This window comes from Pavona decussata, unplaced genomic scaffold (assembly GCF_977016875.1).
Source record: "Pavona decussata unplaced genomic scaffold, jaPavDecu1.1 SCAFFOLD_79, whole genome shotgun sequence".
Classification (NCBI taxonomy): Eukaryota; Metazoa; Cnidaria; class Anthozoa; order Scleractinia; family Agariciidae; genus Pavona; species Pavona decussata.
Window position 1 is genome coordinate 630,144 of NW_028145497.1, and position 72,089 is coordinate 702,232.

At 37.4% G+C, this 72,089-nt stretch overlaps 4 protein-coding genes, 1 long non-coding RNA gene and 2 pseudogenes across 6 annotated transcripts in view; 6 read left to right on the forward strand and 1 right to left on the reverse strand.

Moving 5' to 3' along the window:
* Positions 1–1,960: 1,960 nt before the first annotated feature.
* Positions 1,961–37,966, forward strand: LOC146476142 (polycystin family receptor for egg jelly-like). The gene is made up of 17 exons (XM_085114959.1): positions 1,961–2,129; positions 2,207–2,264; positions 5,506–5,798; positions 7,054–7,210; positions 8,501–8,614; positions 9,556–9,912; positions 10,834–13,531; positions 14,284–14,887; positions 17,443–17,901; positions 18,830–18,976; positions 21,012–21,203; positions 22,565–22,819; positions 23,662–24,225; positions 28,071–28,310; positions 29,317–31,029; positions 34,221–34,392; positions 34,694–37,966. The coding sequence occupies exons 1-17, from the start codon at positions 2,109–2,111 to the stop codon at positions 36,988–36,990; spliced, it is 10,341 nt and encodes a 3,446-aa protein (XP_084971085.1). The 5' UTR covers positions 1,961–2,108; the 3' UTR covers positions 36,991–37,966.
* Positions 37,686–38,258, reverse strand: LOC146476143 (uncharacterized). Its single transcript, XR_014865706.1, has 2 exons — positions 37,948–38,258; positions 37,686–37,875 (listed from the first exon to the last, which is right to left on the reverse strand). It is a non-coding gene; the product is annotated as an uncharacterized LOC146476143 (long non-coding RNA).
* A 1,416-nt stretch (positions 38,259–39,674) lies between these two features.
* LOC146476144 (uncharacterized) lies at positions 39,675–41,965 on the forward strand. Its single transcript, XM_085114932.1, has one exon. The coding sequence runs from the start codon at positions 39,675–39,677 to the stop codon at positions 41,886–41,888; it is 2,214 nt and encodes a 737-aa protein (XP_084971058.1). The 3' UTR covers positions 41,889–41,965.
* Positions 41,966–58,574: 16,609 nt separating this feature from the next.
* The window catches only part of LOC146476145 (von Willebrand factor D and EGF domain-containing protein-like), a gene marked incomplete at its 3' end in the record, with an annotated part of 26,139 nt that continues 12,624 nt past the window's right edge, over positions 58,575–72,089 (forward strand). Inside the window, exons 1-4 of the mRNA XM_085114976.1 lie at positions 58,575–58,697; positions 59,155–59,627; positions 59,941–59,994; positions 69,900–70,138. Coding sequence (XP_084971102.1) covers positions 59,183–59,627; positions 59,941–59,994; positions 69,900–70,138 — 738 coding nt within the window. The remainder of the gene's footprint in view (positions 58,698–59,154; positions 59,628–59,940; positions 59,995–69,899; positions 70,139–72,089) is intronic.
* On the forward strand, positions 60,866–68,050 carry LOC146476146 (uncharacterized; annotated as a pseudogene). Its single transcript, XR_014865708.1, has 4 exons — positions 60,866–60,914; positions 65,781–66,483; positions 67,295–67,299; positions 67,735–68,050. The product of XR_014865708.1 is annotated as an uncharacterized LOC146476146 (transcript).
* LOC146476147 (uncharacterized) lies at positions 61,362–63,629 on the forward strand (annotated as a pseudogene).
* Positions 63,677–65,064, forward strand: LOC146476148 (ATP-dependent DNA helicase PIF1-like). The gene is given in 2 exon segments (XM_085114971.1): positions 63,677–64,576; positions 64,579–65,064. Coding segments are annotated over 2 exon segments (1,386 nt in total).

Consider the following 72,089-nt stretch of genomic DNA (forward strand, 5'->3'; position numbering starts at 1 on the left):
ATCTGCTATCTATGTTGTTTGTTCAAGCCATTCCCGGAAAGGTGTGAAGACCTAATTCTAAAAAAATTGTAAGGCAAAAACAAAAAAACAAACAAAAACTTGCACTTTGAATCATGAATTTCCCTGGGAAACTGCTTCAAAAAAATGGAAAATGATCTTAGTTAATCATCAGGAAGTTTTATCGCGAAAACATTTCCTCTCCTTGATTTAGTTGCACTCAGCAAGGTTCTAAATTGAATTGCCCCTTAAAGAAACGACGTGGTTCGTTCGGCACGAGGCTAAGGCGCAACATTACCTTCCTCTTAACTTTGAAATTTAAAAGCTTTGAAATTATGCTTTTTTCACAATCTTGAACGACTAATTGTTATAGAATGCGTTGAAGATGATTCACAACTTAATTTTTTTTCATTTTGGTGAAACTTTCTTAAAGATATTTCAACGTATATGGTCAAGTATCTGGGTAAATCATTCTGCACTTGATACCAAAATAGAGAATTTCAGTGGTATAGTTTACAAATGATGATAAGGAAACCTCACTGTTCATGTTACTATTCAGCTGGGTTTTCACGTATGCATGTTAACATTCTAGGCTGTTGGTCTATACATTTACTCTCAGAAATCTGCCAACTACCAAACAGGTGGACAAATTAAAGACGTCCTCATTAAATCTCAGCCTGGGTACGTTCTTAAAATTTTGGCCAATCGCAGCGTCAACGTTGTTACAAAAACAGGATCTGCTGAGAAAGAAAGGGTGTTTTAGAGCACGTACTGAATTCGAAAGCCAAAACAACTTTGAAAACTGTTATAGGAAACATAACTGATAAAATAAACAAATACAAGTCCTTCTGGTAATCAATGCAATTAAATCAGTTGGTCCACGCAAGTCTGCCGGAGTAAATGTAATTTAGCTAATTTGGAAAAACAAACAGAGGAAGTCGAAACTTATTTGTTTATTTTGTGATCTTCCATGATTCTGTTGCGGTGTCTTTTTCTATTCATCTGAATCATCTTTTTCTCATTATTATTTTTTTGTTTCTTAATTCCTCCGCGCGCAATTGGATGTAAAGCCGGACTAGTTATGTGAGCTTAATTGTCTTCGTGATCGCTTCAACTTACATTAATGTCTACTATTTTCTTGTCATCAGAATGGTGACAGAGTTGGCGGAACATTTACGTAATCAATCAAGCAAGCAATTTTGTTATCATTAAGAATTTCAATATTTTTTTATGTCTGAATCTTTTCGTGTGATAACTTCTTTTTTGTTTACCAATTTCAGAGTAATTAAAACGTCATGTTAGTAGCGAAATGGTGAGGTCAGAAGAAATGCTCCAGTTGCCAGAAGCTCTTTTTATTGTGTGTCCTAATTTGAAACGAAGAAGCAACATTTCAAAAACAAAATACATTGTTTTGATTACTTCACTTAATTTAAAGTAAAGAGGGGATTTTTGGAAACAAATTCATCGATTTAATTACCGACACAGAGAGTATAAACAAGAAACGTGAAAGGTAGAATACGATAAAATTAGATTCCTACTTGTAACATATATGTTTACCTCATCGCTGCACTTAAAACTAGAGCGATAACGAAAATCGTCATCCAACCTAAGGGCGGAAGTTTGAGCAGGAAGTACTGTAGTATCCATTATTTTAAAAAGAACTATTTCGATGCCTAATTAGTGATATCGCAATAACGATGCAATAACGATAGTTATGTTACTTATTTTGTGCTTTGATTAATTAAGGTAACTATCTTGTTGGATTAATTGCTAGGGTTAGTATATAGCGAGGGTCGACAAAAATGCTAGCATCCTAAAAAAAAAGTTTAGGATTGATCGTGGCCTCTTATTTATTTATTTATTTTTTTTAAAGCTTTGTCTTCTGAGTGCATAGAAACAAGAAAGACGGAGTTATCTGGCTATGAACAACCATAGGAAACTCATTAAAATTTTATTTCAATGACGAAATCGCGGCTTATTTATTGGACAACACGTACAATAATCTTTATTATTAGAAGGATACTAAATCATTGAAATACTGAACTCGAGCTGTGCATCATCGGGTCGGCCCTCGTTAAGTGAAGAATTATGGAGTTTCTTTTCAACCGAAGATGAAACTATTGACAGCTGTGGTAAGATTCAGCCATCTCAACTAAAAATAACGTTATATATTAGATCTTAATGGGATTTATATGTTTTTTTTTTCTAGACCTTGGCAGTGATTCTTTGTGGACTTTTTCTAGCTCAAGGAGAACAGGGGGTTGAAGGTACTAAATAAATGCATAAAAAGTGACATTAGCACCGTTGTAGAGGTATCTCACAACTAGGCTCTAATGAGGACGCCGTTTAATAAAGAGAACGGTTTTTAACTATACTAAAGTGTCAAAGGTAGGGACTCCAGCAAAATAACACAGAAAAATCCTAATCAGTTAATAATTTAACCTATTTAAGCTGTGCTGTCACAAGACCGAACGGTATCAAATTTAGGAAGGCTCTTTAGCCGCGTAAATATAATGTGATGAGAACCAAAAATCATCTCATTTTGGGTCAAAGGTGAAGCTATGAAAACGATGAGATGCCAGTGCAAGCAAATGTATTTCCATCGCACAGCAAGCTTAAAACCACAGAGTTATCATTCTTAATTATTAACATCGTCTCAATTTCATTCAAATTTACACAAGATACGTTTCTGATGACCTCGCCAATCCTTAAGTTTACAAAAAAATATTTTCAAAAATAGTACAACTAAATGTCGTTTCGTTGAAAAGGAGAACTAATTAAGTCTGTCTTTAAGGCTGAGCTTGTCATTAAAAAACTGCATGTGTCACCGTGTTTCAAAATCGGATATCGGCATACCATCGATAGTGAAACCACATTAATGATTCAAAAAATAATGACAACGACAAAACATTTTCTAATGATCGTCGTAAATAAATAAATCAATAAATGACGGAGTCTGCTTCTTTTTTGTATCCCTAAGCTGCGGCTAGGCCGTGAATCACAACTATAATAAAATTTGAAATAAACAGCCTCTCAACTTTGCCGTGACAACTAATTATCATCTTCAACATTGAAATTAATTGTATCGCGTCGCTAACTTCAAAGAGCTTCCTTTTAGAATTCGAGGAAACTAGCTAGTCCCCTGTCAGTTCACTTCCCTTCGCTTTATTAATAATATGATTTACCTGGGCCGTTATTCACTCATAACACATGCAAATGATTGTAAATTGGAACCTTGTTTTGCCTAAACGGACGAAACATTGAGTAAATAAAGTTTAAATTATCAATTCAAAAGAATAATGATAACATGACAGGGGCACCCAACGACAATTTTCTCTCAGGTCCTTGGAAACGTTATTTTAGGCGATCTGGAGTGGCTTTAAAGCTCTATAGGTTCATTTTAGGCAGCGCTATAATATTTTTATCTGTTCGGTCATTCAAGGGGAACTTGAGTCTTTTCGAAATTAGTAGGGCATTTTTGTCCATTTCCCGAAAACTTTAGGTCTTATTTCCTTTCCGAAAATCTTAGCTGACCTTTTTTCGGTACCCGAAACAACATTTTTATCAATCCGAAAACACTAGGCCTTAAATTTCCCATATCACGAAAGTTCGTGGTAGGGGATTAAGGACCTTCCGAACAGATAATTTACCGAAACGATCCGTTGCGTGCCCCTGACATGAAACAGTTAGGGAGAATTAGGTTAGATATGACACCACATGTGGTTTTTACCCAAAACTAAAGATTATGCACCGCTCCCCATATATCTAAATCTAGTGGTTTAAAAGCATGCCACTAAAGACAACATTTGATATGGCTGTTAAATACAAATAGCAAATTAAAAAATCCCTTAAACAGAAAGATATTTTTAGCTGTTGGATTTTTTTTGCCACTAGTGTGTTCAAAATAAATCTTTATTTTAATGAGTACGTTGTGAAATTCATTGATTAGTTAAAAAAACCTGCGTCAATTTGGCCATTGTGCGAACTAATATAAAACGTACATTATTCGAAAATCCTCCATAACAGTCAATATAGAGAATTATTTTTCATTCAATAACGTAACAAAACGGCTATGTGGTTATCGCACAAAGCCAAAATATTTTATCCCAACAAAACTGTGTTTTTTCTCGGTTGTACTTGTTCCTGTTTGGCCCGACAAACAGAGCTACCGCTGATAATCAGGGTGATATGTTAAATAGGTTTTGAGAAACGAACGTTAAAAGTGGCAATATTTCACAAGGAAGGAACGCGGGAGGCTTGGGGGAGTAACATCCAGTCCCTCCACAAAACATCGTTTATTCTGGAGTGCGAAGGGTTTCAATAGCGATTTATTGTGACCTCGGAGACATTTGAGGGCGAAATATTTTCGCATGACATGTGCCGTTTTTATTGCCGGGCATGGTAACAACTATTTACGTCTGTCGGCCAAAATATTGAAATTTTTTAAACAAAATTCGCTGATCTGTAATGCCAGTAGCTGTGTTTGAATTGTAAAAGTACTAAATCAGCAATAAATAAGATAAAAAGCAAACCTGATTTCACGGTTAGAGAAGATATCTGACAATCCAACATTTTGAAAGGTACGGTTCAACAATATATTTCCCTAACCGTTAAACCAGGCTTGCATTTTATCGTAACTGTTTTAATTTGTAAGTTTTCTTAGTTCATTTATTTATTCAATTTGACTTTCCCTGGTTTATTTTAGCAATCCTTGACCAGTTTTAATTGATTTCCGTTGCGAGGCGATTTTCTTGAAATCGAAAAATCCAAGATATACAGGAAAAAAAAAAAAAAACGACTACAGACTACTTGTAACGCCTTCATCAACATGTGACTGCCTTACCTTGTAAAGGACACAACGGCCCACCTATTTGATGGTGATTCTAACCAGTTTGCATATATGTCCGATTACATTAAATTGAAATGGCAGTATCACTTAGTATATGTTGAGCAAATTGTCATGAGATGTGTCCTAATATGATGGAGTGCAACAACAGTAAATATCGCCGGCGTCCAAGTATGAATATGTGCATTTACAGGGATATTAACTGGCTAGTGTCTCCAGGACATTGCAAAATTCACCATTTCAGAAATTGTGTGGGATCAATTGCAATACTGAATACTTTGTCTAACTGACTCAATACCTTGCGCCTCGATCATTTTCTATAATTATTTTTATCATATTTCATATTTTATTTTGCTTAAATTTACCCATCCTGAAGTGATGGAAGGTGACGATTCCTATGATAAGGGTTTCCTTTTCTAGGCTGCTTTCGATTGACTGTATTCACCGCAATTAGAATAAGCAGAACAGCTATTAGATTTGCTCTTTTTAAGTGAATTTGGGAAGACTTTTTTTGGCAAACTTTCGCTTTCATGTGGTAACCTAATAGCAATTTTGTATTGTAGTAAATCCAATATCCTCTCGTGAGGGATTTCTTGTCATCATCGAATGTATTTCTATTTCGGAATAGGGTCAATCGAACAACCCTTAATTTTATTTTTCAGAATGCCTTAGACCAGTGCCTTTTGCTGTGCACCGACAACAACTTAGTGCGTCATCATCTCGTCACCATTATCCAGCCCAAGATGGGATGATAACTGAGAATGTGCTTCACGCTTGGTGTGCCGCAGAGAGGAACGAAAAACAATGGCTTCAAATAGACCTGCAAGAAAATAAAGATATCATGGCGTTTGCTCTGCAAGGCCTTTATCAACATTCATGGGTGGAATCATTTTACATCCAGTACAGCATTGATGGTGAAACATGGTATTGCTATGGTTCTGATAAAGGCCACAAGGTGATATGTCTGAATGAAGTTGAGCTAAAAGAACTCAGGCCTTACTAAATGGTCGTTAATATTGCGATTCGGAATTGTTTCCTTAGCTTCAGTTATAGTTTTAATTCCAAAATAGACTTGAAACTAGAAACAAGACATTCAATATTTCAGTCCAAGTCTCATTTTTCCACAGACTGTTAGCTAAAACATTAAACAACACTTGCTTGTTAAATGCTGAGAGCGTGGAACATTTTTGTCGGCACTCTATTTGCGTGGGTCATTATTATCATAATGAACACTAAAAATGTATTGTTGGTTAATCTGTTATAATTAGTAAATCCAGCAATTCAAAGGTGCAACTAGTTCTCTTTTACACTAAAGGAGACCCTGAGCGTGATGACACCCAGTTCCTCCGATAGTTGAGTATCCGGTGTCAACAACAATTACAAACCCCAATCTGTAATCCAACCTACGCTAATTTGGCACGCCGACAATTCCTTGACAGAGTTCCCTTGGAGCACAGGAAAACAGAAGAGTTTCGTTTACAGATGTCGTTGGGAATTTGATCCAATACGATGTACCATTTCTTGATACGGTCCTTGCTTTCCCTTTCCCATTTTTATCCCCTGTAGTGTTGTTTACTGAAGTTATGAGTTATTATCTAAGGAGGAATTTAAGTCCATTTATTACGGGGAGCGATTGAGAATAAGGGAAAATTGCAGAGGAAAAGAGTAACGTAATTGTTATAGTTAGATGTGCATATACACTGACATAGGAACAGGAATTCCACCTGATAAGTGGCTCCAAATTGTAGCTCCCCCACCCCCCAACCCCTTACCACCTTACGCACCTCAATTTAATCACTCAGTCACTCTTGCTTTCGTTCTTTTTAAGATAATACTATTAATTTTCAAGGTAAAAAAAAAACCGACATGAGTCATGTTGGCTCCTTACAGCCCCGAGCGCTCACTACGTTCTACAAACATTTATTCCTACTCTGTGATCTTAATTTTTTTTTTATGGTTAAAAGGCTTTTTCGTATGTCCAACCAACTTTGTGGAAAAAAATTGCCCGCAAATGTTAGGAATTCTCAGTCCTGAAATGAGCAAGAACAACGTTAAGTTTTGGCTTTTTAAACGTTCTTTTTAAATTGTAATTAAGTGTAATCTTACTCCGATTTTAGCAACTTATTTTAAGTTAAAATACTATTGTTCTAAGTTGCTGTTGGTTACGTGCGAAACAAACATTAATACTGTTGTTATTTTTATTATGCTAGTTGTATACTGGAAATGATAACTACAACACCCAGAAAGTATACGTGCTTCTCCTTGATTCAATTTTTGCCCGATATATCCGGATCAACCCACGGTCTTGGAAAACTGACTTGTGTTTACGCACTGAGATATATGGATGCCCATATGACGCAAACAAAAGTTAGTATATAATGACTTTTATACTAGTTATGCAACGCTTTCGAGCGTTTTACTGTGAAATATCCCACTTGATTTTTCTCAGTATACACATGAGCACTTAGGCGAGTGTGGATTCAAGGAAAACTCAAGTCACGAGTGGGATATTCATGGTATACCACGAGAAAGCACTTCATAAGTAATAATTTAGCCCACGCCACTCGTTGAATTAACTTTCCTGTTCGACGTCTGGTTCCAGGAATTCAAAATTAAGGTCAAAGCTGGAGTATTCTTCTTCCATGTTTTAGTTGTTGCAGTAATTTTTTTCTGCCGAATGAAAATTTTGACCTGTCGCAGGCTCTTCAATCGGTCTTTTGGCGTGAATAATTTGTAGGCCGCGAGGAAAGCCGGGATTTTTTCGTGGAAAACTACCCGTTGCATACCGCAGAAAATATGCAACGGGTTTCTAGCTTTCTGATTGGCTGTATTCTCTATGGCATAGGATAAATAAGTAGTATTTCTTATTCATATCCACTCAGTACCTACAAATAGCACATAACGCACAAATTAGTGTTCCTTAGTTACTGAAGATAACAAATAGAACGTAACTAAGCGATTGAATTTCACTATAAATTTCCGAACAGTAAAGAGCACTCACCTATTAAAGGCGAATACAATCAGTGCTACCAAACTCTGAAAACAGGAGGCGAGAAATTTTGTTACTGTGTTATTTTTATGTGGCTGTAGGTGTTACCACAACCACTCACACTACCCCTCCTTTTACCACTGCCACCACCATCAGACCGATCACCATAATTATTACTAAACGCTATTGCCACTACTAATACTACTACTACTACTACTACTACTACTTCTACTACTACTACTGCTGCTGCTGCTGCTGCTACTACCACTACTAATTATTACTAAACACTACTACTACTACTACTACGACTACTACTACTACTACTACTACTACTACTACTACTACTACTACTACTACTACATAATTATTACTAAACACTACTACTACTACTACTACTACTACTACTACTACTACTACTACTACTACTACTACTGCTGCTGCTGCTGCTGCTGCTGCTACTACTACTTCTACTCCTGCTGCTGCTGCTGCTGCTGCTACTACTACTTCTACTCCTGCTGCTGCTCCTCCCACACTTCTAACACCACTACCACCACTACTGCTGCTGCTGTTACTACTGCTAAATTACACCGTAATACTTTTTCAACTAGAACTCCCCTTACTCATAAACGTACACTAGAAATAATTGGAAATGTACAATTAACTTTCAGCGTACGACGTCCGACCGCCTATGTACAACAACACCTGTGGTCTTGAAGAACCCACTGAGCCACCAACCATCCCGACAGTAGCTCCTACCACTACGGTGGAAGAAAAAATTGTAGGTGCGTGGTATTTACGCAATTATTAAATTAGAAAATCTTTGGCAGTCTTGGGAACAAACGATGTTTTGTCATATCATAACTGCCTTTTATATTGCCCAGTAGAAATTATAATAGCATGCAACGTTAGGAGACTAGGAAAAGGGTGATTTAAAGAACTCAAGCCCATGTTTTACACGAATGTCATGCAGTTGCCTCACCAATTAAGCCAGCAAATCTTTGGGATCAGTTTAATATCATTTAACAAATAGATTCCATTTTGCCTTGCGTGTGAGCCCTAAGGCCTGGTTCACACTGGCGACAGGACCACGGATGCGAAATCGCAACCGGAGTCGGAATAGGAAGAACTTTCTGACCTAGTGTGAATCAATACGACGGAAGCAGAAACGGAAGCCTCGCCTTCGTTCAAAATCAGCGCTTTACGTGTGACTGTACTTTAATCACAGACTCCTCTAGGCCAAACGAAATACGAATTTTACACTGTCCATTGTATAAATGGGCGAAAAACCTTCGATCACGGCTAATTTGTGTCACCGAATTTTATCATTGCTAACTGTAGTAAGTAATGAGAGCTCTAGCGCTCGCCTTTTGCTAATGTAGGCCTAGTTTAATTTTAATCCGGAATTCGACATCGCGCGTGGCTTGAATTTGATGATGGTTTTTCTATAGATTCCCGGCTGTAATTTCCAAAACAGTAAGAATCATTTCTATCTTCCAATTCAATGTGTAATTTGAAGGCCTTAAGTTGGACATTCGAAATGCTGTATTTACCATTTATCGTCGTTAAAGCAACTGTAGCGGCAAGACAATGGGCATTTAGATATATCTCATATATAGTTATCCAAGAGAAAATAAGGGGACACATCACAGAGGAAGACCACAGTATAGACCTTGGGATATGTGAATTTTTCTTTTGAGTTATCTTATTATTTCTCTCTTCCCAGTTGTGCCGATTACGCCCTTTGAAATTCTTCTAAATGACAAAAAGCTTCTTCCGGGCGATACAATCAAAACTGCTGACTTTTTCCGCATTGGCGTCGGCTTACACGAGGGAAATCAGGTTATCTATGATTGGAAACTTGGCAAGGAACATTCTACAAAACCGTCCAGGAGCTTTTGGTACCGGTTCAATGGTCCTGGAGTTTATGATGTTGAAGTCACAGCGTCCAATCCAAATAACTCATACACGAACGGAGGCACTATCGTGGTACAAGATACCATAGAAAAACTCAAGTGTGTTTCAAAAACCGTTGCTGTAATACCGATGGAGGGTGCATTGATCAAATGGGTTGTTTACAAAGGTAGTGTACATGCATAATAGCAGGAATTTCACTGTGTTACAGAACCTTTTTTTTAGTCTGCTTTAGTCATTCATGTGTAGTTTGCAGCATTTGGTTGATCTATTCTTGACAGAAGCGTTTCTCAAATAAGCTTTTTCCGAGCTACTTTGAACCTCATTATGAAAGCGGAGTTTAGTGCATAGATTTTATTATGAAAATTACTTTTTTTATTCATAAGCAAACAAAACTAATTTTGTACTTAAACTAAGCCTTGTACTTAGCCTCGCTTTCGCTATGAGGCTCAAAGCAACTCGGAAATAGCCAATTGCTTTCATTTGGTGAATATATATTGCTTCCAAAAATCATATTTTCTATCCTTATATATTGAATTTCTGTTTAGTTGGAAAAATGTGAACGAGTTCCTATTTGAAGGAAAAATCATTACAATGAAAAATAAGGGCTCTTTCACACTTGTAACACAAACGTACAGTAAACGGGGAAGCGGGGGTGAACACAAGTTTGAACGACAATAACTGAAACGTTGTTTAAAAGAATTTAGAAAAAATGACTTGGTCTTGTGTTTGAATTTGTTTTGAACATAGCCACCGCAATCGCAAATAATCATGTCCTGTCATCGATTCCATTTCCGTCGCACGTGTAAGGCAGCCGTAAAACAAAATAAAATACGTAGATCAAATTTCAACTAAAAGTGACTTGCCGTGTCCAAGGAACTGGAACATTCAAGAAATGATAGGGTGGAAAAAACTGAATAGTGGATGTCATAACGTTTTTTCTAGAAAGCCCTTTCGCGTTTTCAAGAAGATGTTAGTCTTACTGGGCTCTTTTTGTAATTGAGCATAACTAAAATGCGATTACACTAAATAATTATTAAAATAGCTTGACATAGTCACTAAACTGTAGGTTTCATTACCATTTTTGTAGGGACGAATGTGACATTCACCATTTCCACAGGCGATGGAAGTCCCGAAAAGGTTCAGGAGAGTTTCAGTGATAACTTTAGAGAATTTTTATTAACTCAGCAATACAGGAGCGTTGGTACCTATAACGTATTGATAAAAGCAAGAAACAATGTTGACGAGAAAGGGGCAAAGTGCACCGTTATTGTGGAAGATCCAATAGCGAACTTGTCTCTCGAAGTTCCACCAAAACGAATTAAGGATGGCTCCAGAGTAATCTATATTGCAGTCGGTGAGAGCATCACAATTGAAGGAGAGATCACCAGTGGCACAAAGGTTTCTTGTAGCTTTAATTTTGGGGAGACAATTCTAAAGAAGGACACTGACGTTTACAAAGCAACGCATATCTACAGACAAACAGGGAACTACACTGTAAGTCTCACCTGCGAAAACCGAGTCAGTAGCGCACACAGAGAGTATTCTAAGAGGATTGTGGTTCAAAGGGATGAAAAAATGAGCAATCTCAGAATAGTGGTTGATGTCACAAGCAAAGGACAAAATTCCGTTTTTATTCTCCGAAAAAGCACTGGAACAGCTTTCTTGTGTAATTGGACATTAGGGGACGGTACTACTTTTCAAACAGATATCTCAGACATAGATGTTCCTGTCTCTCATCAATACGCTCAGGAGGGACCGTATGACGTTCGGGTTAGCTGTATCAATAAGCACGGGACCGTGGAGGCCAAGACCATCGCCTGGATTCAGATTCCCATTGTTGCAATAACTTGCCTTTCCTTACAAATGTACGTCAAAACGTTAGCAGAAGCTACTTTTAACATCTCAATTCTTTCTGGATCACATGTCACTTTACAGGCAAGCTTCGAAGGCAACCAAACACAAACCCTTTCTTTAAATGATGCATTCAATGACTGGAAATACTTCATTGTAAAACACAATTTCACATCAAGTGGCTTTTATGAGGTCAGGATTACGGCATCTAATCGTCTCGGTGTACTCACTACGGCATGTAAGCCAGTGGTTATAACTCAGAACCCTCTGGGTAACATAATTCTTATCTCCGACAAAACAATAATCAAAGTTTCCAATGAGGTGACATTTAATCTCAAAACATCAGTTGCTGAAGAACTACTACCCACCAATGCATCCTGCTTATGGTCCTTTGGAGAAGAGTCGCAGGTTCTCAAAAGACGATTAGTATTTAACATTCATGGAAGATATACTGTACAACATCGTTATTTAAAGGAAGGTAAATTCGTTACTCAAGTTGAATGTTCAAATGAAGTTAGCCAAGTTTTCCTAGACACAACTATCACTGTTTTGAAGCCAGTTAATCCAGTCATGAAAGTATGTCTTCATTGCGATCACTCAACGAAAATTGAAATTATTGCATCCAGGAAATACTTCGCTCTTGGCGAAGTAGCAACGTTCTGGCTAACTTCTCAAGATTTTGACAGAGCCTACCGCTGGAAGATGACCGATCATGGAGATCTTGGCATCACAGAGAAACCTTATTTTAGCGCTGTTTTAAACAAAACAGGGACCTTTACTGTGAGTGTTGTGGTAGATAAAGTTGTTGAGAGCTCATTCGCTTCCGTTACGTTTATTGTACAGGAGAAAATTGCAGGAGTTTCATTCACGTCAAGTGGATTCACATGGCTGAGGAGTGCGACTCACTTTAAACTGATCTTACCAAAATTTAAATACGGCGACTGCTTTGTTATAACATTCAGGAAAACATTCGAAAATATCACGGACTGTGCCTTAAGTAACATTGATAGCGTCTCAAGTGAATCAAGTAAATTTGAATTGGTTTTTAATCGCACTTTCTTTTACGAGGACAATTTTACTGTTTGTGTGACGGTGTTCAACAAAATATCCCAGGAAAAAATCTGTTTGCTGATTGAGGTCGCCAAGCCTGTTTGCAAGATTGAAAGCGTTTCAATATGGGACTCTAAAAGACAAGTAAATGGCAGCAATGAAGATCCAATTCAGGAAATAGAATACAATAAATCGCAACAATTTCAGCTCGAGGGCCATTTCATCAATAGCTGTTTGCTTCCAGATTCAAAGGATACCAAATTATCATGGCAAATTAGGCGAATTACCTCTGGAAGGGAAGGAGTACAGGGCGGAAGACGGAAACGACGTAGTATAGAAGATGCTCAACTCATCTGGGAATCTGATGGTTCACAGGTTGTAGTCTTTGCTCTCTCTTTAGAATACGGCAAGTATTACTTCGTCTTCACTGTGGAATTGACAAGCCCTGACGTAAAAAATCTGTATGGGCGAGTAGTTGGGAATGCTGTGTTAAAAGTCGAGATTGTACGCTCGCCAATCAGCGGCAAAATAGCAGGTAAAAGATTCAGAGAAGTTGATATTGAAAAGGAGCTCCGTTTAGATGCGTTCTTTTATGATCCAGATGTACCACAAGGAAACGGTCAAGCGGACTTGAAATTCGATTGGTACTGCAAGACGCATGCTCAGCCCAATGACCCCTTTGTTCATTGCTTCGACCAAGGAAAGAGTTTTGACACTTTTCCAATAGGAAGTTCTACGGTGCTTCGTACCAGCCTAAAGAGATATGTTGCAAACAAAACTTACATATTCTACGTAAAAGTAACAAAGCAAGGCGATGATCGCACTGCTTGGGATGAGGTGACGGTGTTCATTCTTCCGCCAGGGCCACCAGAAATGACGATAAGGTATGAAAGGAATCACCTAGCGACAGTCGCTACCCTTGCGTTTGAAAGAGCTCGTTTTCCAACCTTAAGCATGTTAAAGTTATTCAACATGCATGCCGGAGATTGATAGCTTATTTACGCAATAATGAAAATTTTAAAAGCTATAAAGATGTTAATAAAGCAGATACCGTAAACTGCCGATTATAAGCCTTGGGCTTATACAACTTCGTAAGGGCTAATTATCCGGGATAAAAAATTGTTTCGAAACGAGCTATAGCAGTGTTGATCGAATAGGTTTTTTTCATTTACTGGTTTTGAATTAAGCCTTAAAACGTCATAATAAATCGAATTCATTTCAATGTTTGGAACAAAATTAAAACTAACAACACAAACGAAACTGTAACAGCACTTTAATGATATTTTACAACGAATTGAAGTTATACGGTAGCTAGAAGGGAGCTTATACCCGGAGAATGGGGTTAAAGCGGCAGTGTACGGTATTGTCTTAGGCTACTGAAGAATTCAAAGGAAAGAACGGCTGATTAATATTTGGCAGAAATAATACAACAACACGTGTTGTTCTGCATCAGTAAAATATTTATGAAAAACTGACAATATGGACAAACACGGACTCAAAAATCAAGTATCGCTATGGTTATTCCTGATTTGATCATCTTAGAAGTAAGAAAGCTTTTAATTGGTTCTTTTGAAAACAATACTGATTCATGGATTCCATCGTGAAATATTTGTTTTATTTCGGTTTCATCCAACAGTTGCCCTGATCGCGATTGTTCCGTTAACCTTCAACCGTCAACAGATCTTAAACTAGAGGCTGTTTGTGAGGTCCAGTGTATATCTTTTCAACTTACATATCTCTGGCAACTAAAGATAAGTGATGGAAACCAATGGTCACCGATGAACATTCCCGCTGAATTAAACATGGAAACAACAAATCGCGACTTTATCGTCAAGTCTTATATTTTTCGAAACATTTTGGGTCCCGGAGACGAGTTTCTTGTCCATTTGGAAGTGCGAAGGGAAGGAGGAAGGGCTGCCTACATCACGAAGACTCTGAAAATCAATGAACCTCCCAAGATTGGAAATTGTTCTTGTAGCCCACCGACAGGAGAGCTTTCTAACACTGAATTTCAAGTTTTCTGTGATGGCTGGACGGACCCCGATAAACCACTACGTTACAGCTTTAGATATGGTGAGGATGAAAAACCGCTCCTTACGTCTTTAGAAAACCCTAGGGCTTCAAGGAAATTTCGGATATACAAACAACTTGCAGAGGATATTCCTTCAATTGCGATACCGGTTAAAGTGTCCGCAGCAGACGCACTCGGTATGAGCTCGGAAGTGGGATTCTCTCTAGAGGTATTGTTATCTTATCCCTTTTCTTTAACTTTAAATATTGTACCGTTGGTATTATGTAATGGTTATTCCATGAATATAAGCTAATGCAACCTCGTTCCCAGGGCTTTGCCGTTAAAAATTAGTTGGGGGCGGGAAAAGACCCTGGAAACGAGGTTGACGTTAATCCTATTCAGCCAGGGCACTTTTTAAGTTCCTTAGCCTTTGTAACTTTAAACACGGAGCGATCCTATAAGACCAGGCTGAACAGTTCAGACTGTCAATCAGAAATCCCAAACGCGCGTATCGGATTGGTTGATTACCAAAGGTCTTATTTTAGCACGTTCAAGTTCCCGCAACTTTGATTCGAAAGGACGTGACGAGTCGGCGGAAAAGCTGTTTTAGTTCGAATTATTTTGTTCAAAATCAATCCAACGAACATGGCTACAGGAGAAGAATTTAGAAAGTTAAGTTATCCGTCTATTTTGAGATCGGAAATTCATTGATCGGCTGGTAAAATCTTATCTTTTCGAGATATTTCCGAAATGATGAGGGTAAAGTTCGTAAACAATAAGTGGCCCTGTATTCTGCAATTTAGCCAACAAACTCTGTCTCGAAATAGGTTGTTCTTCTGAAACCGGTTTCCGAGATGGAATCGCTTCGATCCTTTGTGTCGTTTAGTGGAGGAGAGCTAAGTAAAGACACAAACTCGCGGAAGCGAAGCCTAGAAGAAACAACGGAACGGGCAACGGAGGAGAAAAGTGAAATGTCTCAAGCGGTGAGCGATCGCACGGTAATCTTTTTGAAGCGGCCTCTCTGTTGCTTACTGTATAAACTTAGAATATATTTAGTACTGGCTATTTTCAATACTGATGTGAGAGCCATTGCCATTATCATTTCATCCATAAGATACATGAGTGCAACATCAGGTCGTGTTTTGTTTATATCTTTGGTGATTTTTCGAATTACCAAATTATGCAAATATGCATGATCAGGTACGAAATGTGTTTAGATGTTTTTATTTTTGACTTGTGCATAGAAGTTTAGAATCTATTACTGCCACTTCCAGCGGATTAGTAGAGTTAGTTTTCACGTACGTGATCGATAGATACACAAGCGGTAATGAACTTGAACCCAACATGACGACTCGAGCGGCCGTTCAGCGGAAAACATCTGCCAAATTTTGAAAATCCCGCCAGTTTTGGCGAACAACACAGACTCGTTTGGTTATCGGCATGTTCAGATGGAGGGATACAGATGTCCAGTTCGTCGCAGACTTCAGTTTATAGTGGTTTCGATCTTTTACTGTGTATTTGGTAGAAGGATTTCGAATTTCGAGGTAAGTTTTGTATAATCTTTCGATTGCGGCAACGAAAATTGATCATTTCCGTTCATCTCGCTAATTTCTGGTCTTTTACAAGATATATAGTTAGAGTTTAGCTTATTTTTATTGATAAATCGATTCCCTCTTCGATTTTACAAACGATAGTTCTTCTCTCTTTTTTCCTCGACCGTTACCGACGTCATCAACCATTATACCGATCATTTTGGAAGCCAACAAAGCCCTTCAAAGGGGGCGTGTCCTTCCCTTTTATAGGATCGCTCCGTGTTTAAGTACGTTGAAGCCATGATAATTAAACCTGGAGCGTAAAAAGTACGTCTAAAACAGTTTTCTTTGGAATCTGCGAAATGGGACGATGTCGTCGGGATAACGTCACGATTCTTAGCAGACGCCATCTCGGATTTCTCGATTTCTACAAAAAGTCCAGAAAACCGTTCATTTGATCCAAAAGTAATCAAAAGGAACAATGAAATGCAAAAAGTTGTATAAAAGTTTAAAAAATATAACGACGGTACATTTGACATTTCACACAATGGTAGTGAAATCAATTTTTTCGCAAAAAAAAAAAAAACATGGCTGTCAAAACCCTGTTTTTAAATAGGCAAACAAAATGCCACGTGAACAAAACGTAAAAACATACCAATTTATTACCCGATAAATTTTATAACAAGACAGAAAGTTTGATGGTGTTTGCCGGAATATTAAAAGATCATCGAGGACGTATTTTACCCTCCCCCACCTACAAAGTGTAATAAAATTAACCCAACTGACCAATTTCATTCTTCGTCAGATAGGGAATAAGCATTGACAAAACTAGATAAGGTGTTGTCCCATGTTTAATACTTCTCTAGTTTACATTCAGAAAAAAAAAAAAAAAAGAAAATGAGAAAATCACCCATCTTACTCTGTTTCTAGTAGATATCTTAAATTTCATTATTTTGTGTTCTCGACAGAGTTTAGACATCGCATCTGATGTGACAAGAACGTTTTAGTTTTTCAAAAATAGATTGAAGGAAACTGATTCATATTTTCTAAAACCTAATATAGGAGAATTTGGTTCTATTTTAGAAGTTATTGTCCTTTTTGCTTAACTTCCTTTTTATCAGAGCATGAAACGACTTATGACGTTTTTACATCTCTCACTTCTCTTCTTTGTTGTCCAATTGTTGTCATAACACTTTGTTGGCTTGACAAGAAGGCACAGTTTTTAAAAGATTATCACTCTTATCTATGATAGCTGAAAAATGTAAAGAGGGCTCCAGTGGACCTTGATGCTGTTATGAACGGTTTAGATTCGGACAGTGAGAATTCCACCACTGACATTAGCAACCCAGAGCAAGCTCGAGAGGAGACCCAAAAAGTTGTAAATCTCTTAGAGCAGCTTTTGCTGTCAAGTGGCGACGAAGACGATGATGATGACGAGTCAGCAGGAAATGTTCCATCAGGCGGGAACGGCCATGATAGTAATGGGCAAGGACAACAGCAACAGCAAAAGCAACAGCAACAGCAACAGCAACAGCAACAGCAACAGCAACAGCAACAGCAGCAACAACAACAGCAGCAGCAACAGCAACAACAACAGCAACAACAACAGCAGGGCGGTGGCGTTGGGCAATACAAAGTTGCCACAGCAGTGACTATTACTTTGGCACCAACTAAGCCACCTATGTCACCGAAGCAAATTAAGCGTGCTAAGGTAAGTCATCGGTGTTTGCTTTTGCTAAAGTGATAAAAGTTTAATTCGTTAATTTTCAATGTTGTCGCGTTTATGGCGACGGCACCGCCCACCGCCATTACAACAGTGGCATTGTGAAAGAAAAGGCTTTCGCGATAATAAATGGTTGGTGTTTTACTTTGCTTAACACCAGCTCCACATAAGCCAAGAATAAAGCAGTATTCCAGTGTTCATAGGTGGTACTTATCCAGGGAATCCCGGAAAAGTCTACCGCGGGTTTTTGACTCGTAGACATCCTTTTATTGTTACGTTTTGTACCTGTTTTGACGTTGACGTGCTTGCTGATGTAGTGGTGAAAGAGTTTCATTAGCTTTATGATCATTACTCTAGCTTTTTATGGAGGATTTTGGTGAAGGAAATTAAAGGATTAATAACTATTTTTAGGGCATTTCAGTGATGGTTTTGCTGAGAATTATTTTTAGCCCAAATATTGGTGCTTTTAAAAGGGGATGAAAAAAGGGACTCGATAACGGCTTTAAAAATTCAAACGCCAAGCAGACGAGCTCTAGTGGAGTGAAGAATAGGAAGAATTCAGTGGTATCAAAGTCGGTCAGCTTGCATTACGCGCATATGTTATAAGTCGCTTGGCATGCAATTAAAAAAATCAACCTCCCACTGTTATATTTGAGGTTACTCGATTGATCAGTGAAAATCGTACCTCTTTAAAATTCTACAGTAGTTTGTAATTGTAATGTCCACAAATTCCTGTTTCCCCGGCTGTTTTAATTGTAAAATGTACATGTAGCTATACATGCCTTTTGTATTTTCAGAAATACTACATAGATCCCTGAGCAAAACTTTCCCAATTTTTCGGAGACGGGCAGGGCAGTTTTACCAAATTTGGTAATTGTCAGTAGCTCTGATGAAGTGTTAATCTGTTTATAAACAGATAATTGAAAAGAGTATTTCCAAGCTGAAAGCGGTGACGAAAGTTTTAGCAACTAGCGAATCCACTACAATAAACGAGCTGCTTGTTATAAGCGACGCCGTTGTGAGGGTGACGGAGAATAACAAAGTGTTGACCCAAGATGCACGGGTAAATATACCCAGTTGTTTGATAGATAGTGAATAAATCCGTTAATGCTACTGATGTTTGGGAATATAATTCTCGTATCAGTGATTAAATAGCCTGGCAACTGTCTGAGAAGTGAAAATTTGAGCAAAGTTGTAAAGAATCGAGTCTCCGCCGAGAGTTTTTTTTTATTCGATGCATACACACTAGATAGTCAGGTTAAGGTTTTAAGGTTTTTATTATTATGCACTATTTCAATGGTTTACGGCAAAAGGAAATTACAATATATAAGAAAAGTAACAGTATTAAATCACATAAATGTGAAAAGTAAAATGTGCGCAGTGACCAAAGGAGCTTAGGCTTTCGAGTTGGTCACTGCCACGTGCAACTAACTGGCGTATAACGTGCAACTAAATAGAGCAAAAAAAAAAAAAAAAGTAAAGAATAAGAAAAGTGCAATAATAGAAACATACTACACAACAACAACACAACACTTTATTAAAAATAGACGGTTACAAGGTGCTTATATACCTACCCGCAAATAGCTGAAGCTAGTCGAGGCGGGTAGGTATGTTTATACTAAACTAAATACAAATACATTTGGTGTTTACAAATGAATTGACTAAAATAAAAGTCAAATAAGTAGTAAACAAACAAGTAACACACAAAAAAGGGATTCGCTAGCTGATAGAAATTAAAGGATTGTTACATATTCAGAAGCTTTTCATTATTTCAAGAATTGAAGAAGGTGTAAGGTAAGCATTTTCTTTTTTTAAAATGTTGATAAGTATTTCATGTATTTGTTTTTTTGAATAGTTTTCTGTTGTCAATAGAAATGATAATTAATAATGAGGGCAGTACCTTTTAAATACCCACAATATTCATTGGGTATTTAAAAGGTACAATTTGTACTGCTTGTAGAAGCTATAATATGAGAGCTTTTTTAATTTGGAGGGAATTTTTTTCCCAAATTTTAGACCCTGCAAATGCAAAAGTGGCAGCTCCGTAATTATTCATTACACTCGGTCGATGAAAATTAAGGTTTGATACAAATCTGGTGTTGTAGCTATGAACTTCAGAGGCAAGAGTTAGGGTTCCTTTGAAACTGTTAGGAATATTAGCAGTATTGTTAGTAATTTTATGTGTGAAAAGGGCCACCTTAAATTTGTAAATGTTTTCAAGTGTAAGAATACCTAAGGGTGGAGGAGATCATACATTTCATAGTCCTACGATTTCGCTAGAGCTGATGATGGTCACGATTTAATTGGAGGCAGATGAATAACAGTTTATTATTTTACTTTATATTTAATCACATCGCAATTAGATGTGTAACTTTAAGACCTAGAAATTTTACTTTCTTCTCCGGTTTTGTGCTCGTTGATAAATTGGGTAACATATATTGTAAGAATTGTATCATGTCACCTCCGTCACGTCATATTCATGTCACGTCATGTCATGTATCGTAAGCTGAGTAGTCAGACTGTATGTTCTTAAATGTTCTCAATACCCTTCTTGAACGTGGCCAGGAGAATATCGTAGCTTACAGTATGTCACTGATATGCATTTATACATTGTTGGCTGTTTGACTAAATACACATTTACTCCAATAATAGGTTTACCTTCCAAAACAAAAGGATGAATAAAAGACATTCTTACTAAATTGCAGACTGTAGATTTTCACAGTGTGTTCTAAACTTCTGGCCAATGTCATAGTCAATTCTCTAAGAAAATAACGTTCTTATTAAACAAAACTTGAGAAAGCGTTATTCTTTCAGACTTGACAATTTTTGCGTTAACTTGTGGAGGTATTGTTTAGTTTAATGGTCTTTAATTCATTTCATTCCTGTCACACCTCTAAATGTCTACGGTCGACTCGCAAATGACACTAAAATTGTAAGTTGTATTTGCAATTATAATTACATGCACGCATCATAATTTTCCTTATGACCCTTCATTGTACACGCCAGTGTGAAATTTATCTAGACTAAAGGGGAAGATCAGGACATTGGCTCGAACGTGAATCGCACTTCTCTTTCATTGGATATCGCTTTTTTTCTAGGACAACAGCATTGAATTGATTTCTAACATAGTGGATGCTGTTGCCGTTGACAAACCAGGAACTACAGTTTCTAGCCTGGAAAAAATGGCAATGACGATCGTAAAAGCTGCCGTTAACCTGCTAAACAGCATACTGAATGGCTCACCAGTTAGCCTTAATGATCCAGTTTATAGATGCGACGACGAAGTGAAAGTAAGTATCTCTCTGTGTATGGCTCTTCTCTAGTAGGCGTCAGGCATAGTTTGGGGGGGGGGGGAGGGGGGGGAAGCAACTGAAACAGAGCTGAGGAGGAGTCTGGTGCTTCCCAAGAGAAACTCCGTTTGGTGTCCAGAGCCTGTCCCTTAAGCTATTTCCCGTGTATTTTTTTTTTTTTTTTTGCGATTCTCAATTGTAAATATGTCCGATCTATAGTACTAAACAAAGGAAATATTTGCTTGCAAATAGGATTTTTATGTCTCTTCTTCCGAGTGAGTAGCTTTCAGTTCCCTTGGGGCCTGGGTGGCAGATATTCACTTTTCAGCCGATACCCTTTAGGAGTCTTTTGCTGGCCATGTGACCAGGCATCCACGTGAGTGTTACTTTCATCATGGGGTTGTGCTAATTATTTGTAAGGGAAAAAAGGCGTAAATGGGTTTTATTATTGTCTTCATGTCGTATATCATGTCGTATAAACTGTTTCCAGCATAATCGATGGATTTCAACAACAACAACAACAACAATAAAGCAGAGAACACAACAAAATTAGAAGGTTTCGAAAGCTGGGGGCTGAATTTAGGAATTCTAATTTTAATAACTTAACCTCTATTAACGAAAGTCAAGTAAGTTCAGCATACAATTAAGTCCACATAGCACGGTGGTAGAAGCAAAGGGGTGGTTAGAACCCCTCTTGGATTTGAGAACGACAACAACAACAACGATAACAACGTTATTGAAGAAATACAAAAGCATTGATCCTAAGACTACTAGACGCACTCTAGTGTTTAGCAAAGTCGGATATCTAGAGTCATATTTAAATGGAATACGGCGTAGTGGTGATATATTGTTGCTTTTTGTTCTCTTACACTGTATTTATTAGTTATTTTAAGAATCATTTACCCAATGGCTACGACCGACGTCAGTTATTTGTGTTGGATCCGCTATCTTCGAATTTAGACTTGTAGCCTATTACCAGATCATTCAACTTCTACGAACATTTTTTGGCAAAGAGAAAGTGTAACTGCTGTTTTATTTAAGTCAATTGAAGGATAAGCTGATTCCTTAGAACGTCAGCATGCGCAAAGCCAAACTATAAACTATGTTTTGTCTTTCGATCCATTCGTTTCTGCGTTGTTGTTGTTGTTGTTTTTAATTAAATCAGTGAATGAGCTGTGTTAACTAGCTTTCTTCATTTGGGGAGGGCGGTCGGTAGGCACTTTTTTTTGGGGTCAGTTATAACCACGTTATGAAGGGATAGGCAGATAGGTGGTGAGACAGAATGAAAAGCGATAAAGGAACATTAAAAAAAATTAACTATGGTTTTTCTGAATTTTCTTGATATTTCTGTTGTCTCAAAGGAGAAAGGAAGAGAAGCTGCCAAACAGATTCTTCAACTAATGAACAAATTGTTCACGGCTATTTTAAAAGCCAAGTCACCAGGTGATCCAGACACAGTAATCAAAACTACAAAAATGACAGTGGTACTCCGTAAGGAACTGGTTAACACATTGAAGAATGGTTCCATACTTGGCAGCGCGCTGGGACAGTTCATACTTCCAAAGCTAGGGTTTTTTCAGAAGGGGAAGTTTGAGGACGATGCAGCGAGTCTTCAGGTAAAGCCCTGATCAAACAGGCATTCTAGGTGTTGCGGAATATTGCAGGATGTCACTCCGTCTTGCTCGGGTATCGGTTTTATTTGAGTCCGTTACTTTATCTAAATTAATTTTTTTCCCTCGTCAAGACCAGTTTGCCTTGCACTTCTCGTGTCACGCAAAGTTTTACCTTTTATTATGCGAAGGAAACTGGGTGTGGCTTATAATTCCAGAAACATGTCACCTGTTGTAGAATGAAATTTTGCGTTTTAACGCAGGTTTGGGACTTAAGAGCGATGATACTTAATAAAACGTTTCAACGTTTTAAGTACCTAAGTAATAGGTACCAAATATTTTAAGGGCATTTTAAAATATGTTATTGTTAGTTGATATTCAGTGTTTCTGTTCCTGCCCAACGATAATTTAAAGTTATTCCCTTCTGTGATCCAAGGGTTAATGATACTCTCTCACCTCGTATATAGCTCACTAATAACCTGTGTAGCTCTAGGTACTGTTTGTTATTTACTGTTTGTTGGCAAGGTCTTGTTACCGGCGCAACCTCTCCATTTCTTTAAGTCCTTGTGTCTTCATGATTGGCCGGTCCGCGACACAAACAATTAAAATATTTTTATTTGTTTTGTTTTCGTTTCTGGAGTGAAGAACATCGGTAGCCTTGCGACCAACGTCTAGACCTCTATCAGTCTTTGAGATAAACCTCAAAGACACGCCCACGCTTTCTTGTTCTTAGGTATGTATTTTAACATTTTTCTTTAAAAATGACTTAAACAAATAGTCCCAACTCCCCACCTACAATGTCCATTTTTTTCCACATTTTCTTCTAATCATTACAAACGTCTTTTCAGATGGTCGCCTTTGATGGTAACCCATATGATGATTGTGAACGAGGAGATAACGTCAGCACTTCAGTCGTTGCTTTGGAAATCCAACAAACGGATGGCAGCAAGGTTAATTTAAGCGATCTACAAAGAGAAATAGACATCAGAATTCGTCATCAGATGGGGCCCTTTGACTTAGATAACGAGAACTTTGTACTGCGAGTCAATGGAACATCATCTCAGTTTCACACCTTCAATCAAAGCCTGGAAGAGATTGCAATAGCCATAGAGTTCTTCTCTAAAGATGACGAAATACTAGAGTGGAAATTAATGGTGGCACATGAGAAAAGACCATCAGTACAAAATAACCTAGTTTCCTTGTCTGTTCAAAGAAACGAATCAAAATTGTTTCTGTTAGAGTCAGGTTTGTTTATGAAGAAAGGAACACATTATGTTCAGGTGCAAGGAATACCAAGCCGGCCTAAAGATGCTAAATACGTATTTAACGCGTCGTACAGCCTTAAGATATCTTCGTTGACATGCTTCTTCTGGAACGAGATAACAGAGAAATGGAGCGGTGCTGGATGCCGAGTAAGTTTATTTTTTATTTTTATTTAAAGCCCACTTTATTTATTTAGTGCACAAACAAAGTACAACACACTACTTAAGAAATACTTCTTGTGAAGTGGTACTTACTATTTGCAATATCGTACTAAAAAAATACGAAAGTACTTAAAATACGATATTACTAACAAAACGAAACGATACTTACGCTACTATAAACAATAGTGACATTACGATACAATACAATTACTTACAAATTGATAAATTTAGTTAAGTTGCTTACAAATGGATAGTAACGGTATTTGCATTTGCACAGCTAGACTCCAAAAATTAGTTGTTTAAAAATGTTGGACCATTTTTTATTAAAAGAAAGTAGTTTATTTGTCGTAATCGCAATATATTTTTCTAATTCAATTTTTTCGTTAACGAGGGTGACAAAATCTGTGAACTGGGGTCTTTTGTCATCTTGTACTGCGTCAATGAAAAGAAAAATTATGATCAGGTGATTTAGGGTTAGACCGGACGATGTGAATTTTAAAATCCCATATATAGTTTCGTTTTGCTCCAACGCAATGTTTCCTCTACATATAGCGTTGTACCACTTTGTAAATTTATTCCAAAAGGATTTATCAATTGGACATTCCACAAATAAATGGAGTGGTGTCTGATCAATATCATGGCAATAACGACAATCGGATTGCTGTTTCTTTTTCATCTTGTACAGAATTTTGTTTGTATACAGGATATTATGAACTATTTTATATTGAAACATGGATAATTTTACCTCATTTGTGACACGAGAAGGAAGTGAGTAGATGTTTTGCCTTTCTTGAAAGATGAAACCGCGTTCAATGAGTCTTCTCTCTGCAGTTGGAGGAGGGAAGTGCTGGTGATTGAGTAAAGTATTGTAAATTGTTTTACATGTGAGCTTTTCGATTGCGAGTGGTCTTCTACCGTCAACTGGCAGTTGACGGTGGAAGACATTCCTGCTTTAGAATAGTATTCCATTCCTGTGGTATTGCAGATAGAAGGCTATAATACTGTAGAAAATTACTCTTGACGTTGTATTTCTGCATGAAGGTTGTAAAGTCATCAAGGTGACACCTTCGTTGTCGAAAAGGCACGAGAGATTTTCAATGCCTATTTTTCCAAACAGGGAAAGAAACAGAAAAGTTGTTTACTCGAATAAACTGATTGTTCCATATTATTTGATTTAAAACGTCTCCTTTTGTTTTTAATTTTTTGCTTTTAGTTTTCTGGCAGTGGGAAATTATATCTCGACAGAATTTTGGTAAGATTTCATCTAGGGGTAGATATTGAATGTTATAGTTACACCGGAAAAGAAGGGTGCCGCCAACGTTGGAAAGTAAGGATAGTGGGATAGATTTACATGGTCTTTTATCGTTAGCGCACAGGCGCTTTATCCAGATTATCTTCAAAGCTTTATCAAATAACGTAAAATCTAACATGTTAAGTCCTCCCTCCTTCTTATTTTTGATTATAGTGGGTTTTTTTTTTTTGAGTTTTGGATTCTTGTACTTCCATATGTGATCGAATATCATGTTATTAACTTCATCGGTAAACCCTTTTGGAGTGTCTAACACGCTGCAGATAAATGTTAGTTTGGATATTGTCAACGTTTTGACTACATTTACTCTTCCATATATAGATATATCTCGAGGCGACCAAATGTTCAGTGTCTTTTTAAGTTTAGGTTTAGGCAACTTTTCAAAGAAGTTTTTTTTAGTGGTAAGTTCTTCATTATACGAAAAATATACACCCAAGGAGTAGACAGGCTATTCACTTAATTTTAGATTTAGAATGGATGGAATCCTTTCTCTGACGCAATGATCCCAGCCAAAGTGTTTCTGATGTAGATTGGATTATTTGAAGACCAGAACAGTTTTCAAATTGCTGCCGAAGATCAAAGAGCTTGTGAACAGACCGAACATCTTTAACAAAAACAGTTGTGTCATCAGCGTACTGGGTTATTTTTATAGATTTCAGCTATTTCGATCAATTTGAATACCTTCTATTTCCCTTGAGCGTTTAATTACATTGCTTAAAATTTCTACACAAATAACAAACAAGATCCCAGAGAGTGGGCAACCATGTCCAACACCTCTGTTTAGATTAAAATGTTTGTTGGCAAAGCCATTGTTCAAACCACAACTTAATATGTTATTATACAAGACTGGGATCCATTGTCGTAATTGAGGACCAAAATTAAAAAATTCCAAGGCATTTTTGAAGGTAGCACCATTCAATAGAATCGAAAGCTTTTTCAAAATCAAGAAAGACCGCTATGCCTGGAATGTTTTTCTTTTTAGTAAAGGACATCATGTCTGTTATGATTCTGATACTCTCACCTACATAGCTTCCCTTTACGTATCCCGTTTGAGTCAGGCTAATAATCGTGGGTAACACTTTTTCCAGGCGTAAAGCTAAAGCCTTTGTGTGACCATTTTGCAATCGTTGTTCAATAGGGAGATTGGTCTCCAATTTTTGAGGGTTTTTTTTGTCTTTAGTCTTTTATTTGGCATTAACGATATAATACCGCGTTTTTGTGAGATTGATATGTCACCATTTTCAAAAGCATAGTTAAAGCTATCAACTAGGATTTGACCAATGACATTCCAGAAGTACTTAAGTTATTCTTAAATTGCTTCAGTGAATTGGTGCATTCCGCAAAGGTTAGCAGTCCTTCGCAGGTCTCCGCTTCTTCCTGTTTGAGAGTATTCAGGCCGTCAAAAAGGTGCTTGAGATTGGCAGATTCCGGACAGACATTTTTAGCTTGATAAATTTCTTTGAAAAAACGTCCCTCTTCTTATAAAATGTGTTTAGGCTCGTGAACTATGTTACCGCCTTCTTTTGTTAACTAGGCTATGTGTTTCTTCTTGTGGTTTATTTTTTCCAGGTTGTTGAAATATTTATCAGTTGTTCTTTTCACCGAACTCGTACCATTGTGCTTTACTACGTGTCATCGCTCCTCGTGTTTTTCTAGAGGCAATTTTTGCTAGTTCTTTTTTGAATCGATCCATTTCAACTTTCGTTGCTTCGCTAAATTTTGTTCTTATCTTTTCCTGTAATTGGTTGAATCTCATAAGCAAATATTTTTCTTCGTTTCGTTTTTGTTTAGCTTTATTTTTAGCGAAAATTATTGTTGATGCTCTAATTTCCATTTTGATCATTTCCCAAAATAAGCCTTTGTTCCTGAGGTTGAAATGTTTGGAGATGAACTCTGGTATTTGTTTTGTTATCATCTCCGTATAAGACCGTATAACACTTATCGGTTAATAATGAATTATTAAATTTCTAGAAACCTGGGGCCATGCTCTGTTTCAATACTTTCTAGGGACATTGACAGAGTTATAGCAGAGTGATCGGAAAAAAAAATGTTAGGCACAATTTTAGCGTTTTGGATTGCAGACTCCATGCTTTTTGATATAAAAAGGTAATTTAATCTGCAATAGATTTTCATGGATGAATTATTCCACGTAATTGCTTGTTCATTTGGATGTCTGCAGCTCCAGGTGTCTATAAGATTGTGAGTTCTCATTAGAGTTTTCATTTCTTGAATAACTGTTTTCTTTTGTTCGATGTCATTTGACTCTCTGTACTCGACTAATATTGCAATGGCCTCCTTGTAAATTCCACGCGATACCTGCGGTTATGATGCACGGTACTCTCTTTTCAACCGGGATGAAAAGGACCATCACATTGCTCGTTCTCGAATGTTTCGCTATTTACATGAAGCATGAACTAAGTCAAGACCTATGTCACAATTCATTCCCCACGTCGTTATTTGCTATACAATTGCCAACATTTGGAAACAAATATCTATGAAATAACGTTACTTTATCTTACGACAGGTTGGGCCAGAAACGAATTCTAGCGAAGTGCAGTGCCTTTGCAATCATCTAACGTCGTTTGCTGGCCAAGTGGTTGTTGCTCCAAATGCTATCGATTTTGACAAAGCGCTGACAGGCTTCCTGGAACTGTCATCCAGTTCGTCGAGCCCCATCGTTCTGTCCACTGTCGTCTCTATTTTCGGCATTTATATTTTGCTGCTTATTTGGGCAAGAAGGTTGGATATCCGAAATGCAAAGAAGGTTCGTATTCTTTTACACTCAAGTCTTTCACTCACAGAATGTTCACTTGTCCGCAGTAACCACATTAACACACCTGTGGATAGTTTATCCCAGCCTGCATTAATGGTTGTAACTTCTCAACGGACCCAGTTTTGAAACATCCCTTTTAATATTTGAATTTAAATCAATCAATCAATCAATCAATCAATCAATCAATCAATCAATCAATCAATCAACTTTGTTTAACGAGGGTGATATGCTTTAATGCTTTAATAGGGATACTCTTAAAACAGTGTACACTATACTAGGAGATAAAAATGACAATCAACAGTCTCACGACTGACAAACCTGTGGCCCTCAGATTCCAGATTGAATTTGAATTTGGAAATGTTGGTATTTGTGGAGGGAGAAAACCCGGAGAACCCGGAGAAAAACCATCGGAGCAAGGACGAGAACCAACAACAAACTCAACCCACATATGACGTCGAGTCCGGGAATCGAACCCGGGCCACATTGGTGGGACTGGCAAGTGCTCTCACCACTGTGCCATCCCTGCTCCCCTTAATGACAATGACATTCAGTGGCTGTTAAACTTATTTAACTAAAGTTTGAAAATGTGTGGAATTAAAGCAACAAAGGGAAAAAAAAAAAAAAAAAACAAAACAGAAAAAGGCAAAAACAACAACAACAAAAAAATTCCTAAATATTTGTAACTCAAGAGCCAGCTGGTTCAAGAAACCATTCTAATTTAAGACTTATCCTGTCTAGTTTTCACATTAATAACCTATTATTAAGGAACAATACGTAGTATACATCTCAACTTACAGGAGGCCTTCTGGTCCCAGATCGTCAGCTCTTAGTGATCACCTTACATATTCGATCAACCAATATGTAGTTAGTACATATACCAAATATTAGTGTCAAAATAAGAAAAAAAAACTTTGGCTGCTCATTTTTCGCATTAACAACCTTCGACAATTTATCCCTCTTTTAAACGGATTCTTGGCCATCGTTGTTGTTTTTCCAGGCTGAAACCATTCCACTGGAAGACAATGAACCGTCGCATCGTCACAAATATGAAATTCTGGTATTAACAGGGATGAGGAAGGGTGCAGGTACAACCGCGGACGTTTGTGTTGATTTAATTGGTTTAGATGGAGACAGCGGTCCCCGTCGACTACATGATCCCAACGTGGAGCGATTTCAGAGATCTGGAATGGACACCTTTCTTCTTGCCACCCCTTACCACCTAGGGGAGCTTACAACGTTAAACGTATGGCATAATAATGCAGGCTCAAGTCCCTCCTGGTATTTGAAACAAGTTATTGTACGTGACTTGTCCGACGACAGCATGTTTGTGTTCTTGTGCAATCGCTGGCTTGCGGTGGAGTTTGATGATGGCGAGGTTCTGCGAAAGTTGCCACCCGCGAGGCAGGACGACTTGAAGTCTTTCAGTCATCTATTTTACAATGTCTCGCAGAGGAGTATCACAGACACCCATTTGTGGTTTTCAGTTTTTGTGAGACCGGAACTAAGCAACTTCACAACAGTGCAGCGCCTGTCATGCTGTTTAGCTTTGCTTTACTGCGCTATGTTGGCAAATGCAATGTTCTATCAGCTTGACAAGGGAGAGTCAGATCCCGCGATAACTTTCAATTTGGGGCCAATAACCTTCTCCGTTCGACAGATCTACATTGGTCTTATAAGCAGTGTTATTATTTTGCCCGTAAATCTGGCAATTGCAGGTCTTTTTAGAAACGTGAGCCAGAAAATACGGAAAGAAAAGAAAGGAATACAATCGTCGTCGAAGAGCAGAACGACAAAAAAAAGAGCAAAAGCTTACAAAGGCGAATTTGAGGATATAGTGCAGTGGTACCGCAGCCAGGACGCAGATGACGATGAACTAACTACTGAAAACGTAGCCGTTGGCTTGCCACCAGTCGAAACTGTGAATACGGATGAGAAGACCGTGGAGTGGTTGACTAGAAATTTAGACAGTTGTGACAGTGAGAGCTTTTTTGCAGGGTTAGACCAAAACGAAGGACAAGAAAATAAGGGTAACTTTGAAGTGTCTAAGGACTACGGTGTTGAGGTACAGATCAACGAACAGTTCGCTTCGGGTCCAGGGTCACTTAAAGAACAGAGGCGAAAACTACCACATTGGTTCGTATATCTTGGATGGTGCGGAGTAATCCTTATCACAGCTGTGTCAGCTTTCTTCGTCACCTTATACGGTTTTCAGTTTGAAGAAGAGAAGGCAACACATTGGCTTCTATCGTTATTGATATCTTTTGTCCAGGATGTTTTCATTATCCAGCCAATCTTAGTGTTGTTCATTGCTCTATCTATTGCTCTTTTAACCAAAACACCGCAAGAGCAGATGGAAGCAACTAATTTCAACGACAGTAACATGAACGATGACGATGAAAATAATGATGGTGGTTATGGTCGCGAACAAGGTTTTCCTGAATTCGAGAAATTTATGTATCGGAGATACGACCAACAACTTCCAATCAAAATAGAACCACCAGACCTCACCGAGCTTAACAATGCCAGAGAAAAGAGACAACGAGAAATCAGAATGTATGAAATCCTGAAAGAGATAGTCATATACGTTCTTTTCTTACTCGCCTTGTTTATGGTGAGTTTTGGGCAACGTGATCCCAAGGCATTTCTCGTCGCTAAACTAATCGAAGATACCTACCTAGGAGGAGTTTACACTGGCCAACAGTTGAATCAGGTAAGTGATTTGTTGTGGTGGTCATACAAAGGTAATAAAATGAAATGGTTAAAAAAAAACCCAGTAAACTTCATTTTTTAAGACTTTCCCCCCCCCAAAAAAAAACCAATAAAAAACTACAAATATTGTTTTATGTTTTCCAAAGTCCTTTTGAAACCTTGTGAAAGGGACATTTGTGTATCGTAACATAGTTTGATCGGTTCGGATTCTTAAGCCAAGTTTTAAGCCTAGAAAATTTAAGCCAATGCAAACAAATTCCCCGAATTCATGAGTTGAGGTTGGTTTTCGCACTCTAGGAACAATTCTTATTCCTTCGAAAACAAGAGTAACTAATTTTTCTTGCTTTACAAAAGTCCAAGCTGACATGTGACCAAAGAAAAGACTTGTTTTACATCGGCTATTCAATACAAATCAACTCCACGATTGAGACCATCCGAGCAGATACTCCACAAAAACAAGCCAATGAGCGCTACTAAGAAAATTACTGCGATGTTAAATCGAATGGCGTTAAGTTTGGTTTAGCTGACACGGTGCTCACTACGCATCAACTAACATCTTCCACTAACTAATTTGCTATAAACTGGCCCAGTTGAGGTGAAAGTGGTGGGCGACTTTGAATTATATTATAAACTAAATTCGATTTTGAGACGGCAATACGACTTTATATTGACGACTAGTTGGGAGAAAATATATTCCGTATTGGGCGGAGTCGCCCAATACGGAATATATTTTCTCTCAATGCCGTCAATATAAAGTCGTATTGCCGTCTCAAAATCGAATTTAGTTTTTTATCGCGATACTGACATTTTGTTGGAGAAAGCAAACGGATAAAGTACAAATCGTGCGCTGATTGAAAGAGAAATTCTTACTTCAGTTAAACTGTAGCCATGGTAATATCCGTGCGCGAAATTTTTTCTCGGGGCGGGTTATTTGAATTTTTGGCTTTAATTTTTACGTCAAAACAAAGAAAATGCAAAAATTTACAGTCCATAAAGCACCTACCATTGATGAAATAGACGAGCTAGTAGGTTTGAACATTTTACCAGCAAATTTTATTGAAAATTTGTTACCGCCGAGATATAAACAACATCATGAAAACAGTGATGAATAATCCTCACAACTAGAAGCAAGAATAAAAAAAGCAATCATACTAGTACCCAAAAACGAAAACAGAGCACTGTTATCCTAGCTTAGATGCCGTGGAGATTTAGAAATTTGAAAGAGATCAAGCGGCGAAGAATACTGTAAAAATTACCGAGTCTGCCGTTCGGCGCTACGACAAGAAGATCAAATTGACAGACCTGAGCCATGAAAGAGAACGCAACAGAGCTCTTGGAGATAAGAGACACCAGAAAAGAAACAGATCCTTTTTGCTTTGAAAATGCCATAATTTATTGGAATTTAAGCTCATTGTTATTTACCATGGCCGCTTTCACACTCGAAAAAGTCTTTTAAGTAAAATTTCTCTTCATCGAATTTTCGCTTACCTTCAAGAAAAAAGTTGTATCCGCTGTATCATGGTACATGTTCACCACAAAAAAGATATTATAAGTTGTCCTTGAACAGTGTCAGAAGCTTTGTAAACTCATGATGTAAACAACACCATCCAACGTCGCATGTTCATTCACAGAAGTAAAATTTTGATCTGGGCGCGCCGAACCCATTTAAGTGGCGTGCTTCCATGCCTACGTGACAGTCTTTGAGCCAATCAAAAACCGTCATTTTGAGACGGCAATACGACTTTATATTGACGTCTCAGCGCAATGGGAAGATCCCCCAGGATCGCGATAAAAGATATATATTATCCAAATGGATGTTTAGTGTACTGAATCTATCAATAGTTTAACTTACAGTTCTTCATAAAAACGAAAAGTTGATACTGCAGTCACGCTGTATCAATTTTAACAATGCTTCAAAATAACATTTCTTTTATGTCCAGTGGTTAGAGATCCAGGACGATAGCTACACGTTCAGTTGTATACCATCGACATGATTAGAAAAGGCTTTGCTCTAGAATACTCCCTTTATAAATGAACAGAAAAACAAACATTTTATCGAAAAGTTAAACGCTAAAAGATTCTTTAAAAACATTTTTAAAAACTCTAAAAAGCGGACGACGTTTCGGCGTTACTCCACGCCATTATCAAGTCAAAAAGGTAAAAGTTAAAACAAGAATATATAAAGACGTAAAGCAATAAAATATTTGTGTGTCTTATGGGTATATTACCCAAAGTAAAACAAAACGAACCAATAGAAAAAGAAACGAAAGTGTCAAGTGAAAAATTTGGTGCGAATTGAGTCACTTTGAGTGTTGAGAGAAGGCTTGATGTCCTTTATAAACAGCATCTCGTATATTAGGCAATCAAACTTGCTTCTGCATTTCTTTAGGACTTTAAAAAAATGATCGATCTTTGCTCTTTTGTTGCCATGTTGTGTTTCAAGGTGTTTCCCGATAGCAGAATAGCGGTGTCAACTAATGCGTTGGTGTAAGTGTCGGGCAGAAAAACAAACAACAAAAGAAAACGAAAGAACTTGAACAACAACTTGTGCGTGCTCAGTGTCCTCTTTTGCTTTTTATGTTAAAAAAAAAAAATCTTTAAGGAGTAGCGTAGGGGGAGTTGGTGTTCTTTAAAATACCCAAAACGTTTTCTGTATTAACAGAAGCTGAATGAAAGGTAATATCCCAATTTTATTACAAATTTCTGTCGAGGTGTATTGAATAAAAACTATACTGAAGGGTGTCTCAAACCATACTTGGTCAGAAATAATGGCAACTTAAAAAAAGTGAAGCTTAATGTTTAATTTTCAAGTTCTGACATTTTTGTCTCCAAAATGTGCCGTAGCAAATAATAGAGGGGCTTAGAATTACGTTTACAGCAAGTAAAGTTTACAGTTTACCGGAAGACATTACGACGTGATTATGTACTGTTTGTCCTACATTTGCCGCTTACTAAATTATTTTACACTTCTCCTAAACGCCGTTTACCATAAACGCGATTCTAAATCTCTCAAATAATTCCTTACTCCGTCAAGAGTTCAGTTATTTTACCCTTTTGACTAAAGAAAAAGTGCTCTGCAGGAAGTATAACAAAGATCTATTAGACACGTCCTCTTTAAGATTCTAAATGAGATATACATCTTTCATCGTTTCATTGTGAACTTAATGATGATAATAATTACGATTTCCTTAGGTTGATGGCATTAGCAACTACTGGCAATGGATTGAAGGTACTGTTTTACCAAGTCTGTCTTCGTCAAGTCGAGACTGGGCTGAGGGATGCCATCCATTACAGCCATACACTGTTGACTGCAATTCACATCTGGTTGGTGGGGCACGCATTCGACAACTGAGAGTCGAGCAAGGTAAACCACAATATTTACTTTGGCGTATAATCTGACAAACATCATAATTGCAGTTGCGTCATGTTGTAATTACAAGGTCATTTGTGGGCAATTCCTTCTGGTTTTCCTACTGTTTTATAAATTCGCAGCTGTGCTACAGGTATGTCACATGATATACAAACACAGCTTCAATGAAAGACATCACTTTTCCTGTGTGAGCAACAAATTTTACCCCCGACATAACAAGGGGGATGAAGAAGGCTATTGTATTGAGGAGCAATTGAAGTTTAAGATATCTTCTTGCCATTTCTTTAATCTTTAGGAAGCTGTCAAGTTGCTGAACCTGTGAAAGAAACGTTTTCTGTATGCAATGAGTACTATTCTATGTTTAAGGAGGACAAAGGCAATTACACAACTGGTTGGCAAAGGACAAACAAGACCTCAAATATGACCAGTTCTCCCTGGTGTTATCAGTCTATGAGTGATCTAGGTGGCCTTCCATTTTTGGGTGTTATGGGTACATATGGAGGAGGAGGTTACTCGTTCGATTTGACATTCTCCAATGTTACACAAAGTTATTTAAATACTTTAAAGGATAACGCCTGGATTGACGCTAGGACTCGTGCTATATTCGTTGAAATTGCGATTTACAGTGCCCAAGTAAACTTGTTTGGAGTTGCCACCTTTTTAACGGAATGGATTCCAACAAACGGGGTCGTATACCTTAACAACATTAAAGTGGCACGACTGTATCGCTCTGGGAACGATTTTGATAGCGTCATGCTCGTGTGCGAGATTTTCCTTGCTGTATTTTTCGCCATATTCTTGTACACTGAAGTTAAGAAAATCTACCAACTGGGAAAAAAGTACTTCAAGGACCCATGGAATTGGCTCGAAATCTCCCAAATAATTCTAATCTTAACGGGAGCTGCTGCCTTATTTCAGAGGACATCTTTTACACAAAGTGCAATTAATGGAATGAAATCCAACCCGGGCACGTTTATTAGCTTCATTCAAGCTACCACTTGGGACGAAATTTTTGGGTATTTATTGGCGTTTCTAGTTTTTTTTGCTACCATGAAGCTACTGAAACTGATCCGATTCAACCACAGGATATATCTGTTTACCCAAACAATTTCAAGGGCAGCAAGGCCATTGTTATCTTTCCTTATAGTATTTGCTATATTCTACATTGCATACAGTATTTTGTTTTATTCTTTGTTTGGTCCCATACTGGTGGAATACAGCTCCTTTCTCACAACAATTAAGACATTATTTAACACTGTTATGGGCGCATTTGATTTTGAAATTATAAAGGAGAACAACCGCCTATTTGGACCAATCATGTTCTTCTCCTTTATGATGATAATGGTGATGATATTAATGAATGTCTTCTTAACGATACTTATGGACTCGTTCGCCGAAGTGCAAGAAGATGAGAACTTGAAATCTAAAGACGCTGAAGTGGTGGACCATATGCTTCACCAGTTCAAACAATTCTTCGTCAGAACAAGAAAAGTCGATGACTTTTGCGGAAATGATATGCCGGCAACCGATGAAGGTCTTGCAAATGAAGATGAATGTAATCGGTCAAACTGCGACACTAGTACATGCATGTCTCCAGACGAAAATTGGCTGGAAGGATCACAACAACAACTAATAAGAACTGTCAAAATTCCACAAGGCTCGTTTTCGTCTATTGAAAATGCTCTTGATTACACACAGGAAAGAGACGGGGAGAGTCATGGCAACGAACACTCGCCTACTTGGCCTTCACTTGTCTCTCTGCGCAAAGAAATTGAAAAATATAAGAGCATGCAATGCGATGAATCAACAGAAAGCCCAACCGAAAAAGACAACAGTATTTTTACTGAATCTGATCACGACGATCGTGAGCTTTCAAGGAAGTCTTCAACAGTTTGTCACCCTGAAGACAGGCCGTGTAGAATTGACAGTGGCAGGTGTACAGAACACTCACAAAATTTCCGATCTTCTACCTGCGACAAATCTTTAGCAGATATAAGATGCGGAAGGGAATCAAGTTCTGGTTATTGCTCCCCGTTTTTAGAAACAGATAATTTAAACGATAAAGATGAACGGTTCGTGGAATCCAGAGTGTCTCACTATTATGATTTACTTGACAAAGCAGTTGAGAAACTTGGTTTCAGTGAGAGCGATGCAGGTACGTCTCTAGCGAATAGAAGTGAAGAGGAATCCATGGATCCAGACCTTTCTCATTACTACCAGTTGTTGGAAAAAGCAGCCAAGGAACATAACCAGTTTGAACAGAAAATTCTTAAAAATGAAAAATTTGACTTTGCTGACTATCAAATCTGTCTCAACAACATTGGAGACAAACCTTCGGACGAAGGTGATAGAAAAAACGATCTTGAAGTTGAACCAAAGCTTGCCGATCTACTTGGAAACTTTGCAAGTGTGGCCATAAGCGAGCTTCAAGAGGACCAGATATTTGAACAGTTGTTTGCGACATACGTCACTGCGTTAAATGAAATTTCATTTGAACCCGATTGCGTAAACATGGAAAGCAAACTTTTCAAGAAGTTTGAAGAAAAGGCAAAATGGAAGTACACTAGACACATGTACACTGAATCGCAGTGAACAGAATACTTGGATTCATTTATTAATTATATTCAAAATTATTTTTGTGGTAAAAAAAAAAAAAAAAAAAACTGACCTCGTAAACAGGCCAATCGAATTTCATACCATCTTTATTCTCTTAAAATAGCATCATTAAGTGAGGACAGAGAAGGATTTTTTGCTATTTTCTACTTCATACAGTATTAATAAAAAATTATATGTCATTCAGTAGGACGAGCCTAACACAATCTTCAAAATTTGGAGAAATCAAGATCACTCGACTCCTACATGTTATCGCTGTTGGGGATTTTCTAGGTGTTCTGAGGTTTCATTAGTATACGTATGAAGGAATCCAGTAACGAAGTAGGTTTAAGGTGACTCATAATAGTTTCCAACACTTCCCTTCATCGATCATTAATACCACTTCTCATCATTGGATACTATTGATCAATGATGTCAAACAAATGCCCAAACGTTAGAAAACACTATAATTTTATTAATTAGATCACCAGAGCAGAATATAACTTGTTAAAAGCTGCCCTCAATTTCAGGTTAAGGTGAATACAACTAAAAACAAGCTTTATGACACCCATTTTTTGCTATCGAATTGTAAATGTCAAGACGCAACTTTCTGCAAAGTTTAAAATATGTAGGAAAGGGTTGAGAGTCACTTTAAATTTTCAAAAATTAAAGTGGCTTTAAATTATTCCCCACAATTTCTTTAAAACTTTGCCAGAAGTTGTATCTTTACACGCTGAATACAATTCGATAGTTAAAAGTGGGGGTCATTTAGGGTTGTCTTTAACAGGTCTTGCTATTGCTATGGTAACCTATAAGGCCGACGAATCAGTTGTAAGTTTTCACCAATCATCAAACATTTGTTTGATACCATTTTTGTTGTATCAACTTACATAAAGTTGTAGTATTGATCTGTCAAAATTAAAGTGCTGGGAAGAGCTAGAAATCGGTTCCAGCTACCTTAAATACGTAAATTGTCAGAGACAAGTGCAGCCAATCAGACGCTCTCTTGAACCATGGGCCGGTTTGGCTTTATCAAAATTGAATTAGGAAACTAGCTAATGTTGACCACTTCTTCTCTTCTAACGGAGGTGCATGATAACGAAGTTTTGTGTTCTTAGCGTGGATGGAAAGTGCTTATCTCTTTACATAGGGTTAATTCTAATGATATTAATAATGCCATGTATTCAATAATGTTTGAGTAATTTAATTAATAACGACGCTGGCATATGGCTTTGATGTTAGCCGGAGTTAGATCAAAAGAAATATAGTAAAATTTCAATGACTTTACCTTGAGTACCCTACCTCTTGACTTATTTCCTGTTCCCAAGAAAAGGGGGGGGGGGGGGGGGGAATTAGTTGGGAGTCTCCTACCTCACAGAGGCTTAATTTCTCCATAATATTTTTCTGATTTGATCTTAGTTAAGCGGACGCTGAGAAAACTAAATATATATCAAAGAAAGGCGGGAGATAGCAAAAAAAGATAAAAAAAAAAAAAAGATAATAAAAAAGAGCGAGGGACAGTCCTCTGTAACAGACTGAACGAGGACTGGATTTTTGCCCAGAATTTGCTAAATATCGGAATCTTTTATTATATTTGTTTTATTTTATGATGTCATCCTGGATATTTAAATAGAAAAGATAAAGCATGCTAACGGAAAACAAAATCTAACAAACAAGTGAATAAACAAAATGATCAAAATTATGAAAACCTCTAATACACTTTTAATCAAGTGCATCCTAGAAAGGCTAGAAACGTTTCGTTATTTGCTACAGCTAATGGTTCGATCTCACTTTAGTGAGGAGAAGGTTCGTTTTCCTTGCATTACAGAAAAGTTCTATCTAATAATACATTAAAGTTTCCTGTTCAATATTTTTATTACGTCAAATGCATTCGGAACAACCGTGCGGAATTCGATAGACGAAGCCAACAAGATGGTCCAATGTGGGCAATTTTCGATAAGGTCCGGCTCAGGGTTTTGCTTGCAATAAAATCTGCAATTCCACAGCGACAAACCGATGAGTGGTGACGGATCACTTGTAGACCTGGATCAGCAAATTATTTCAACAGTTGTTGATCCTAACGGCGGAGGTGGCGAGCTTAAAAGAATAAACAACAAAAGCTACAATAACTGAAATATATTTATTTTAATTTTTTTTTTAACAAATATATTTCAGTTATTCTAGCGTTTGTTGTTTATTCTATCAAGCTCGTCACCTCCTCCGTTAGTATTTCGGTTCTGCTTATCAGACCAATCGGCCAGACGATTTTCGTTTTTGACCTTAAAATCTTTTGGGCTGGAGTTATCACAGACCAATCATAGAAGTGCACCAAACACGGTTCTCAAAGGCTGATGTAGAAGGCCGAGAGACAAATACAATATATCAGTTTTGTATTCGATGATGATTTCCTCCCAATTGTTTTTCAGTTGATGTTGACTTTGTAGTATGCGAATAATAAATAGGGTGAAAGAATCGGTAAAACGTGTATTATTATGTATTTATTATTATTATTATTATTATTATTATTATTATTATTATTATTATTATTATTATTATTATTATTATTATTAGAAGAAGGGCTGAAGGAGAAACATCCGGGAGCGGCAGATATCGCAGATGAGAGTTTATTATACGGGCCCATTGATTACATTCCTCCTGGCGTTTTTGACCTGATCGACGAGAAAATGATCTTTGATACTGCATCCAAAACAAAGGGCTCAGCCGGGCCGTCGGGGATGGATGCCGAGCTATATCGAAGAATCCTTTGCTCCAAGAATTTCAAGGCTGAAGGCAAGGTTTTGAGAGAGGAGATTGCCTTTTTCACAAGAAATCTGTTAAAGATCGCTTACCACCCGTCTTTGCTAGAAGGCTACACCTCTTGCAGACTCATCCCCTTGGATAAAAACCCTGGAATACGACCTATTGGCGTTGGCGAGGTCCTGAGGCGAATAGTTGGAAAAACTATCGCTGGATTTTTGAAGGAAGAGATCAAAGACGCAGCGGGCCCCCTTCAGGTTTGTGCAGGCCATAGTGCAGGCTCAGAGGCCGCGATACATGCTATGAGTCAAGTGTTTGCAGAAGAAGGAACAGATGGTATTTTACTGATAGATGCAAGCAATGCCTTTAACCAAATGAACAGATCCGTCGCCTTACATAACATCCAGATAACCTGCAAGGAAATGTCACTTTACATCATTAACACCTACAGAAGCCCGTCGAAGCTCTTTATTTGCGGCGGAGGTGAGATACTATCACAGGAGGGTACAACGCAGGGGGATCCCTTAGCCATGCCCTGGTACTCGGTGAATACATCTATCATGATCCAGAGCTTAAGGATAAGCACACCAGGTGTTAAGCAAGTATGGCTAGCCGACGACTCTGCGGGGGGTGGACAAATCGTGCCCTTGTATAATTGGTACAATCACCTGAGTCAGGAAGGAAAGAAGTATGGTTATCTAGTGAATGGACCAAAGAGCTGGCTGATTGTCAAGTCGGACGTACTTGCAGTTGAGGCAAAGAAGGTGTTTGGAGACGAGGTTAATATTACAACTGAAGGTCAGCGCCACTTAGGGGCCGTCATCGGATCTCAAGAGTTCAAAGATCAATATTGTCGGGAAAAGGTCCTTGGATGGAAAGGAGAACTCGAAGCCCTATCTGAGATAGCAAGGAGCCAGCCTCATGCAGCCTACACTGTTTTCACGAAGGGTTACAAATCCAAGTTTACCTATTTCATGCGCACAATAGAGTCGTTTGAAGATTACGTTGACCCTATTCAAGAGGCGATTGACGACTTACTCCTCCCAACACTATTAGGTCAAACGGAGCCCATCCCTAGCAATCTGCGTCAGCTTTTTACTTTGACACCCGCTCAAGGAGGGCTTGGCGTACCTGACTTACGGTTTGAAGCTCCACAGCAGTTTGCTGCTTCTACGACAATAACAGCATCGCACGTAGATTCCATCACCAAACAGAGCACTTTCATGGTGGCAGGCGAAAGGTCCACGGAGGAGTTAAAAAGACAACATCAAGCTTCAAAAATTGCGTCGGTGAAATCGAGAATGGAAAGTATTGATTCCACTCTACCCTCGGATCTGCTGCGGTCAGTTAACCAATCGAGAGACAAGGGTGCGAGCTCGTGGCTTACCGCAGTACCTCTTGTCGATCAAGGCTTAGTGCTGAATAAACAAGAATTCAGAGACTCTCTGCGTTTAAGGTATAATTTTCCCCTGTCTGATTTACCAAGCAAGTGTGTTTGTGGGGAGAAGTATACCGTCTGCCATGCCCTGTCATGCAAAAAGGGAGGGTTCGTGGCGCAGAGACATGATGGCGTCCGCAACCTACTTACCTCTTTTCTTGGTAAGGTTTGCACCAACGTTGAAGTCGAACCACAACTACAACCTCTCGACAATGAGCAATTCAACCTCAGAAGCGCGGTGACAAGTCCGGAGGCAAGACTGGACATGAAGGCAGGGGGCTTTTGGTCTCGAGGAGTTACAGCATTTTTCGATGTCAGAGTAACGCATGTTAACTCCAAGTGTAACCAGGGAAAAGCAACATCGACAATCTTTAAAGAGCAGGAAGAAGAGAAAAAGCGGAAGTACCAACAGAGGGTGCTGGACGTTGAAATGGGATCTTTCACTCCCCTAGTTTTTGGAACCAACGGTGGGATGGGAGCCGACTGCAATTGTTTTCTCAAACGCCTAGCCGAGAAGCTCTCAGAAAAGAATGAGGAACCTTATCACATTACTATCACTTGGATTAGAACATTGCTTTCTTTTGAGATTTTAAAGTCGGTACACACATGCGTACGAGGCTCCAGGACACCTTTTCACAAAATTCCATTTGGGGATTTCATTGATGACTGCCGCTTAAACGCTAGCCAAGCGTGTCTCCGCTAATTTTAGAAAGTGAATGATGGCGTGACGTTGTAAATTAGTATTTTAGGATCTTTTTAACAACTTTTTTATTTCATCAAAATTTTTTGTCTTACTATTGTTAAAAAATTGTGCTTGAAAATAGCTCTGTTGTACTTGGAAATAGTCGCTTTTTTTTTTAATCGAAATGAATTTTAAATATTGAATTGTAAATAGGTTTTAATAGCTCTTTTTTTCTACTTTTAACTTGTAAATATCAATTTTGCTTGGAATATTATAATAAAGAAAGATTTTATTTTTATTATTACTATTATTATTATTATTATTATTATTATTATTACTATTATTATTATTATTATTATTATTAATATTATTATTATTATTATTATTATTATTATTATTATTATTATTATTATTATTATTATTATTATTATTATTATTATTATGTTCATTCTGGACTCATTTGGTTGGATTATATAAACCGGGTCATAAAATATATACAGTCAAAAGGAGAAACAGCCTATGTTTGCTTTGCAAAGTGACCGAGCTAAACAAAACAAAACAAAACAAAACAAATAGTAATAAATAAATAAATAAATAAATAAATAAATAAATAAATAAATAAATAGATAAATAAATAAAATAAAGATTGGGGGACTTTTCTTTGTATTTTAACTGGCTAGGGAATTTAAGGATGGTTTCTTCTAATAGAAAGGTATCTTTGCGCAGGATATGACTATGTGCGAAAAGTAGATCTTAGCAAGGGCTACTAAAAAAGAAACTGAATGCTGGGATTAAACAATAACTTTTTCAGAGATAATAAGCAAAAACAAAGTCTAAAAAATAACAATATCGGAGATTTTTGTCATAGGGCTAATATTTCCCGCCAGAAAACGAGCCTCTTTTCCGTTTGCTAGTTTAACGCGTTCCTTTTTTAAGTCATTAAGTGATATCACATAGTTTGTCTTTTAATGAACGAGTTGCCGTTTCCGAGGCCCCTTTCATTGTCTTCCGCTATTTGCAAAGACTTGTGGGATCGGCAAGGAGTAATAACGTGAACAAATCAGTTCAATATTCAAGATGCGGAAGTTTAATTTTTTACGCCTACTGACGATTTTATGTGAAAGAAAAATAGTAGGGGTGGGGTGGGGGTGAGGGAGGGGGGCTCAAGGCTCAATGCATCCAACTTCACTTCAAAATCTTAACATATTGTAATAATTCAGAGATAAAATGCAATTAACCTGGTGCCGACTGAATATTATTTAATACAGTTACAACTTATCAAGCATTTAGTTTAACAAACAAGGAAGGAGATGGTGACAAAAGAAGACTCTGTAAGAAAAGTCCCCAGATCATAATCTTGGCGTGATTTAGTTGCTTACTGTCATAAAATCGGATTCTTTAAATGTGCCAAAATTTCTTTTCGGATTATCGTTACGATCAGCAAATTCATTGTCCACGTCGGCAAGGCAAAACTTGTGTGTCTGTTCTATCTTTGTGGGTGTTTAGTACTGTCAGATTACTGAACCTTTCTTGAGCACTGTTGAGTGGAGCCATGTTTTAACCTTCCAGCCGCTGAAAAGGAACTTTCCCCTTCTGCGTTGGCTGCCGTAGCCTGCGAACGCAGCCGTATAAATTTACGGCAAACGACAGCCGGAAATACGTCTGCGTTCGCAGGCTATGGTTGCGGGAGTACCAGCAGAAGCTTGAAGATCGTGACAACTTCATTTATCATGCTTTTCTGAGGTTTCTCTAACTCCTTCATTTCGTCTAGAATGTCATCGAAGCATGTAATATCACAACCATTCATCGAAACTTTACAAATTTCCAGTACGTTTAGCTTTCAACGCCCCAGAGACTTGACGCTTGCAGGTAATAGTTACTGACAGCGCTAGCATTGAACTTAATCCCAATAAAGATCTTGCCAGCGTCAGTAAGTGGCTCATAACTAATAAGCTTACACTAAATGGATCTAAACCTGAATTCATGTTAATTGGTTGACGCTGACGCTGACGCTGGCAAGATCTTTATTGGGATTAAGTTCAATGCTAGCGCTGTCAGTAACTATTACCTGCAAGCGTCAAGTCTCTGGGGCGTTGAAAACTAAGCGTAGATCGTTTGTTCATTCTCCCTCTCTAAATATTAGCGGAGCCCAGATAAGCCAGTTGCCCAACACCAAATTTCTTGGTGTTTACATAGACAAAAATTTGACTTGGAATGTTTACATCGAGAATCTATCTAAGAAGATTGCTTCTGGTATTAGGGCCCTGAAGCGCATTCGACCTTTTGTTCAGTCATAAAACGCTGCCATTAATTTAGAATTCTCTGGTGTAACCTTATTTCGATTAATCTAACGTTGTCTGGGGTAACTGTAATCAGTGAACTCTTGAACTCTTATCAATAAACTCCAAAAGCTACAAAACCGTGCTGGTAGAGTCCTGACCTCCGCTGCCTTTGACACCAGTACTGAATACCTTTTTCAAGTGTTGAATTGGAGAAAGCTTGAATCTCAGCGCCAGATACAAAAAGCTTGCATGGAGTATTATCCTCTAAATGGGCTCGCTCCTGATTATCTCCAATCTAGATTTGTCGAACGTAGCACCATTACTGGCTATTCTCTTCGCGACACTGAAGATAAACTTGCTGTCCCCCTTCCCCGCACCAATTTTCTTTAAAACAGTTTCAGGTATAGTGATGCGGTGCTATGGAACAGTTTGCCAACTCACTTGCAGCAGGCAGGGTCTCTATCATCTCTCCATGCTGGCTGCAGCGGCTTATTTTAATGTGATTGCTTAATAAAACACGGCTCTCATGTAAAGCAACTTACTTAATTCATTGTAGGTTTAGATAGCTTATATTACGAATTTTGTAACTAGTATTTTTATAAGTAGTACTTAGTGTAACTGATGAGAATACCATGGGTAAATAAAGTTATTTGACTTTGACTTTGACTTTGACTTTGAGAGACTACATCATCGGCATATTTTCAAGAAATTGTATCTCTGTGGAGTGGTCTTCAGATTTAGAGCTTTATTAAAAAAAACTGCATCTTGCATATACTACATACATAACATAGTTTGGCTGGTTAAAACGCAGGTCAATGGCATTCACTATTAAGTAGTGAAGTATATCCGCCTGTAATAGCCCGGTCCAGGGATGTTATAGGATATGATTTTGCTCCAGTCCTGATGTATATTACTAAATTATTATTATTATTATTATTATTATTATTATTATTATTATTATTATTAATAGAAGAGGAGAAGAGGAGAGAATTCTTGGTTTTCACGTGACGTCACCAAATTCTATAATTCAAAACTGGGAGGCCTACAAAATTTTTACCTTCATTCAAGGAAAGATTACCTAAAAATATGTCTGTTCACAATTTCTTAGCTCGATGTCGTGCTTCCTTTTGAAAATAGAACGGTTTCAATTTCCGAGTTTCCATCGTGCGTGACATAAGGAGGACGGCCGTGACAGAGCTTTTCCATATCTTAAAAATGACTCTTCGGGTAATTTTCAGCATTCTAAACAATTTAAGTTTGAGGAGAAATATTAAGCTAAACATTCGAAAATTCACAAGGGCAAACAAACCTCTTTTCTGGCAAAAGTGAACTCCAGATGTTTTTTCGTATTTCCGGCCGCCATGTTTGTGTCCCTCAGAGGGACACAAACATGGCGTCTCCATACTAAGCTCTATAAATTTATGTGGAACATTTTGTCAAATAACTCCAGTAGGGAATGCCGCACAGACCTGACACTTGGACAGATGCCTTATTTATTTATCCTCTATACCATGTCAATTTCTTGACTTCATTCATGGAATGGTTTCGATTTTTTTTTTCAATGGCGTGACAGTGAAAACCGAGAATAAGAAATATCGCGTTGTATTTTTATAACCTTGTATTTTTAGGCTGGACAATGTACTGTAAACTAAAAATGTCTTGAGTTGTTATTGAGTCGATATAAATAGTGTGCAAAAATTTATTTTATTGCATGCAACCATACTTGTACAGTACGCTTAGAGTCATGTTGATTGTAAAATTTATTTTATTATCGATTATTATGCGCAGTAAAACTATCTGTATGCACAGTATAAGAAGCATCACAGGGCGCGTAGCGTAACCTGTGAGCCAAGCGAAACTTAAAATATCACGTAAAGAAATCAATAAAATATATATACATATATAAAAAAATATAAAATATATAAAAATATATAAAAGCCATAGTCTAAAAATATAAATTATATAGAAATATCTAAAAGTCATAGCTCATATAAAAATGTATAAAAGTCATAGCTGGTCTATTCATGGCTGGTCTATCAATCTTGGTATAATAAAACATCATGTTACTACTCTGAAAGTTCTTGCAATGTTCAGCGTCGCCGATGGAACCGCCTTCTGCATTTTCTCTAGGACTTGAGTAGTCTTCCGCCCAACCAGTGATCGCACACTTATCTCTGTCTCTTCCGACCAGCCGCCTAGCACATCCATGATAATGTTATACTGGTGCACCTCATATCCTTTATATTGCTCCTTCAGTTCCCACCTCAAGGGACCATACTTCTTGGTTTTCTCCTCGCTCTTCTTCTCTCGATTACTAATCCATGGACAACTCATCTCTATGGTCATGACTTTCTTGCTCTCATGATTCACAACCCTCGCATCGACCCGGTTGGCTCGCACCTCCTGATGATCTGCATACACAGGTACATCCCACCACGCTTCTACTTGTTCTGACTTATACACCTGCTTTGGCATCACATTATTATTATTATTATTATTATTATTATTATTATTATTATTATTATTATTATTATTATTATTATTATTATTATTATTATTATTATTATTATTATTATTATTATTTATTAAAATATTCCACACAAATTGCTATTTACAAGTTAAAAGTATTAAAAAGGGCTTTTAAAAAACCTATTTACAATTCATTTCGATTACAAAAAAGAAAATATTTTCAAGCACTAATGCTTTTGTAACGTGAAAAAAAAAAAAAAACAAATGTCATAAAGTTAAAAAAAAAAATGAAATTCGACATTTTAAAATCAGTTCTATAAAAATAAAAAAAACAATAAACAAAATACGCATCTCTCAAATGGCCCCTTCTGCAATTTCAATGTCAATGTCCGCGTTCTTGATGTCACGTTGAATTCTTCGTAAAGTCGTAGAACCTCTAACACAGACGAGTGCAGATCTTAACATTATTATTATTATTATTATTATTATTATTATTATTATTATTATTATTATTATTATTATTATTATTATTATTATTATTATTATTATTATTTGCTTTTTTCTTAACAGAAAGGGATAGAGGGAGGGGGGCTGCCAGTTTCATAGTTGTTTATTTGTTCGCTGGCTCACCACGTCGGTGAAATCTGGAGCCCATTATACACGGCGGTGAAGCTGAGAGGTTTATAAGTGGGAATAACTAGTCACACCACCCGATATTTTCCTTTCGGAGAGCCTTGCAGTAAGTTGCTGTTTATATGCAGGAAGTAATGATGTAACGACTAATAATAAATGTTCTGGCTATGGCCATTCAAAGAACAGTTGTTCAAAGTGACAAGATTCAGACGGAAAGTAAACGCCATGCGACAATGCTGCGGGTACAGAAAGAGGAAACGAAAACAAGAAATAAAGGTTAATTCTTTATTGAATTTTTGAGAACTTTTTTTGTTCTTCGATGTTCGCCCAATTGCTACCACATGCTAACTGAAAGTGATAGTCGCCAATTACACGCAATACTTCATGAAAACTCAAATTTATGCATCCTTAATGATGTCCTAAAGAGGGCATTTACACATATTTACGTAGCTTTACAGTTGCGTGAACAACCATTTCATGTCATGAAAACGGTAAAGAGACTATAAGCCGCTACTGAAGCGCAATCTTTACCCTTGTCGTAAAAACTCGCAAAAAAAACCTGTTTGTCTGGGCTCGCTGTGGCATTACGAGGAATAAATCACGTCGGGATTTCATTTTGACATCAATTAATTTACTAAGCGCTATTTAGAGCAGTTAAAATTAGTTCAGGATGCGGCCCTGTTTTCACGAACAATTTTTCAAGTCGCTTAGCGAGCAACAAACTGAAATCTCGTGAAAACAGTTGCTTTTCCAACTCGCTTAAAGTTCAGCCAGTCGGCAAACTTCAATGCAATTGTCATTAAATTTAAGCCACCAAATTAAACCAGGTAGCTTAAGCGACTCGGCAATTAATTTCCGCCAATAAGAAGGAACTTGTGGTCATTTATCAGATAAGGCTATCAGAACATGCGTTCTATTTTTATGACTCCCCCGAAACAAGATGAACAACGTTCCGTACCATGATCTCAAGTGAGCAATTATGGTGACCATGTTGCCGATGCTTCACATTTAAGACCGTATATTATTCCAGCGCGGCAAAATTAGCAATTGTAGCCTCCTCAACCTGAATTTTGAATTTCGCGCGGCTGCTCTCCTCAAATTACAAGAGTGAATCAAATATAATCGTACTCGTGAAAAAACCCATCAAGTTAAGTCGCTTAACGAAGTCTGTAAACATCGATTATCGACTAAATGAAACGTTAAATACTTTGAACTGAAAATGGCATCTAATTAACGGAAAAAAATACGTAAGCTCGTCCGGGCCCAGCTGAGGAGATGACTGTATTTCTAAGACTCCTTAAAGCTCCTCGAATAAACACATACACAACAGCAACCCACAAATCTCATTGCTGGTTGCCTTGTAGTGCTCGGTAGTTAATTCCATGTTTGGATGTGCTTTCGTTCAACGAGGAAGTAAATTACTTGTCGCCTAGTTTATTCTGGTATAATTCACACAGCATCAAAGCGACTACCAATTATCCAAGGAAGTGAAGCTTAAAATAACATTAATCATATGTAACCGGCAACCATTTCATAGCGTAGCTACACCTTTTATTTACTTAAAAGTGAAAAAAAAAAAGTGTAATAGCTGATCGTTTTGACAACAGAGCGTTCAATAATAACACAAACAACCTGGAATTCAGACAGCTAACGTGTTTTTTTGTTTGTTTTTCATCATTTTTCGCGTTACGTGCTTGTTCATACTAATTTCATAGCTATTTTTCACTCGTGATCAGGAGACGTCGTTATCGCTGAAAAGACGTCAGAAGGAGGAACGTCTTGTACGAGCACCTAAGGCTTTCTTTAGCCTGAGTATCTCCGAATAGAGCCCTAAATAGATCGGCAGTAGTAGCGATCATATGATTATCGAAACAGAATGTTGTTCATTAGAGTGAAATTACTCTGATCAATCATAACAGACGCAATGACCCATCACAATTCGAAGCAAATACATGTAATCGGCGCCGAAAAATCGTGCTCGAGCAACGCACGATTTGTTTAGTATGACTTCTTATTGGTTAGTAAAACAATACCACTAAAGCAAACGACACTCAGTTGAAGCTAATTAAAAACTGCTCTATATAACCAGTACAGACAACCAAAATCTAAAAAAAATTACACCATCAATATTATTTTAAAAATCGTTTGCATCTATAAAACAGTTAAAATTGATTTGATAGCCACAGTTAAAGAGTACATATAAACTTGCATTCAAGTTATGGTTGGCACTGACAAATGTCACAAAGTGACTGTGTTCCCCATGAAAAGTTAGCACTGATTTACCCAGGCTCAGAAATAGATAAAAGAATAAGGCTATTAAAGAAAAACTGCTTGGGTGGAAACAAGGATATGTCATTCCCCACAGTGTCACCATAGCTATATACCCACTACAAAAGTAATAACGGCTACTTTCACCCGATTTTTTCCCTTTCGAAGAGCCTTGCTATAAGTTGCTGTTTATACAAAGGAAGTAATGCAGTGTGTGATTGATAACGACTAATAATAAATGTTCTGTAAATGTATGAGTAGGTAAAGACCTGCTTATCCAAAACCTCAGGTTTTTAATAATACCTGTTCTGATGACGTAGGTAATGTCTGTTTATGAGACTGATCGGATTGCCCATCCGCATTTTTAATCATTCGTTGCCATCATTTGGATCCTGTTGTTGAAGAAATTGGTTTCGGAATACAAAAAAAACTGAACATTAATTTTAGACGATTACGTAAAGAAATTGTACATGAAAATAGTATAAAATTGAAGTGAAAATAGATTAGCTGCTATGGATAAGTTAGAGTGTTAGATCAGAGAAACCTGGGAGTTTAACGACGAGGCTAAGAAATGAAGTTATTTCTGCGTCACGTTTACCCGTATGTTAATATCGTAATTGTTTGTAAATTTGTAAGTGAGAAACGTCCGTACCGCTGAAATGGGATCAAAGGTGTTGCGTGGCTTTATTAATATTATCTTCCGTGAGAACAAGTACCCTTGAATAAAGGAGTTGTTTATAGACAGGAAGTCGAACGATGCAGGATTGAACAGTGCTAAAATTAGACGCTTTACAAAGGAAAAATGTTGCTACAGGCTCGATGAGCTATTTTATTTTCCCTGGTATCACGGCAACCTGTGCTTTTGTTTTAGTATTACGTCATTTTAATCCATTAGTGGCTCAAGAATCAATGGTGCATTGACAAAACATTGATTCTCGATCATCACGTAGGACAGTTGTATGTGAGAATGATAAAACTGACAACCTGAAATGCACTGGCTGGTATAAAAAATGTTTGTGCAGTTTGCAAAGCATGGAAGCGAAGTTCTGTACAAATTTTTACATCTAGTTTTTTCCTATGCCAATTTGATTGTTGTTTATTCGTTCGCTGGCTGTGAGTATATTTCACCACGTCGGTGAAATCAGGATTCCATTAAAGACGGCGCTGAAGCCGAGAGGTTTATAAGTGGGAATAACTAGTCACACCACCCGATATTTTCCTTTCGGAGAGCCTTGCAGTAAGTTGCTGTTTATATGCAGGAAGTAATGATGTAACGACCAATAATAAATGTTCTGGCTATGGCCATTCAAAGAACAGTTGTTCAAAGTGACAAGATTCAGACGGAAAGTAAACGCCATGCGACAGTGCTGCGGGTACAGAAAGAGGAAACGAAAACAAGAAATGAAGGTTAATTCTTTATTGAATTTTTGAGAACTTTTTTTGTTCTTCGATGTTCGCTTAATTGGTACCACATGCTAACTGCTAAAGCGATAGTCGCCAATTACACGCAATACTGCATACAATCTTAAATTTATGCATCCTCAATGATGTCCTAAAGAGAGCATTTAGATATACTTACCTAGCTTTACATTTGCGTGAACAACCTTTTCACGTCATGATAACTCTAAAGAGACTATAAGCTGCTACTGAAGCGCAATCTTTACCCTTGTCGTAAAAACTCGCAAAAAAAACCTGTTTGTCTGGGCTCGCTGTGGCATTACGAGGAATAAATCACGTCAGGATTTCATTTTGACATCAATTAATTTACCGAGCGCTATTTAGAGGAGTTAAAATTTGTTCAGGATGACACAGCGGCCCTGTTTTCACGAACAATTTTTCAAGTCGAATAGCGAGTAACAAACGGAAATCTCGTGAAAACAGTTGCTTTTCCAACTCGCTTAAAGTTAAACGAGTCGGCAAACTTCAATGCAATTGTCATTAAATTTAAGCCACCAAACCAGGTAGCTTAAGCGACTCGGCAATTAATTTCCGCCAATGAGAAGGAACTTGCGGTCAGTTATCTGATAAGGCAATAAGAACAGGGTATCTGTAAAACGCAGACCGGATGGCTGCGGATGGCGGATGCTGATGGCGGATGGCGGATGGGAAAATGCGGATGACCAAAATAAAATAAAAAAATGTAAAAAATGAAAGAATGAAATAAAATAAAAAAGTATAAATATATAAATAGACAGATGAACAAGAAGAAAAAAATTGAATGGAAAATAACAACAACAATTAACAAAGGACTAACGTTACCCGAAAAAAACCGCCAGTAAACAAAGAACGGCGCTGGGACTTAAAGATACCACTAAACCAACCATCAATTTGCTTTAAGTCGGTAGTCGTCATAAGACGTGTTAATACTCCTTGCGTTCCGTTCGTTGAATCGCTTTCTTTGTTTCCCGGTTTTTCACTCGTATTTCTTCTATTAAACCGGGAATAAAAAACATCGATTAAATGGCGTTAACTCAGAAAAAGACACACACACTCAAACGCCATAAAATGCGACTTTTTCATTGAGAATGTTCAGGTATAACTGTGTTATTGAATCTATCACTAGCGCTCCTCTATCAAACCCTATATTTGCAGCCATGTTTGGATCGCCTGTGGCTCTCGTACGTAGGAACGGGACCTCGATTTTCATTATGGTTTCTCAACTGTGGTATTTTTCGCGCCGAAATGATCATGTGGTTGATCAGTTGCAATTTTTGTAAATGGCTGAACGTTCTCGGGAATAAAAGCCAAAACAGATTCATACGGTATATTGAAAACGCTTTAATCATGGCTCACAGCTTTGCATTAATCTCACGAGTCTCCCGCACTTGGCCGTCACTTATCACATAGACCTTATCATTATTTAAGACGCCACCTCGGCGGATGGCAAACGTTACAGGAATTCAGTCCGTTGAAAAAAACAAACAAGCGCACAGAACGTTTATTGGAAACTAGAAAAGAATGTACAGGGGCACCCAAAGGAATATTTCAGGAAAATATCTGTTCGGATGGAGGGTTCCCTAAAAAATTTCGAAAGTTTTCGCCTAGCGATCTCCTAGACTTTTCGAGGTTTTTCGAAAAACCATCAAGTTTCCCTAGAATTTTTGGAAATGATGTGCACACGTTTTATAACATTGTAACGTTAGTCCTTTCTAAATTGTTGTTGTCATTTTCCATTCAATTTTTTTCTTCTTGTTTATACTTTTTATTTTATTTTATTTTTTCATTTTTTCATTTTATTTTGTCATCCGCATTTTGTCATCCGCATTTTCGCATCCTCCATCCGCATCCGCCATCCGCAGCCATCCGGTCTGTGTTTTACAGATACCCATAAGAACATGCGTTCTATTTTTATGACTCCCCCGAAACAAGATGAACAATTTTTTCGTGCCATGATCTCAAGTGAGTGATTATGGTGACCATGTTGCCGATGCTACACGATGCTATTATTCCAGCTATTATGCTATTATTCCAGGACGGCAAAATTAGCAATTGTGGCTTCCTCAACCTAAATTTTGAATTTCGCGCGGCTGCTCTCCTCAAATTACAAGAGTGAAATATAATTGTACTCGTGAAAACACCCATCAAGTTAATTCGCTTAACGAAGTCTGTAAACATTGATTATTGACTAAATAAAACGTTAAACACTTTGACCTAGAAATGGCATCTAATTAACGGAAAAAAATACGTAAGCTAGTCCGGGCCCAGCTGAGGAAATGACTGTATTTCCGCTACTCCTTAAAGCTCCTCAAATAAATACATACACAACAGCAACCCACAAATCTTATGGCTGGTTGCCATGTAGTGCTCGGTAGTTAATTCCATGTTTGGATCTGCTTTGATTCATCAAGAGAGTAAATTACTTGGCGCCTTTATTCTGGTGTTATTCACACAGCATCAAGGCGACTAGCGCTATTAAAGCAATTATCCAAGAAAGTGAAGCTTAAAATAACATTAATCATATGTAACCGGCAACCATTTTATAGCGTAGCTACACCTTTTATTTACTTAAAAGTGAAAAAAAGTGTAGTAGCTGATCGTTTTGACAACAGAGCGTTCAATAATAACACAAACAACCTACAATTCACACAGCCAAGAAATGATCTGACGTGTTTTTTTTTTTTGTTTGTTTTTCATCATTTTTCGCGTTACGTGCTTGTTCATACTAATTTCATAGCTATTTTTCACTCGTGATCAGGAGACGTCGTTATCGCTGAAAAGACGTCAGAAGGAGGAACGTCTTGTACGAGCACCTAAGGCTTTCTTTAGCCTGAGTGTCTCCGAATAGAGCCCTAAATAGATCGGCAGTAGTAGCGATCATATGGTTATCGAAACAGAATGTTGTTCATTAGAGTGAAATTACTCTGATCAATCATAACAGACGCAATGACCCATCACAATTCGAAGCAAATACATGTAATCGGCGCCGAAAAATCGTGCTCGAGCAACGCACGATTTGTTTAGTATGACTTCTTATTGGTTAGTAAAACAATACCACTAAAGCAAACGACACTCAGTTGAAGCTAATTAAAAACTGCTCTATATAACCAGTACAGACAACCAAAATCTAAAAAAAATTACACCATCAATATTATTTTAAAAATCGTTTGCATCTATAAAACAGTTAAAATTGATTTGATAGCCACAGTTAAAGAGTACATATAAACTTGCATTCAAGTTATGGTTTGCACTGACAAATGTCATAAACTGATTGTGTTCTCTATGAAAAGTTAGCACTGATTTACCCAAGGTCAGAAATAGATAAAAGAATAAGGCTATTAAAGAAAAAGCGCTTGGGTGGAAACAAGGATATATTATTCCCCACAGTGTCACCATAGCTATATACCCACTACAAAAGTAATAACGGCTACATTCACCCGATTTTTTTTCCTTTCGGAGAGCCTTGCTCTAAGTTGCTGTTTATCCGCAGGAAGTAATGCAGCGTGTGATTGATAACGATTAATAATAAATGTTCTGGAAATGTATGAGTAGGTAAAGACCTGCTTATCCAGCACCAAAACCTCAGGTTTTTAATAATACCTGTTCTTACGACGCGGGTAATGTCTGTTCAAGAGACTGATCGGATTGCCCATCCGCATTTTTAATCATTCGTTGCCATCATTTGGATCCTGTTGTTGAGGAAATAAATTTCGGAATACAAAGAAAACTGAACATTAATTTTAGACGATTACGTAAAGAAATTGTACATGAAAATAGTATAAAATTGAAGTGAAAATAGATTAGCTGCTATGGATAAGTTAAAGTGTTAGATCAGAGAAACCTGAGAGATTTCCGACCATGCTAAGAAATGAAGTTATTTCCGCGTCACGTTTACCCGTATGTTACTATCGTAATTGTTTGTAAAGTTGTAAGTGAGAAACGTCCGTACCGCTGAAATGAGATCAGAGGTGTTGTGTGGCTTTATTAATATTATCTTCCGTGAGAACAAGTACCCTTGAATAAAGGAGTTGTTTATAGACAGGAAGTCGAACGATGCAGGATTGAACAGTGCTAAAATTAGACGCTTTACAAAGGAAAAATGTTGCTACAGGCTCGATGAGCTATTTTATTTTCCCTGGTATCACGGCAACCTGTGCTTTTGTTTTAGTATTACGTCATTTAAAGCCATTAGCGGCTTAGGAATCAATGTTGTGTTGTGTCTTTTTTTAGACAAAACATTGATTCCCAGTCGACCATCACGTAGGACAGTTGTATCTGAGAGTGATAAAACTGACAACCTGAAATGCACTGGCTGGTATATATAAAAAATGTTTGTGCAGTTTGCGAAGCCTGGAAGCGAAGTTCTGTACATAGTTTTACATTTCGTTTTTTTCCTATGCCAGTTTCATAGTTGTTTATTCGTTCACTGGCTGTGAGTATATTTCAACACGTCGGTGAAATCTGGAGCCCATTTTACACGGCGGTGAAACTGAGAGGTTTATAAGTGGGAATAACTAGTCACACCACCTGATTTTTTCCTTTCGGAGAGCCTTGCAGTAAGTTGCTGTTTATATGCAGGAAGTAATGATGTAACGACTAATAATAAATGTTCTGGCTATGGCCATTCAAAGAACAGTTGTTCAAAGTGACAAGATTCAGACGGAAAGTAAACGCCATGCGACAGTGCTGCGGGTACAGAAAGAGGAAACGAAAACAAGAAATAAAGGTTAATTCTTTATTGAATTTTTGAGAACTTATTTTGTTCTTCGATGTTCGCCCAATTGCTACCACATGCTAACTGAAAGTGATAGTCGCCAATTACACGCAATACTTCATGAAATCTCAAGTTTATGCATCCTTAATGATGTCCTAAAGAGGGCATTTACACATATTTACGTAGCTTTACAGTTGCGTGAACAACTATTTCATGTCATGAAAACGGTAAAGAGACTATAAGCTGCTACTGAAGCGCAATCTCTGCCCTTGTCGTAAAAACTCGCAAAAAAAAAACCAGTTTGTCTGGGCTTGCTGTGGCATTACGAGGAATAAATCACGTCGGGATTTCGTTTTGACATTAATTAATTTACCGAGCGCTATTTAGAGGAGTTAAATTAGTTTAGGATGACAAAGCGCCCCTGTTTCCACGAACAATTTTTCAAGTCGCTTAGCGAGTAACAAACGGAAATCTCGTGAAAACAGTTGCTTTTTCAACTCGCTTAAACAAACTTCAATGCAATTGTCATTAAATTGAAGACACCAAACCAGGTAGGTTAAGCGACTCGGCAATTAATTTCCGCCAACGAGAAGGAACTTGCGGTCATTTATCCGATAAGGCTAAATAAATAAACATGCGTTCTATTTTTATGACTCCCCCGAAACAAGATGAACAGTGTTCCGCGCCATGATCTCAAATGAGCGATTATGGTGACCATGTTGCCGGATGCTACACATTTAAGACCGTATATTATTCCAGCACGGCAAAATTAGCAATTGTGGCTTCGTCAACCGGAATTTTGAATTTCGCTCGGCTGCTCTCCTCAAATTACAAGAGTGAATCAAATATAATCGTACTCGTGAAAACACCCATCGAGTTAAGTCGCTTAACGAAGTCTGTAAACATTGATTATTGACTAAATAATGGCCGGTTGCTATGTAGAACTCGGTAGTTAATTCCATGTTTGGATCTGCTTTGATTCAGTGATGGAGTAAATTACTTGGCGCCTTTATTCTGGTATAATTAACACAGCATCAAGGCGACTGGCACTATTAAAGCAATTATCCAAGGAAGTGAAGCTTAAAATAACATTAATCATATGTAACCGGCAACCATTTCATAGCGTAGCTACACCTTTTATTTGCTTAATAGTGAAAAAATGTGTAGTAGCTGATCGTTTTGACAGCAGAGCGTTCAATATTAACACAAACAACCTAAAATTCAAACAGCTAAGAAATGATCTGACGTTTTTTGTGTTGGTTTGTTTGTTTTCCAGCTTTTTTCGCGTTACGTGCTTGCTCATACTAATTTCATAGCTATTTTTCACTCGTGATCAAGTGATGTCGTTGTCGCTGAAAAGAGGTCATAAGGGATCGTCGGCTTTCATTACTATCGCCGAATAGAACCCTAAATAGATCGGAAGTAGTAGCGATCATATGGTTATCGAAATAGAGTGTTGTTCATTAGAGTGAAATTACTCTGATCAATCATAACAGACGCAATGACCCATCACAATTCGAAGCAAATACATGTAATCGGCGCCAAGCGCAGAAAAATCGCGCTCCTGCAACGCACGATTGGTTTTGTATGACTTCTTATTGGTTGAGAAAATGGTGCGAATTTTGCTAACCTATCACAGTGCCTAGTAAAACAATACCACCCAAGCACACGACACTCAGTTGAAGCTAATTAAAAACTGCTCTTTAACCAGTACAGACAACCAAATTAAAAAACAAAAAAATTACAACGTCAGTATTATTTCAAAAATCGTTTGCATCTATAAACAGTTAAAATTGATTTGATAACCACAATTAAAGAGTACATATAAACTTACATTTTATTTATTTTTTGCACTGACAAATGTCATTAATTAAACTGATTGTGTTGTTAATTATTTAAGTCGAGGCTACCATTTACACCCTATGAAAAGTTAGCACTGATTTACCCAGGCTCAGAAACAGATAAAAGAATAAGGCTATCAAAGAAAAACCGCTTGGGTGGAAACAAGGATATATCATTCCCCACAGTGTCACCAAAGCTATGTTATACCCACTACAAAAGTAGTAACGGCTATATTCAGCTACTCGCTATGGTGTTGTCATCATGAATAAGGCATACTTTCGAGACTGTGTTGTGCCGTTATTGGTTCACTGTAATAAGCTCTTTGGTATTAAAGTGGTTGAACACCTTACTCCTAACTGAATCAAACGGAACTGACGAAAATGCATTGCCTACTCCTAAAATATACGTTTAATGAGAACAGGATTGATATCTAAAGTAGGAACGTGATATTTACAAAGCTAACAAATCATTTTTTTTTCCTTGTCGCTGAAGTCTTTATGCTAATGTTACGATGATTGGTATGACAGCGGTCAGGAAAGTCTACAACTCCAAGAATAGGTTAATTTATGCATCGTCTTACCAGCTATTGTGTTGTGTTTGCTCAATAAGCACTTATTGTTATGAGAAACTGAGACAAGGTTAAACCTTACAGACCGTGTTGAAGTTGACAATGGAAAACCACAGGAAATAAACGAGTCTAACACAAAAATAGATTGTGTGGGAACAAGGAAGTACAAATATATATTTGTACAAATAGCTCTGTTTTGCTACCATAGGGATATATGTTAGAACTTGCTCGTAATATCGAATATTTTGTTTTCACTTTTAAATGAACAATTACTTTAGCATTACTTAAAAGATTAATTGTAAAAATGTGATTACATATCTCTTATCTGGTTAATGGTCTTCGGATAAAGCGTGTGGAAAACAGTGCTATTGAAAAGTAAGCCTTTTAGGAAAAGTCAGGAAGAAAGTATCTGAAACACAACCGAGACCTCGATAGGGCAGTAATCAGCGAATAAACCAACTTCATGGCTCACCTCACATTTAATTTGCATAACTTTGGAAAGAAAAGATACAAATAAGTAAATAACAGTCAGGAGTCTTCATTCGTTCGAGGAAGTGGACTATGAACATAAAGTAGCTATCTCAACGCCACAGGAAGAGAAGAGAAAACATTTTTGGGTACGCACAATGTAACTTCTGTTTACTTAGGAGTTCAAACTAGTAGCAGTCGTCTCTCTTTTGGTTATCTTCTTCTCCTAAAAATTGCAACCCACCTATTTTAATCGATTTCTTTTTACAATTTCATTCACCAGGTAACTATTTTATATCATGAGACTACATCTTTTCTATCTGTCATTTTCTGTCAAGTTAAAGTTGGTTTCGCTCGGCATTGTCCCACTCCAAAGTCATCACAGTTAAGCGTAAATTGCATTTTCTATAGGGTTGATTCGCTTTTAAGAGTAGATCTGCTTCTTCCTTTTTTTTCTTTTTTTTTGTTTTGGTTTGATTTGTTTTCCTTTATTTTTATTATTTATTTATTTTTGGCGCAGATGCCAATTTGGTTGCACTTTCCCATTATTCGTTGCTTTGCGAGACTACCCTAACTCTCGTGACCTTTTCTTCCTCTCTAATATAGTTCCCAAGTCAAAGGGACAGAGCATCCTATGATGATACATCTACTTTGCTTTGGCGAATTGCTTGTATTGGTTGTCTTCTCTGCCTCGTCAGAGGGATCCGATCCATGCCTTAACTATAACACAATAGATGACCCATATCGAAGCACTGGATATGTCCCAGGGCAAGATGATCCCATGATTTGCGATTCCGATCTAAAAACTGGATGGTACCGCTTTATAAACGAAGTTGGAGGAATGATGCCTGAAAAAAAGATAAACGGCCCTCGATGCGGAACAGTTGCACCGATATGGATGAAGGGCAGACACCCGAACTCTACAGCGGGTGGCATTGTCTCTGCAACCGCTTGCATCAACCACAAAAATCTATTTGGCGGCTGCTTGTCTATGTCGATGAAAGTCAAGATGTGCGATGACTCCTTCTATATTTATTATCTCAAGGCATCATACGGCTGCCACATGGCCTACTGTGCAGGTTGTTAGACATTTTACTTTTGCTAAAGTATCCAGCCTAAATAGAGAGGTAGAAAGTGGTTTAAAACTGATAAATTATTTTCTTAAAACTACATTGATTTCTTTGAGGCAATTTTGATGATTGCTGTCAAGCGAGATTAGGGAAAAAATCTACTTTAGCTATTGTAGTTCCATAGTGTGCTCACTTGTTAGAAAGAAAGTCATTGACGGGTAGAAAACATGCTGTCTCATGTTATAAAATAGTTTTAAAGAGAAATCGATTAATTATAACTGACTGACAAAATTATTCATCAATAATTTTGCGTTCTCAACAGGAACGAAACGACCGTGTCCAAGGGGTCAGAATGGTCTACATCCAAATTGCACAGGTAAATGCACTGTACTTTGAGTTTGTGAAATGAACCTGTCCAAGCGGCTTCCGGAAGAAAAATTTCTCGTTTATTCCGATGGGCATACATTTTAACGCATCCGAATGGAGTTTTCGTTTCCTGTTGGTCTGCCAACCTCTTCTTTTTATTTATTTGTTGAATCCGATAGTCGTTGCCTCCTTTAGTTCCAGTGCCTTCTGAAGTTTTTGGTTAATAGATCTGAAACCTACATTGAGCAAAAAATATTGAATAAAATATGGAACAACTGCGTTTTTAGGCTCCTTGTTTGCCGGCCGTGTGATGTGGCTGTCACAAGCAGAGCCTTTTGTTCTCCCGATCAAAATCGACTGTTTCAAAAACTATGGGATGACCTAAACTCAACATAGGATCCGTGACAGCTTATCGATCCGATCATTTTGGGTATCGCCAGACGAATTTTGAAACCTGATGGAAGTGAAACTGACAAACAAGCAAAGTTTAAATGGAGATAACATAACTAAAGCAAAGTAAATCAAACAAACCGAATTAAATTGGGACAAGTCAAAACGCTTTGTTCGTATGCATCACTGGCGAGGCACTGTTAATTAAGATTTGCCATTACCTTTTAACTCCTACTCCTTTATAAAAATTCGGTAGAATAGCGGGCCATTTTCAAGAGTTGGCGTGAACAGCCTTTAAGAGTGGCTTCTATCAATGATCATTGCTGCCGATAGGCAGCCTAGCCATCAACGGTTCAACGGTTTTGTTCGACCCATCGTTCGCATTAAGAAACAGCCAATCAGAAATTCTGTTTTATGGCGCAGCCAATTCTACCCAATCAGCAGCTGTCTTATAAGAAAAATTGACATGTGCTTGCTCAGCGGAAAAGCGCATGTACTCGCAGGAAAATACACAACGAGTGAAGGTTTTGCTGTTTACAGGTAAGTTTTAGCACTTTTTACTGATCTATTATGATTAGTTCTGTTCGAGGAAGCATTCATCAAGGTCATGAAGCTTTCAGTGAGCATTCTAGAGGCCGACAGTGTGCATTTATGTCACTTGCAGCTTTGCTTTTCAATCGATCGAATCTGGTCGATTTATGGACACAAACAAATGTCGCTGACATCTTATGTCGTGGAGATCGCATGTATTTACATGCACTAACCAATAAAATGGTACCTGATGCCAATACTCTTTCAATAGAGGAGTTGCTGGAGGTGGCAACCTCGCAGAACAATGTTGAGTACTGTTGAAACTACAACAAATTTTATCAAGGGAGCATTGATCGCTCCTTTTGTGGTGATGGGCCATTTTTCTCACTGAAGCAGGTTTTGATTAATGCATTTTCGGATAGTTTAAATGCAATGTTAGTGCTTGATGGTTATGTGATGGCTGTTATTACAAAATCAGATTTTTTGAACCTATTTGATTCACATGCACGAAATTCGCTGGGAATTCCTGATGAAAATGGAACTGCTGCTGTTTTAAAGTTTTCTGAATTAGATGAATTTCAAAATCATGTAGAAACTTTAGGACATTGTGTGAATGTTAGGATATTGAAATTGCATCTGTCTATATGCATGCTGATGTTTGTGCAGCTCAATTATCTGAACAAAGTCATATTAATGGTGTAGAAACAATTACTGAATTGTCCATAAGTGGTAAAAAACGTGATGAACAAAAACAGGCAACACTTGCTAAACGAAGGGAAACTTACCAAAAGAAAAGAGCATACGAAACTTAAGCGCAAAGACGTGCAAAACGTGCTAAAGAAAGAGAGAATTATGAAAAGAGAAAAGCATTAGACACTGATGAGCAAAGACAAGCTAGACATGCCAAAAAAAAAATTATCGAAAAAGAAAAGCAGCGGAGCCTGATAAACAAAGAGACGCTAAGCTTGCGAAAAGAAGAGAAAACTATCAAAAGAGGAAAGCATTTCGGCAGACACTTCCTATTCACGAGCAAGCTACATATGACTCAAACGAATGTGACTTGAGATCTAGCACAAGTATTACTGGTAAGAATAAAAAAAGAAAAGCATCAGAGCCTGATAAACAAAGAGACGCTGAGCTTGCGAAAAGAAGAGAAAACTATCAAAAGAGAAAAGCATTTCGGCAGACACTTCCTATTCATGAACAAGCTACATATGACTCAAACGAATGTGACTTGAGATCTAGCACAAATATTACTGATAAGAATCACTATTTAAGAGAATTTGATGCAGATAAGAATGGTGAACTACATATGCTACAATGGGCAAAAGTCAATATGTCTAGATTTCATGAATCTCTGAAATAATCTACTCTTCAGTGCACAATTTGCAGAGAAGCTTGGCCTCTGAAAGCAACCAAAAGATCGCACACCAATTATGTGTGTTTGAGATGTACAAGGGATAAAAAATGCCCAAAGGCATTTTTAAGTGAAAATACATTGACTCCCTCAAAAGTTCCTCCACGACTTCAGGGCTTGACTCAAACTGAATAAATGTTAATTGCTCGTGCTTTACCTATACTGAGAGTGTGCATAAAACAAGGTGGGCAAAGAGGTTACTCTGGACACTGTATTAATCTACCTCAATACATTAAAGAACTTGCATCTTCTTTACCGAGATATCCTAAAGACATAGCTCTTATTGTTGTGAAGGTCAAAGGTAGAAACACACATTTAAAGATGGGAAAGTGAGAAAAGAAAAGGTTCAAAATGCCTTACAGTGGCTTATTGAGAATAATCCCCACTATGCTGGGGTAGACATAAATTTGGAAGCTCTAAATTCTCTGCCTGAAAATCGTGTGCCAGCAGATATCCTAACTGTTGACACTGATTCTGAAGTTTTCTCGGATGAGAATGCTAAGCCTGACTTGACGTCAGAACCATGTAGTTTAAATTCTGACAAAGATCTTGTTTATAATAGCTCATCTGAAATGAGTAGTTTTTTTACCCGTTGGACAACAAGAACAACAAGAAATGGAAGCTATAAGAAAGCGGTTGTTTGCGGAAGAGCCTATTCAGTGGCCTACTGTTAGTAATGAGCCATTGAATGAATATCAAACACCATCTCTAGCCACTGTGGCATTTTCTACATTATTCCCTGATGTTAAAGGGGATCTTACTAATTAGGCACTCTTGAGAGATCTTCCTCTCCACGAGAGAATTAAGCATCTATTAAAGTTTGCTGAAAATATTGATGGTAAATGGGTATATCGTTTTGCCAGTCATCCCAGATTTTCATATTGTGCTTTTAACACCGGCTTTTAAGAAAGAAAACACTTGAACAGACTGGGATATTTTTAAAGCAGAACCCTGGTGAAGCACATGTGACTGTTGATGAATTGCGCAACATGGCTGAAAATAGTGACACCATTGTATTCATGTCAAAAATATCACGATATGTGGCCAATATTGTAGGCACTGATGCATACTGGTATAAAATTAGAGAAGATCTCAAAGCAATAACAAATCATGTTGGAGCACCAACATTGTTCTTTACCTTTTTATCAGTTGATATGCATTGGCCAGAATTTCATGATTTGTTTCAAATGACTACCCGCAATACTAGCAGTGAAGAAAGGCGGCAAAATGTTATTAATAATCCACACATTGTGGATTGGTTTTTCACCCAGAGATTAGAAAGCTTTGTGAAACATTGGCTGTATTAAACCATAGATGCAACATTTTCATGAAGATTGCTGACAATAGAACTGAAATGCAAAGACTTGCTTTCAATATTGTGAACTCCCATTTTACAAATTATTTTTCTGAACAACAGCCGTTACATCTGATTATTATTGGTCTTGCTGGTACTGGCAAGAGTTACCACATAAATGCTATCCGAAATCTCCTGCGGGAGAAATGTCAAGTGTCTGCAACGACTGGAAGAGCCTCCTACAATGTAGGTGGTGTGACAATACACTCCTTGCTAAAATTACCTGTTGGCTCAAGAGGTTGTAAAGATCTCTCTGGTCAAGCATTATGCAGGTTACAGGAAAACCTAAATGGAATTGATTACATTCTTATTGATGAATACTCAATGCTTGGTCAAGCTACCTTTGGCTGGATTGATAAACGCTGTAAACAAGCAACCGGAAGTCATGATAAGATTCTTGGTGTAAAGTCAATGATATTGATTGGTGACCCAGGTCAGCTACCACCAGTAGCTGATAAGCCACTATATCATTCAAAACCATCTAGAGATGTTGGAGACCAAGGCTACCAAGCATACGGCATGTTTGACAAGGTAGTCAAACTTACGGTTTACCAACGGGTACAAAGCACAGGCCTCGAGCAAGTGCAGTTCAGAGAATTATTGTCACAACTTTGCAAGGGACAGTCCACTGTTCAGGACTGGACATTACTGCTTACCAGACAGCTATCAAATTGCTCCAATATTAACGAATTTGAATATGCCACAAGGTTATTTTATAGTAATGAACAAGTTTCTAATTATAACCATGACCAGCTAAATAAACTTCAGCACCCTGTTGCTTCCATCAGTGCTAGACATTCATCTTCTTTTGCTGAGAATGCCAGCTCAGATGACATGTATGGACTAGAACCAGTAGTATTTATAGCAAAAGCAGCGAAAGTCATGTTGACTATGAATTTATATGGTGACATGTTGGTCTCTGCAATGGAGCAACAGGGACAGTACGTCATATCATTTATGACAATTGTCATCGCCCACCAAACTTACCTCTTGCTGTTATTGTTCAATTCGATAACTATAGAGGTCCTGCTTTCATAGATTCTCACCCTTCATGTGTTCCCATATGCCCTGTAACAGTGTCGTTACAGTCAGGAAATAGTTTACATGAGAGGCAACAACCACCACTTAGACTTGCTTGGGCTCTAATAATTCACGAGAGTCAAGGAATCACACTAGTAAAAGCTTGGATAGATATTGGTAAAACCGAAAAATCACCTGGCATAACTTATGTTGCACTTAGCAGAGTTCAAAATCTGTCATCTTGTGTTATCATGTCTTTTGAAAGATTATCCACTTTGAAGTCATCTACAGACTTAACATTCCGACTACAAGAGGAAGAAAGGCTAGACTATTTGGCACAAACAACAGCCATTGCATTTAATCATTGAATGAACTTAATATTTTAATTCCGTTATTAACTTGATAAGAAGTTATTAATAGGTGTTTTTCAACAAAAAAAAAAAAAATGATAATATTTACCACTACAAATAAACAGACATGTAAACACATCCAAAATGTGTAATGACAATAAAGTAATAACAGTTATCAGTATTTTTCATCATATATATAATACACAACTTGTGTGAGTTTTCAAACACCTCCGTCGTTTCTTGTCCTGTACAGACTACAGTCAGGACTATAGCAATGGACCAGAAAAACCCTGAAGCAACAACTAGTGAATGTTAGCCAGGAAAAATTATATAAAATAACAACACACTTTATAGTAACAATTAAATAGATTCATTTCATCGTTTAAAGTATATATGTTTTATTTTTAGCAAGAAAACAAAAAACATTTCTAGGTGTAAACTAACAGTTGTCAATCTTGCTATCCAACATTCCAGATTGTTTCATTCCGTACTTAATTCAAATGAATTTACCAGCACCCAATGTCAATATTTTAATTCTCTTCACCAATTTTTTCACATGCTTTCCTTCAAACCGAATATTTCTACCCGCACACACTAAAAATATTTTAACCGGCCCATACTTTCACCTCCATACACACACCCATTTTTATCTACATACATGTATATAGAGGATTTCTCCACACACTTAAAATAGATCCAATTAAACTAATGTTATTTTTTTTTTCACATTGCAGACAAGCCAGATCAAATAATTGGCTACATTCACAATGTATCTCCCATAAAACAAGGCAACTTCTCCGACTTCCAAGTCCAGTCAAAAGATAAATACTTGCGAGGAGTCTGCTTTGCCCCTGCCAAGAGAGATTTTTTCCAGCCTGTACAAGATGGTTGTAGCCCTGTGAAGATCAAAAGGTTTCGCGTGGATCAAAAGAGCAACACAGATGACTTGCTCATGAGTAGTAATGTCGAAGTCCAACAGCTTCCAACATCACCATTTCCAAAAGTTGACATCCCGAGCACCTTCGACCTAGGAATGCTGGAAACTATTGCTGCAGGTCAACTGATGACAGTCAAAGCAAAGGTTACTGCTTTACTACAACCGAAAACAGTTGAAACAAGTAATGGAACTTTGAAAATGCTAGAAGGGCAAATTGTAGACACAAAAGGCTACTCTAAGATAGTATTCTGGGAGAAATTTTGTGAACAAAGACAAGAAGGCATATGCATAACGTACATTTTCCAAAATGTGCAAGTAAGAAAAAGATGCCATTACTAAGCAACTGTATATAAATACTGTCAAAAGTGGCACTGTAGTTAAGCAAACAGAGCCTCATACCGAAATTTTAGCTTTAGCACCAACATTAACTGACGATTCTAACACTGCAACTGTAGTAGGATCTGTAGCAGGTGTGATTTCAACATCCACTTATGTAACTTGTATGTATAGGTAATCACATGATTCCGAGTGCAATTTGGAATAAATAAGCACGAGTAAAATTTTAAAAGACTAACAAAATTGCACGAGCCCGCAGGGCGAGTTCAATTTGTGGTCTTTTAAAATTTTCAAAGTGCTTATTTATTCCAAATTGCACGAGAAAAATCATGTGATTACTTGTTAATAATGTACATACAGAAATTTCAAATGAGCTTTTGTTTATTTCTTATCCGTCAGCTAATGCTTCGCCTACATGTCTTTGATTGGTTTCAAAAATGACAAGCTTGATTGACATGCATGTTCATACATACGGAAAACATGCTAAAAATACCATCACTCTAAAAAGAGCAAGTTTCCAAGCCACAAAGCATAATTTTAAGTCAATGTTAAAAGAATAAAAGAAGTCTGAAGTCAATCACCGTCCTCGGCATGTTTTCGAACTGACTGGATTTCAGGAGCCGGGGCTTTGCAGACAGTCCATACTGGCGTGTTTTAGTTTGGTTCTTAATGAATTCAACGTTTGTTTTCGTCCAAGCCGACATGGAAATCTTCAACATAATGCTCTACGCCAAAAATATTGAGTCAGGAGCTACCAAACCGTTTGTACCAGGACTTGTGCTTCAAAGCGTTTTGCTTTTCCACAGCTTATTTACAGGTAATTCAGTGTTTGTCAGACTTCCAAGACTTGTTCGGCCGCTTGACTTTAAGCTAACCTTGTTGTCGCAGTAGTCGAGCTTTACCTTCAAGAACTTGCTTCGAACCTTTTTACTCTCGGTTTCTAATTGTGGAGTATTTGTAACCTTACCTTCTTAGGTAACGTTCAATTGCAGTGCGAAGACTGCCATGCTCGTATAGTCTTTCCCGTCTTCTTTACGTACTGTTGCGTGGAAATCCTCGAGAATTTTGTTGACTGCCTCCGGTTCATAGTTTTCAATATTTTGGTCGTAGCCCTTTTACAAGTGCTGTCCAAGACCTCCAAACTTTTAGCCCGTTGTTTGTGCTTTGTTGAGTTTCTTTGCATTTTCCTTTAAACTTCGAATTAAAATGCTGTTACTCTCTTCAAACCTGTTCACCATTTTGTTTCGAGGCAGCCGATTTGCAAATTTGCGTACCTGTCAATCATTTTAATTTCACCTTTGTTGCACTAATTTCAACTTTCTGCACTCAATTTCACATCTCTGCACTACATTTAGTATAAATTGAGCCGCTCTCCACCAATCAGATTGCAGAAATGTTTGTATGTACATTATTAGAAATGTAACAAGAAGATAGAAAATCATGACAACTCATCAGACGTTATAACATGTCACAATTGTAACATGCAACAGATGACAACCTTCTGTCCCACGCAGTACAGTATTACGCTCAACTATTTTTCTCACCACACCAAAGGAGAAGTTGTCTCTTATCCTTTTTAACAAAGTTATCTCACAGTTGTTTTCCACAGAAGGTGTAAGTGATCCTTCTAAGGATGAGTTTGTAAAGCTCTTACTAAGTTTAAAGGACATAGTGGTAACTTACAACAAACATTCCAAAGTGGTCACTAACATTATCAGGCCACGTATTTAGTATATTTCGTTGTTATCTCACAGTTGTTTTCCTGTTATTTTGCAAATAAAATATGTTACATTTTTGTTGAAATTCTCATTGTCCTATTTGCACCCAAAAGCACCTTTAACGGCAGCACTCCCTTCTCAATGAATACTGCTAGTATTTAATCTGGATTTAGTTAAACAAGTCGAAAGATTTATTTCTTTCGTTTTTCGCTCAATGACGTGCATGGTTTCCGTGTTTGGGGGAAAAGAAATACCCCCAAATTCGGTTCTAAAAACTTAGCTAAACTGCCTACGGCGTCTCAAACCTAGAGCACGCGAACTGAATAAATGCCCGTGGCTAGTATAGAAGTGGCACCGGTACCCTTTATTTAAATGGCATTTTCAGCTTCTAATCCTCGACCGATTTAGGTATTTTTGATTGGTTACAAAATGAATCTTTAAATTATCAAAATGTGTATATCTAGGGCAAGAAAAATAGAGAAGTTTTTGTGATTTCAGCTTTTGTATTTAAGGATAAGGCAATTTCTTCATGAAGCGAGAATGCATGTTTTGTTGTTGTTGGTGGTGTTGTTTTGTTTGTTTGTTTGTTTTTGTGGGTTTCTTTGCAGTTATGCTTAATAAGTTCCCAGACTTCAAGGATAACTGCTGTATTATGGCTTGACTGTTTTGTAAGATGTATTTTTTCCGTTAGTTACACAGTGACATATCTATCATTTATTCCCCTGCTGCTGCTTTTTTTTTTCTTTTGGATTCCCCACCAAACTCAAACTCTACTTGAGGAGTGAAGATTATTTTGGAATTCTCAATTGCTATACGGATCGAAAGACAACTCTGACTCCGAGGACGAGCCAGGCATAATCTTAACGCGTATTTTTGACAACGAGTAGACGTCAACAACCCCGCTCGAAACAGACTCTAAAGAGCGAGCAATACTTTGGCACGGCATAGAAAATCGAAGATTCAATCAAGTTCAAAATGTTTTAAGAGGAAATATTTCGAATACCAGAAATATTTATTTAAGCTGCCCACTTCAGTATGAGCAAGAACGCACAACTTGAGATACAGAATGCAAAAAATAAGCAAATTAGCCTTTACAACTGTTTAGGTTCAGAGAACTTTGTCCTCATTAAAAGTACTTTTTTTCCCTTAATTCACTGAGGATTATTTTAAACCATTTTGCTTAAGGTAGGTCATAATTTCACTTCCCAGTACTCATAGTTGGATGGAACATTTCTACCACTCTTTCAAAACCTACTTTAGGGTGGCTCTGAACTCTTCCTACTAACCATAACGTGTTTACCTTAAAGGATTTTTTATGCCACTATTATATATAGTATTGACTGATAAAGTGTAGTAGTAACAGTCCATCAAATTATAAGTGCTGTGATGTACTGGAGACTGTTGTTACCCACCTTATAATTAAAAACAAAAAACAAAAAACAAAAAACAAAAAAAAAACATAGAGCTGCTGACAGAGAATTCGGTGACATTGCATGTCTGGCAAGCGTAAGCTTAGTACTTTTTTAATTAATTTAACTGTAGCATGTTCTTGATGAATTACACGAAGTTAGCGTATACGTATGCGCGATGTGTTTTTTTTTTTTTTTCTAAAATAGCAAAGTTGGCTCAACACATTGGGACAAGTCCATCCTTCAAAAAGATGTTGAGATTTCTATCCCCGATTTTGGCTCCTGTTATAAGTCATAGTTTCTTGCTTTCCTTCGTAATGCGTATAACTGTTGGTGTTGTTGTTGTTGTTGTTGTCGTCGTCGTTTTTAATGAAGTCACACAATTACACTAAATTGGTTTGTTTCATACCTCACTACATCAAATCTTTCGTTTGCTTGCTTTTGTTTTTGTAGTCCTGACAAGAATGGATTTCCCGTTTGCTAAGGTACCAACTCCAAATGTCACTTACCTCAATGACAGTGAAGTAGAAATTACTCTCAAGTGCGATTTTGATGTTCCTCCTGGGAAAAACGTTTCCTTCGAAATTCAATGGTTTATAAACGGCAAAGGATTAAGCCCTGCCTCCTGTGATGATCCGCGTACTAGTAACTGTGGACAGTTGGAGAAAAGCGAGTACAAACTAGGAGACCAGGTATTGATATTTTTCCCTTCTTCAAATGCTGAAAGAAATGTTGGAAATCTTCACAACTGAAGATTTCCAAAATACTAAAATTCAATATCGTGTGCTAAATGCGTGTACCTCGATGCCAATTATTTTTTTTTTTCTAAGAAATAGTAAAATGTAGGGAAAATAAAAAATGAAACTTTTCCATTGATTGCGTTTTTGATTTTTAAAAAATTGAGAGTGTCTGTCCTTCGAAAAATAGCGTTTTACAAATTGAATTTCCAGGTTTGAAAACTAAAACGAAAACTGAATGAAATAATTATTTTTTTGTTCTGATTAATTTTTCATTTTTTACAACATTGAAGGAAAGAAATTGAAAACCAGTTTTCAATTAGAAGAAAAAAACGGAAATATGGAATTTCCCATTCATTTTTTTTAATTTTCCAAAGAAAAAGGAACAACAACAATAATAATAATAATAATGATAATAATAATAATAATAATAATAATAATAATAATAATAATACGTGTAATAAAGTGGCTAAGGCCGTTAAACAGTGCTCAATACACTTTTTAAGTGTAGAGCTTTGAATAAGAAGATATAACGAAGAGACAAAATTCTCTGTTACTCCGAGTTTCGTGCTCACGCACTCATCAGACAGTATTTCAGAAATACCGTCTGATGAGTGCGTGAGCACGAAACTCGGGGTAACAGAGAATTTTGTCTCTTCGTTATATCTTCTTAATAATAATAATAATAATAATAATAATAATAATAATAATGATAATGATAATGATAATGATAATGATAATGATAATGATAATGATAATGATAATGATAATGATAATGATAATGATAATGATAATGATAATGATAATGATAATGATAATGATAATGATAATGATAATGATAATGATAATGATAATGATAATGATAATGATAATGATAATGATAATGATAATGATAATGATAATGATAATGATAATGATAATGATAATGATAATAATAATAATTCGGAAAAAAGAAATCCGAGTGCTCCTATCAGGAGTCGAACCTAAGACCTTCCGATTACTCACTAGTTCGGATGCATCCGAACTAGTAAGTAATCGGAAATGTTAACTAAATGTTTTGCTCATATTTTCCTTTGAGTACTGATGTCACTGATTGCATACCTCAGAGGTTGATCTTATGGTAGTGTAGATTCGTCTCCAAGGAGAGTGGCAGCTGCCGCTAAACACTTAATGTTGGTAGGTCACTTGGATGTGCAGGTTTAGTTGGATTGGATAATGAAATATCATATGGCCGAACGCAGAATACACTCATACACACTAGTAAGGGTTAGGCATCGATCTCTGCATCATTAACGGTTACATTGTAACATCGGTTAAAAAATTGCAATTATTACTATCACAGGCCTATAATTTGCATTTTCTGTTGTCTGTTTTCACTACAAAATATTCCTTGTCATCCCTGCCGCACTTGAGTTGTGATTTTATATCATCTTCCTTATGGTGGTCTTCAGCTGAGTGTCATAAACAATTATATTTTGCTTTTGTTATGCTTTACTTCGCCTAACTTTTTTTTGATGGGAAAAAATCACACCAATTTCATACATAAAAAACACGAAAACGGAAGGCAATTTTCGTATGCTTGACGCGTAGGACAACTGTTGCTGCCTCATATAGAGAAGCCTGGAAGCATAATGCAACCAAATTAAATTGCTTATTGGTGATGCAAACTACAGAAGTGTATTTGCTACGAGTTCAGGTTGGCTGTTCATTTGATTAGCAGTTATATGTTCAAACGATTTTCTTGGATGGGAATAAAACCCTCTGCGATACCGGTGCAATGCTTAAACCACCTCACAACTATGAAGCAAACTGGGAGTTGTCATTGCGTTGATTCCAGCGTAATATACTCATGAAAGATGACTGCATGAGAAAGAATAAGAAAATTCATATACGTGAACTGCGGAAT

Bases quoted from the DNA above. Each gene is read 5' to 3' on its own strand.
- LOC146476142 (XM_085114959.1), top strand. From the start codon at position 2,109: ATGAAACTATTGACAGCTGTG. The intron at 2,265-5,505 runs GTACTAAATAAA...TTTATTTTTCAG, and splicing joins AGGAGAACAGGGGGTTGAAG to AATGCCTTAGACCAGTGCCT. The intron at 9,913-10,833 runs GTAGTGTACATG...CCATTTTTGTAG, and splicing joins CAAATGGGTTGTTTACAAAG to GGACGAATGTGACATTCACC.
- LOC146476144 (XM_085114932.1), top strand. From the start codon at position 39,675: ATGATCTTTGATACTGCATCCAAAACAAAGGGCTCAGCCGGGCCGTCG.